The sequence below is a fragment of the Mixophyes fleayi genome, chromosome 9, assembly GCF_038048845.1.
Source record: "Mixophyes fleayi isolate aMixFle1 chromosome 9, aMixFle1.hap1, whole genome shotgun sequence".
NCBI classification, from domain to species: Eukaryota; Metazoa; Chordata; class Amphibia; order Anura; family Limnodynastidae; genus Mixophyes; species Mixophyes fleayi.
Window position 1 is genome coordinate 13,399,528 of NC_134410.1, and position 60,948 is coordinate 13,460,475.

Sequence of the window (60,948 nt, forward strand, 5' to 3'; positions counted from 1 at the left end):
GCCCAGGATCTGTCCAGATCAGTGTTATGCTGACAGGTCTCGTAATAAACTTGCAGAACTAGCGGCAGAGGTGGTCGCCTATAGCAGCCGCCTTTCCCATAGAGCTTGACGCGCTCACAGGTATCGGATGCCCCCAGGTCTTAACTCTATTGTAGTGCAAGTTTAGTAACAACACCGCAGTGGGAAGGCCGGAGGAGGGAATCCAGATGATAACGGGTGGTCAGACATAAGCTGAGGTCAGGGGTCCGAAGCAAGCAGAATAGTAGGGGACAGGCCAAATGGTCAGGGCTGGCAGTGAGCAGGAGGGTCCGAGTAACAAGTCAAAAGGTCAGGGTCACCAGAATGTAAGCAGAATCCAGAAACAGGCTAGGTTTCACAACGGGAGGTGTGATAACAGAGAGACAGAGTATCCACAGGAACACGGGAAACAGAACAGGTGCAGGTCAGCAACAGACAAAATCTACGCTATAACTGGCGGGGAGGCTAAGGGGGAAGAGGTGTATCCTAATGAGCCCCCAGCAGGTGTAAATACAGTTTAATTAGCCCACAGGCTATGGTTATATTACTACGCGTGCGCCCGGCTGTCCAGCATTGCCGGGACGTGGCGCTGAGCAGAACAGCGGAAGTGATCGCGGAAGTGACATCCCGGCTGTTGTCACGTCAGCCGGGACGCAGGTCAGAACGAGTGGCAGTTCCCCGCTGCTCCTAACAGTCAGACATAAGTTTTAAAGACACATCATACAATTGTCTATCTGGTAGGTTTATTACTGCCAATATGTTTGCTGGTACAAAACCCATCTGGTGACACAATAACTCTCGTATCACATATCTGACCACATTCCTCACCCTAAAAGACTAGTCTGTATAGTTCGTATCAGAACTAAACGTTTGTGCCTCGCGGCTCCAGTTATTCCCAGGAGGAACACAGCTAGATCCACTACTTGTACTATTTCCTTGTCTATCATTAACTGTATGATCCAAAGCAGCAGATATATCTGCTGATACCTGTGTATTGTCAGCTTTGTTTTTTCTACAGCCTCTATTTTATTTTACCAGTGCAGGGATTTTATCTGCTAGGTGCAGCTCAGGTGAGCGCTCTGCCTCTTTAAGAATCTGCATTGAGATTTATCCTGGCTGTTTTAAACCATTCAGCCCCTAAAATGTTTCTGGCTTTGGAGAATGTCTTCCATTAGTCATGTCCATATTTCCTATATCAATACTCCTTCCTGCCACATGTCTCTCTGTGACAGGTACACAGGTCTGCGGTGTCTTGTGAGATGTAATCTCCATCATTGATGCTCCTGTGTGGTCAGGATCTCCAGTGTGCAGACGGGTTGGGCACAATTTAACTATTTGCAGAATTCCAACATGGAGAATTCCTGCAAAAGAAATCCGAAAGAATGAAAAAGCGACTGAAAATCCAACGCTGGAGATCACCGATGGAAACAGGTTGCTGGCAGATTGCAGTGCCGCACAGTTCTTTCATCGGAATGGCTTGCTGTCAGCAAGCTGTTTCCATCGGTGATCTCCAGCGTCGGATTTTCAGTCGTTTTTTCATTCTTTCGGATTTCTTTTGCAGTCATTGTCTGTGTTGGAATGGTGGTAATCGTAAAAACAATTACCACCGGTGCAGACTGGTTCCCAGGTGTATTGGGGAGTTTCCCTGCCCAGGATCACCCATCCTCTGCTGCACCAGACATCAGATAAGCACAACCACTCTTCATATCAGGAGTTATAGGGAGAGGTTATATGGAGTAATAGGAGGTGTTTTAGGAAGAGGTTATATGAAGTACTCAGAGGTGTTCTAGGGAGAGAATATATGGAGTAATGGGAGGTGTTATTTGGAGAGTTACAGTACTGTGCAAAAGTTTTAGGCAAGTGTGGGAAAAAATGCTGCAAAGTAAGAATACCTTTCAAAAATAGAAGTGTTAATAGCTTATTTTTATCAATTAAAAAAACGCAAAGTGAGTGAACAGAAGAAAAATGTAAATCAAATCAATATTTGGTGTGACCATACTTAGCCTTCAAAACACCATCAATTTTTCTAGGTACACTTGCACATAGTTTTGAAAGGAATTCGGCAGGAAGGTTGTTCCAAACATCTTGGAGAAATAACCACAGATCTTCTGTGGATGTAGGTTTGCTGAAATCCTTCTGTCTCTTCATGTAATCCCAGACAGACTCCATGATGTTGAGATCAGGGCTCTGTGGTAGCCGTATCATCACTTCCAGGTCTCCTGGTTCTTCTTTACGATGAAGGTAGTTCTTTATGACATTGGCTGTATGTATGGGGTCCTTGTCCTGCTGCAGAATAAATCGGGAGCCAATCAGATGCTTCCCTGATGGTACTGCATGATGGATAAGTACCTGTCGAGTTCCTTCAAAAACTGTGTGCAAGTGTACCTAGAAGAATTGATGCTATTTTGAAGGCAAATGATGGTCACACCAAATATTGATTTGATTTAGATTTATCTTTTGTTCATTCACTTTTCATTTTGTTAATTGATAAAAATAAACTATTAACACTTCTATTTTTGAAAGCATTCTTACTTTGCAGCATCCACACCTGTCTAAAACTTTTGCACAGTATTGTATATGGTACTGTTTTAGTAGTTATGAAAAGAGAGGTTGTTTAGATTAATAGGTGCTATAGGAAAATGTTATGTGGAATAATAAGTGAAGAAATTAGGAGTGGTTATATGGCGCAAAAATATATGTGGTAGTATAAAGTGAGAGGTTGTAAAGTTACATATATATATATATATATATATATATATATATATGTATACATATATCAGAGTTCCACACGTCATAAATAGGAAAAGAAAAAAAAGTAATTTTATGATTTCCAGATTATAATTACATTGGAAGCCCTATTGTAATATGGGATATTTTACAACTATAACTTGATATGTTATTGGTTTGTGCAAAGTAAAGTAATATAGTGTGATGAGGAAACATTGTCTTACTTATAGGTAGATGTTGCAACTTGTAACGGTAGAAGGTGTCAGACATTACAGAGAGTAACAGGAGAAGCATTAGGGAGTAAGTAGTTGGAGAGAGTCTTATATAATAATGTAATTTGTATAATGGGGACATACCTTTCCTATTAAATGTACTGTTTCCTAATAGCAGCAGCTCCTGTATGTGTGGAATACATGTATTCAATAAAATATATTTATTTTCCTCAGTTGTAGTTGTGTTTTCATTCCACGTCTCTGTAAAATACTGAGCTTCCGGGACGTCCGCTGTCCAATTTGCTGTCTCCACGTTGAAAGACATAAATGGCTTCCCATTATAATGATAACTAAACACTGCTTCAATGCTACCATTGCCATAGTCTGTACATCCTTCTAATCTCTGCAGAATGTGGTATCCTAGGATCCAGGAGAAACGTAACATGATAATGGTTATTCACTTAGGCCAGTGTTTCCTAAACCCAGTCCCTCAGGGACCCCTAACAGTGCATGTTCTCCATATCTCTTTGCTGGAGCACAGGCAGTGTCGGACTGGGGCATAAAGCGCCCACATGGGGAATACAATGGCAGAGGCCCACCAGAGGGGGTGTGGCCAGCCACTAGAGAGGCGTAAGCAAACCACTAGAGGGGGTGTGGTAAGCCCATGAAGGACAGCTAGCACCAAAGTGTAGTATATAAAGAATGCAGTGTGTATATAAAGAGTAAACAGTCTTGACCTGCCCCTTAGATTGGGCAGAACAGTCACCAAAAATCGGGATTGTCCCACTAGAATCACAGACTGTCCTGCTCTCTCCTGCCTGTTCTTGTCATTTTCACCACCTGTGGCTGCTGGTTTCTCTAGTTGCAGCTTGTCTGGATCCTGGAAAGTTGGGGGCCCTATTTGGAAAAAAAATGGCTACATTTAGAAAATTCCAACCAGCCCCGGCGTTAAATCAATAGGACTCATGATTTATACTTAGGCCTTCCTCCAGCCCAACATTAAAGTAATAGTATTCCCATTTAATAAATAGATTGATATCCGTCCAACCAACCCCAACATTAAAGTAATAGTATTCTTATTTAATAAACAAACGTATTTCCCTCCCTCCAAACAGCCCCAGAAATAAATTAACAGCATTTATGTATAATAAATATACCTATTTCCCGCAACCGTCACTGCCATGCAATAATTCATATTCTCATTTAATAAACAGACCTCATGTTCCCCAAACTCAGCCCCACATTCAATTAATAGCCCCCAAACCACCCCATCTTAAATTAATAGTCCCCACTATAAATGAAATTGCCCCACCATCACCCCACAAACAAAATAGCACCCATTAGTTAGTCACCACCTACCTCACACACACACTACATTTCCACAAGCCCCCTGTGCCATCATACAGACTACATTTCCACAAACCCCCTGTGCCATCAGACACACACACACTACATTGCCAGCAACAATGCCCCTGTGCCATCGCACACACACACTACATTGCCACAAGCCCACTTTGCCATCACAAACTACATTGCCACAAGCCCACTTTGCCATCACAAACTACATTGGCACAAGCCCCCATGTGCCATCACACACACTACATTGCTACAAGCCCCGAGCCATCACACACACATGCTATATTGCTACAAGCCCCCTGTGCCATCACACAAATATACTACATTACCACATGTCCCCTGTGCCATCACACACACATTACTGTGCCCCTTCAACACCATGCTGTGCCCCCTTATGATCACACTGTGCCCTCCATGCTGCTTTTGCTCCCCTCTTCACCTGCCCCCCCTTCATCACACTGTGCCATCCTGCTCCCCCATCACTCTGTGCCATCCTACCCCCCCTTCATCACTCTGTGTCATCCTGCTACCCCCCTTTCATCACTCTGTGCCATGCTGCTTCCTCCCTTCATCACTCTGTGCCATCCTGCTTTCCTCCCCCCTCCCTTCATCACTATGTGCAATCCTGCCCCCCCCTCCCTTCATCACTATGTACCATCCTGCTTCCCCGCCTCCCTTTATCACTAAGTACCATCCTGTTTTCCTCCCCATGCCTCCGTTCCTTTAATTACCTTCCTATTAGCTTCTTTCTTCTATTCTCTTCTTGTCTTTTGTCTTCTTGCTTGCTGGCTCCTCTCTGCGACGCTCCTTACTGAATGTCGGGTGTGACGTGATGATGTCATTCAGTATGAATGGAGTAGGTAGGAGGGGCGCCAGCGCCGCGATCACGTGATCATTTTTTTTTTACCACGCTCCCCCTACCAACGAAGAGGACGGAGCCATCAGGCGTCGGGGCCCACCAGGGAATACCCCGGCCGGCCAGTCCGACCCTGAGCACAGGTGTAGTCATTACTGACTGACACGTTTTGAAAGATCCACAGGTGGTACTAATTATGTCACTTGTGACCTGGAAAACCTGCACTATTAGGGGTACTTGAGGACTGGGTTTGGGAAACACTGACTTAGGCACAGGGATGGGTGATCTGGCATTAAGACCCTAATTATTATAAATTTATATGGAGTTTTCAATGCAGAAAGAAATGAGAGTTGACTAACGTGAACATACAATGAAATGGATATATGCCTGTGTCTTGGTGTTTAAGGTGCAAGTCCATGGATGGGTCTTTAGACGACACCTGCTTCAAGTCACAGTAAATTTAGTTCATTCTGTGTAGTATATCAAGTCTATAGACTACAGGTAAGTGGAGTTTATTGGATGAATAGTGCACTCTGGTATGTGATGTGTTTGCAGTTAAATTACTCAGGCTAATCGCACTCGCCTGTACAGCCAGCTTACTATATGGCCCTTTCCCCTAAGACCTTTGTCAGTGGACTAGAATTACCACCAATCTTGGTGGCTCTATATAGTTTCATCTACTTTGTACTTATTACAGTAATTTAGAATTCTCTTTCATACTGTATCCATTTAAAGACAAGCACCAAAAAGATCATTCACTTTTCATTCTCTCATACCATACCTCCTGTCTCGATTTAGGTGACCCAGTCACGATTTGAGGGGACTGTACCAACATCTAAATTTCAGAACTTTGTTACAGATTCAGTGAAAGTTGTGAGATTTTTACTAGTATGTTATGCCCCTTGCGTACCAGACGTGACAATGCCCCCAAATTGTGCTCGCTGCGCCGTGGAGCTGCGATGTGCACACTCTGTCCTGAATCCTTAAACAGAAATTTTGGGAGGTATGTCACACTGTTCAAAATATTCTAAGATCACTTGATTTGGATTTAAATAATAATTAAATACTCATTTTTATTTTTTTCTGCTAATCCTGGCTACCAGCTAATGCACAATCCTTCTTAATAACCTTAATCGATTTACAGGCTTCTTGGGGTTTATTTGAATGATCACATTGTAAGAATTCGCTCACGCTGCGTTCCAAATAGCTGGTAAACTGCTGCGCTGATGGTAGAAGAGAGGGCAGCCTCTCCGGATTATGGCAGACATAGGGAACCAGCTGAATCAATTAGATTGCAGGAGCAAATGTAAGTAAATATTTTGCATGTATGTTTTACTGATTTAATTCTGGTTTACTTTTCAGTTTAATAATTTAATATAATCATCTTTTAATTACGGCCATTGCCATTGTTCCAGTATCCTCAGTTGTATACCTGGTATTGCCTGCAGCTACTCTCAATCAATCACAGAGGAAGAAATGTGTAGACAAATCCTCTCAATTTCTCTATGTACCTGCATATTACATTACATTCCTGTTACCTACTTTGGCAACTATCCCCTTTCGGCTGACATACCAACATGTCACCTGAGCTCCTCATTCTCATGGGGTATCATTTTCCCTATCCAACACTTAATCACAGTAATCATTTCATGCCTTAATGAGACTGTGAGGACTATTTATTAACAAGCGGCGATAACAATGATTTTTTTATTGGCGCCTATCACAGCGACAAAAAAAATCTCTGAACGCTGCAATCTCCGCTACCTCCGCGGTACTGGCCCAGAGCACTAAGGGTTAACTTATTGCTTTGCCCGTCCAGTTCCTTACGATATTATAAGATGTACAAACTGAACTGAGACTTGGGGGCATATTTAATAAAGCACGATAGTGCTTTTAACGGATAATTAAGGTCCCACAGTGTCCTCCGCAAATTTATTAAGGGGGCATCGCAGCAGATATCATGGATATCTGCTGCTTTGCACTCCTCTTCGTTTTTGGGAGCAGTCACCATTCAACAGAATGGTGACTGCTCCTGGCCGCAATCTAACAAGTCCCGAAAAAACATTTTTTTCGGGAACTTGTCATGTTAATGTACCAGCTGAAGCTGGCGTACATGAGGAAATCTAATGCTATCAGCTCTGCTCCGGAGAGCAGAGCTGGACAGCGCATGTGTGGAGGGATCACATGATCCCTCCCTGTCACTCACAGCTCTCTCTCTGCAACTATCGTTGCAGAGACAGAGAGGGGATCTGTGTGCGCATGTCCGCGCAATTGAAGAGTAAGGAGAAGACCCGAAGACAGCGCTTCCGAAGAGGCAGGTAAGTATGATTTTTTTTTTCCACAGAAACAGCAGATTATCGGGACTGCTGTTTCTGTACTCCGGTTTTGATAAATTTGAGAAATGAATCAATACTTATCCGTCCGATAAGGATTGATAACCATTTCTCTATTTCAACGTTAAATGATAAATGTGCCCCTTGGGCTTTCAGAGACGCTGTGGAACATCCATCACAGTCATGTGCTGAGAGGAGGGTAGCGATGGTGTGCGTGTAACAACAGAGGCTTCAACACGTATGCCTGACCCCTCAACTGTCACTGACAAACTGGGGATGGAACCCAAGCCCCGTGTGTCCTAGGGGCTCAGTACCCATTGTATTCCCTGTTCCTATGCCTCCTTCTGGGAAGATTTAGTTAATTCTAAACACTTCTAACAAGATTTTATTGTTTTTTTAACTAGTGTAAGAAAATTGTTTAAGAAGAGCTTAGAATGTTAGAGAACAGGAAGATATTTTAATGCTTATATATAGCTCACAGAAATCCAAGGTGACTTCAAATATTCAGATTGACTTCCAGGAGGGCGTATATTATCTATTATTGTACACAAGTTTTTCTAAAGAACAATTAAGTGATGACATCAGAACTAACTGTTAATACAGATAATATTTACAGGGAGCTATACATATACTATACATATATTAATATCACTTGTGTATTATATAAAGGCTACTTACCCTCCGTTTGATTTAAATAAACCATGATAGATTTCAAAAACCTTTGCAAACCTATCTGAAGTCTGTACTGATCGAGACTTGCTTCCAACAAAGTGGCAAACGTACTTTTAAACCATGGAACTCTGCGCTCCACTATCGCATTCTCACTGTCATACCAGTATAGAGTGATGTCATCTATTGTCCTTGTTGTAAAGTATGAGGGGAAATCAGATGTAGAATCATTGGTTGCAGTCATAAAGAAATAATGAGAGTGGCTGTCTGCACAAGAGAAAATGGGACACACAGAGAGCTGTAATTGTTAAGGTGTGATTACATATCAATTCAAATTCAAATATTCTCAGTAAAAAATGGACTTAATCATTAATTATATAGCGCCAATAATTCCGCAGCGCTGTACAGAGAACTCACTCACATCAATCCCTGCCCCATTGGAGCTTACAGTCTAAATTCCCTAACATGCACACAGACTAGGATCAATTTGATAGCATCCAATTAACCTACCAGTATGTTTTTTGAATGTGGGAGGAAACCCATGGAAAAAACGGGGAGAACATACAAATTCCTCATAGATAAGGCCGTGGTTGGGAATTGAACTTATGACCTCAGTGCAGTGAGGCAGAAGTGCTAACCACTTAACCCCTGTGCTGCCCATACATGTCCCTGATGCTACTAAATTGCAAGTAGACGTACCTAACCAATGAGTTGGAGACACTGTAATGTTCTAAAAACATGTCTGCTTGCGTTCCCCAATCTTTTCCTCCTCTCCTAGATGCTGTTACTTTTAGATTAATTTTGGAGCACTCTAGAGAAAAAATGGTGTTAGAACTTTATTTTTGTAAAGTTCTCAGTAAAAAAACATTTTCATGTTTCGGCTGCCATGAAACAAGTGCATGAAAAGCAATGCCCTGACTTCAAGCAGTAGACCCTGGGAAGGGAGGGGGGGGGGGGGGGGGGGGTTACTTACCAAACACTTGACTGAAAGATCTTAAAATATAATTATAAAGGGCCTGGTTCTAATCTTAATCTTTACAAAAATAAAGTTAAGCTAAACTAAGCTCACTGCAGACTTGCTTTAATTAGGATTTCTCCATACACTGTAGCAATGTAGTGTATATCTCTTCTGAGATATACTAGAATTGTGGGTAATTCAGGGATGGGGGCCCTCAAAATGTTATCAGAGTGGGAGGGGGATAGGTTTATAAAGGAAAGATACTCATCAAGATTTTCTCTTTGATTAAATATTAATTGAAATGAAGAAAGTATTGTACTTCCACATTATAACCAATTGGAAGTATTAAAAAACAAAAGTTGTAATAGGAGTATAGTGATGTAATAAATAAGGTTATGAATTGGTATTTATTTGGATCAATACGTTATATATGTTAAATATGTTAGAGAGCCGTTATATTAAAAATGTAAATAGTCCAATTTTGAAACATTAACACAATTGTAATTCTTCTGCTTTTGCTATGATAAAGTTTAGATGAAGTATGATTATATCCAGGTGATTGTCAAAGAGGAAGAGTTAATGGATATATTAGTTTTTTGTCCATTATTTTTTTTAATATTATTGTTTTAGTATAAAGTATAGTAGCCGTCATAGGGGCCAACACAGAGGAAGGAGTGAGAGCACCGTGCAAGGCCTCCTCCTCCGGGCATCACACGGAAGTCGGCTGCCCATGTTCTTATAAGATCAGGATCAGCCATCTGAGGGCACAAGCAAAGGCTCAACGAGCCGCAGGTGCTGCCCACCGCTGTACTAGGCAGAGAAATACTCAGCAGAAGCTATACGTGGATACATATCGTCCCAGAACAGTATTCAATATTGTTATTCCTTTATTTATAGAGTACCAATATATATATTACACTCTGCTATACAACACGGAGAACAAATTGAATGTATGAGGTCTCATTTAGAGTTGGCCGTAAAGATGCTCAGGGAACGTGCAGGCAAAGATGCATTTACACACTTCCATTTTTATGTCTGTATTTTGAGTTGCACCTATCTTACACAATGTAACATACTTGCCAACATTTTATTCCCAGAGGGGAGATAAAGAGTGAGGGTAGAAGTACCGGGGCGTGGCGAAACGCTTCATTTTGAACCCGCCCCTGCGATGCATTGGCATCATTTTAAAGTGGGGGCATGGCCAAAATGACCACCATTCACAGCGAATCGCGTCATGTAGGCTCCCATCCTGCCCACTTCACTAGGGAGTAGGCAGTATGTGGGAGAATGCCCTGCTCTCCCGGGAGTCCGGGACACCTACCCAGAATTCGGGAGTCTCCGTGAAATTCCGGGAGAGTGGGCAAGTATGCGATATAATAGTGTAGTGAAATTCTATATACACCAGAGTGTATAGTGTTTGGACATCTTGATATGTGTCTGACTGAATATGTACAAGTAAATGAGATTTTCATTCGTGGATCTTTTCCTGCATAAGTTCCCGACAGCAATTTCATTTAATTAAATTGTTTATAGATTTTTTTTCGGTTCAGCCTAATTTATGCCTTAAATTAATCATAAGAGTGAGGTGACAACAGGACTGTGTGTGAGTGTGAAGCTTTTTATTATGTTCCTTGGAGTGTGTCTAAATGAGTACAACCTTCTCCTCACCTGCAACATAATAATCTGTAATAATGTTCTGGAACCCATAGCAACCAATTATACATCAGCTATTCAGTTTCGATTCATTTTAGGTGTCCCTCTTACCCTCTAATTTGGAAAGTATTATTACAATCTAGAGGGAAAATATAAATACTCAGTAGCATTAAGGCTTATTTAATGTAGTGCAGACAGAAAACCTTTGATGTAACCCATAGTGACCAATTAGACTTTTCTTACATTAACCTCACATGCTCAGACTGATCAAACTTTATATCTGATTATTTGATCTCTTAAAAGTGTTCAATGTAAATAAACTTTAATCACAGCAAGATCAGATGAGTATATAAAGGTAATATAATGCATTGAGTGTCAGCTCTGGGACCTTACCTGCAACAGCAAAGGGTGTAGATGACAACAGGATAAGAACGCAGAACAATGTATATATCTCCATCTGTGGGCAGCTGCTCACTCAGCACAAGGCTCCAGTGTTTCTGTGATAAAACTGGTCTATCCTGAGGTCTGGATCAGTTTTATCACCCTCTTGTGGTGCAACCCAACAGATTTAGGGTGTGTCTCTGAATGTCAGGCAATGCCAGGTAAGTTCCAGGTAAATTCCCATCTCACAATTATCCATCGGTTTCTGGCAAACTAACTTAGTAATTACAGGTTTGAATAAGTAACAAAATGAGCAATGAAAACCCATGGTATGAATTTGAGGAAGAAGATAACAAAATCCTTAGTTATTGTTACTTTTCCAAACGCCTTTTGCAGCTGTCACCAGATATTATGTAATTAATTATTTTCATAAATAAAACCCAAATAAGCATTAAACATATGTCTGTGTTGTATGTTTGATGCCTCTCATCAATATATTATATGCTCTGTTAGTTTGTGATCCTTTTGTATTGTACAAATCCCAATGCCTTAGAAGTATTTTAGACATTTTATATAAAACAATCTCTGTTCTGAGGCCTCCAGTTAGTGATATTAGTGATGTTGAGGAATAGCGGGTTTCTAACACCAGTGGCTAACAGACAAAGTCAGGTTACAGGTCGAGGTAAGGGTTTCAGCTTGCAGATAAGATCAGTATCCAGGAAGAGGTAAGGGTTTCAGCTTGCAGATAAGATCAGTATCCAGGAAGAGGTAAGGGTTTCAGCTTGCAGATAAGATCAGTATCCAGGAAGAGGTAAGGGTTTCAGCTTGCAGATAAGATCAGTATCCCGGCAGTGATACCAGAATGCAGAACACAGGCTGTAGTAACGCACAGTGTGGCTGCAACTATCACAGGGGGCTCCGTGTACCCCAATTAAAAAGCTCCTACAGAGTCCAACCCCCTTTCAGTGATTAGCTGCAGTGTGATCATGTGATTGTACTGCACTGATTGCTGGGCTGCTTGCGGGCTGCCTAAGCCAATCAGCAGCTGCAGAAGAGCTGAGGATCACAGCAGTACGGGCCTTCGTCTGTCAATCATGACAAACTGAACTTCCTAGGATTGTATGTATTAACAGCAGGGGCTATAGTTTTTATCTATGGGTTGATGTAAAAGGGTAACTATTTTGGGTGCTACTTACTGTGCTAATCTAAAAGCATGAAGGTCCAATGATGTGGCAAATATACTAATAATGCTAATATCATAATAACCATTTAATAAACTACCTTCATTATCACACAGGGTTGATTCCAATTTAAACCCAGATCTTAGAAGGATAATTTTATTTCAATGTCTGCTCTATTTACTCTGATTACCACAGCTTAATACAGGTAAGAATGAATATTATATCATATCAGAAAAGAGTTTCCACAAAGTCTCATTAAAAATCATATGTATTTTTATTAACAATAGATATTTTCAGTAACGGTATGTAGACATATACTAACAGTGTAGAACGCATAATACATTTAACATGAAATACAATGCATTGCCTGCTTCAGCTATCTTATACATGTGTAAATGTGCCTCTTATCTATGTTACTAAGCAAACATGACAGTACTATATGTGTATATGTGTGTAAGACAGATTGCAATACAATGTGTATGTATGTGTGCGTAAGACAAATTGTAAGATATTGTGTGTATAAGATGGAGGAAATGGTGTGTGTGTGTGTATACATGCTGTGCGTGTATGAGACTATGACAAAATTGTGGAAGACTGTGTGTGTGTGTGTGGGACTATGACAAAGTGGTGGACAGACAGTGTGTGTATGAGACTATGACAAAATGGTGGAAGACTGTGTGTGTGTGTGTGTGTGTGGGACTATGACAAAGTGGTGGACAGACAGTGTGTGTATGAGACTATGACAAAATGGTGGAAGACTGTGTGTGTGTGTGTGGGACTATGACAAAGTGGTGGACAGACAGTGTGTGTATGTATGAGACTATGACAAAATGGTGGATAGGCCACGTGCCTCTGGCTCTAATACAAAGCTTAACACACATGCCTCTCACATGGCTCACATAGGAGCCATGTTGTCCACTAAATCTATCCAGCGCTATACTGCATGTAACAAACATCACATATTCACAATGTTTTTCTGTGTACAACAGTGTAAATAACACAATATTTTTCTAAATCTTTCCAAGTCACTTTCTAAATACACTAACAATCTCACTTGTAATCACCATTTATACTATTTAAAATTCACATATTTATGTTATCTTACCCAGGTACCACCCAAAGCATTCACCCATATTGCCTTACACTGCAGCTTCTATATATATTCCATACTTATCCATGGAGCATCCAACAACAGACCTCTCCCTCTCTCTGTCCTGCAAGTAAGTGACCGAGTGAATGAACATATGTTTTTCCCCATTCACCACCAAAGCTGGACTGTCCCAAGTTTAGGTTACCATGGTTTCCCTTGCTGTGCTAATTAGTTTGACCACTGGGAGGAAGTCAATTAGCAGAGGTATGTATAGATCATATTTCAAAGCCAAAGAAACTGATTTTGCTAAATAGAATTCTAATGAAGAGGGGGTCTTCTCTTCATCAGTTGAGAACCCTAAGATTCCAACTTTTTATGTTCTCCCCAAAGTCCATAAAGACTAAATGAATCCTCCTGGATGACCAATCATCTCGATATTGGGTTTTATTGAGAATGCATGTATATATTGACAAACACCTATGTAACTTGGTCACATTGTTACCCTCCTTCACCAGGGATACACTGAATGTTCTGACCAAAGTGCAAGGAAAAACTTTTAGGCCAGATGTGTGATTATGAACCTGTGATGTGGAAGAATTATAAACCAGTATTAACCATGAGCAGGATTTCATGCAGTAAATATAATATAAATTGTAAGAATTCTTAACAAGAAGTATTTTCTATTTGACGAGAATTTATATATCCAGATAAAGGGTACAGCAATGGGGACCACTTGTGCCCCCACAAATGAGATCTTGTATTTGGGCTAGTGGGAATGCGAATTTGTATCTAGAGAGGACAATGACATGTATACTAAATATACACTGTTGTGGCTAAGGTACATTGGTAATATCCTGATAGTATTAAAAGGCATAAAGGTTTTATTTGAGAACTTAATAATAACTTAAATCTAAGTTATGAAATAAACCACCAAAAATCAGCCACTAACAGGATCCTGCATTTTAAAAGCTCACACTTTCCACCCCCTTTAATAAAGAGGCCCCAAAAGGAGAATTCTTAAGAATGAAGAAAAATTGTTCTGAGGAAAGAACTTTTCACAAACGAGCTTTACAGCTGAGTCAAAGACTAACAGTACAAAATAGAAAAGTGATAATCTAAGCATATAAAAATTCTCAGGCACATACAAAGGAATCACTTATCTTTTCCTCTCACTAAATGGAGGACCAGCAAGATTTAGTGGCACATTTTGTAAAGAATCAATATAGGTGAAAAATAATTAGCAGAGACATTGGCATGTTTTTACTTTTTGATTAAGAACTCGCAGAGGCATTAAGATATCCAGAAGCTGGAGGATATCTAAATTGCAAAGATAAATTGGTACACAGCCATCTCTCCTCTGGGAAATTGGTATAATTCAAATAAAACTGAATAAAGATCTTTCGATTTAATCGGTAATTAATATATATATATATATATATATATATATATATATATATATATAATTACAAGTCATTTATAAATTGCCATGACATAAAATTAGCACATGATATACATGGATATGAATTAAGACAAAAAATGAGATGACTGGCCAGTTATTGGCAATCTGTTGGACTTTCTATATACTTAACATATACAGTTATTGCATAAATGCATTAATGTATATAGTATTTTCCTTTTCAATTTCCACAATGCTTGAATTTTTAATGGAGATAGAAATATGTATGTTCACCTCTTAATGTATAATATGGCCCGATCTGAATAATATAGATTAAGTCATTTTTTATTTCTTATTTTAGCTAATCTGTACATTTAATCATGATACCCCCTAAAATATATAGTTTCATAAAATAACTGAAAAGCGGATGGAACTGAGGTCAGTTACAGAAAGGAATAGATATACTGTATATCGACAAAGTGAAATTACTGCTCAGGAGTTTTCGTTTACAAACAGCAGAGCTGGGGATTTTTCCACTGTGACTGGTGGCCAGATCTACTAGTCGAAAGTAAGAGTCAGACTGGTTATAGTTTCAAACTATGAATAGTCGTATGTACAGTATTGCGGTGATAGGCAGAAAAATATCACTCTTCAGAGAACCTGAATTCAGGACTGCAGAACGGACTTGCCAATCAGCTGTTTCACTTTTGAATTCCTTACCTTCCCATAGTCCTGTTTTAGCCTTGACACAGCACAACAGTGTAACGCACATTGGCGAGATGAATGGGTGTTGCTGAATATCTAAATATTAGACGATATAGTGACTTCATTATACCAGTGACAGGTTATCTTAGGAAACTGGAATGAAAATAATGAGAACAAGAGAGGATGTAATCTATGGAAAAAAGAATCAGGGATATATAACAATTGTAGAGTGGAATGATAGTATACTTGTTTTGGGGAGACGATACTTAAAGGCAGACTAATTGGGAAGCAATAAGATCTGGGCTATGTCAAAAACCAATGGAGCTGCTTAAGAGAATACTTGTCAATTATAATAACAAATATTTGGATTTCTCTCACATACGATAATTCAATGAATTTTTAGCTAACCTTAATGTGAAAATAATATAAGAAAATTTATAGACAAAGAATTCAGATAGATATTCAGTGTAGAAATATAAATGAAAACAATCCCCCAAAGGAGGGTTAAAATCCAATAATGATTATTTATATAAATATTCCAGAGACCAGAAAACTCTGTTATAAATGTCTACTATATAATACATTAGATTAGGGGAAGATTATATAAGATCTATGTTGGATAGAATAATATGGAAATACATTGGTAAAATAAAAGAGCGCATTTTGGATAAATGTATACGTACGTAAGAGAGTAAAGATCCATAAGAAATAAAGATAAACAATAAACAACAATACCTGTTTATTGTGAAAAATCTTTTGATCACATTCTCACACATTGGGCTAGATTTACTAAGCTGCGGGTTTGAAAAAGTGGGGATATTACCTATAGCAACCAATCAGATTTTAGCTGTCATTTTGTAGAATGTACTAAATAAATGAAAGCTAGAATCTGATTGGTTGCTATAGGCAACATCCCCACTTTTTCAAACCCGCAGCCTAGTAAATCTAGCCCATTCTCTTATACTTCAATTTTATGGAACTGAATGGTATTTTATTAAATCTACAGAAATGAAAATTTTAGTTGATTGAAATAAAAGTTATATTTTCAAGAAATTGTATTAGAGACGACACTGCAATAAAACAATCTTCTTTTCTTTTCTCTTCTCTGTTGGACAGATAATGAGTTACCGCAGAAAGTAGTTAGAGAAAGAGAAAGAAGGTTGGTCGTATAAAGTAAAGAGTAGAGGAGGGGCTGATGCAAGTCCTAGAGGTGTCCTAAGCAGGCGCCCATCACTCAGAAGTGACGCTCACTATCCACCCTTCAGTTATTGCTTCTTAATTAGGCCGGAAGTGGGATTAATTTATGAAAATATACATACAGTGAGATTTCTATTAAAAAAATGTATTAATATAATTATAAATGTTAAGAAACATAGGATCATTTATTGTTAGCACTTCTTCCTAATCTCGTCCTTTGCATCACCCAATAAACATCATCTAAGCCTGTGTGCTGCTTCTTGGGCTCTCATTCTTGTTTGGGGTCTCGCCACTCGCTGAGTCGCTGTTAGTGCCGTTCTCTCTCTGAAGATAGGAGCTGAGCAGTCTCTTATCCAGTATCTCACAGTAAACAAATCTCTGGGTCTACACGAGAGAGAGATTAACCTGTCTCTGGATATAGAGGTAAGAAAATAGATCAGCCTCAGGAAATAGAAGTAAGGGAGACTCTTAACATAAATGTAAAACAACAATATTCCATTTTAATTGACACCAGCTTTGCGGCTCGAAGACCTGGTTTATAATACTGCGTAATTTCACAATCTGGGTGTGTTACTGTGCCTCTTAGTTACACCCATTCAAACAACGGAAGAAATTCCCTAATCTAAAATTAATATCTTTTATTAATATTAATAGTTTCACTTTCAGAATAAGAGAACAGCTACATTAAGTCTTTCCTGAATATTTGCATAAATATTCTTTGTCGTTATATGTGCTTCTTAAAATACACAGAACACGTTGTAATATATGTACGTTATTATTGCATGTTCTACTGTTTTACACAAGTGTAAAATATGATAAATATTAACATTTTGTTATACAGAGAGGAAAGAACTGGATGGTAAATATCTATCTCATACCACAAACTTAGGTGACACTTTTTAAACAGGTTGGATACCCCCAGCCCTTGTGATATTTTTCATGATTGGCCAAGAGATTGGCAGTACTGGGGCATACCTGGCTGAAGAGGGCATTGGAGGATAGCTATGGGCACCATGTAATCTGCTCACATTGGATGCCCCCTTCGGTCAGGTAAGCCCTGCTGTAGCTTAGTTCCATGGCCAATCACTATAAATATTCCATTGCAGCCAGGGGGTTCCATTACTTTTAAATTTGTACTACCTGCCTTTAGAGCAAAGTACGTCATCCATACCTCCCCCAACTGGCTCTGTACAGGGAATGTCATCTTGTGGAAGGATTAATCCGCATTTGTGGCCATTTTGGCAACTTATATACATTAGTCCAAAAGGGTCTGTTTTGTAGTTTGATAGATTGTGTTTCTAACCAACCAGAAACTTGCAATAATAAAATAGAACTTTTTCGAACTGTAATATCTATTTAAGGTTTTTATAAAAAGTCCACAAAGCTGGACTTATCTCTCAGTTGTTATTCAATCCGGGAAAAACTATGATTAATTTATTATATAATTTAGTTATATATGATATCATTTTAGATATAATTTATTTAGGAAGGACAGAATGGAAAGAACTGGAGGAGGAATGTATGTGAAAAAAACATAATTACTACTTTAATACAAAGTATTGAAGAAAAAAACTAAGACCCTTTGTGTGACCATAGAAATGAGAGACAAGGCTATTCTTTGTACTAGGGTGATCTATAGACCACCAGGTCAGGAAGAGGAACTTACTGCAGGACATCAGAAAAACTGCTTTAAAAGGAGAGGTAATACTCATGGGAAACTTTAATCTACCGGATGTGACCTGGGAGGGGTCTTGTGCAAGTTCCACTAGAAGTAGGGACATTCTGAATTCCTTGACGGGAGCATCCCTCAGGCAAATAGTGAGGGAGCCCACTCGGAAAGATGCAATATTAGACTTAATTCTTACAAATGGTGACAGAATATCTGATATAAATGTGAGCGAGAACCTAGGATCCAGCAACCATCAAGCAGTATGGTTTAGTATAAAGACAGAGATATCATCATGCCTGGTACGTCCCTTCAGGAGAATGCTCTCATAATAATACCGAGGGCCACACTTCACCTGAAACACCCCTCTGGACCCCCAGCCCCCTGATCACAGGCAATACAGGTCCGTAGCCTGCACCTCCTGCCAGGTGCATCATCTACTACACCATATACTCTTGGTCCTGAGGCCTAAGGAGTTGCCCAGCAATTACCAAGGTGAGCTGCCCTCTTCAGCCCTTTAGACAGCCTATCAGAACTCATTTTGGAACCCCCTGTGCACCACTCATTGGTACCTGTAATTGGGGACCCAGGCAGTCACTGGTGAACTGTACTACACTGCTCATGCAGAAAGTTGAGCTTTTATCCTGTGCCCTTTCCTCACTTGCACACCCACACGTCAGTGCCCTCCTGACTTGTGCAGCTACACGCTTGTGCCCTCCCCAGATTTGTGCTCCCACACGCCTGTGCCCTTCCCCCACTTGCACACCCACACGTCAATGCCCTCCCGACTTGTGCAGCTACACGCTTGTGCCCTCCCCAGATTTGTGCTCCCACACGCCTGTGCCCTTCCCCCACTTGCACACCCGTATGCATGTGCCGTCCCCTGACTTGTGACACTCCTGTAACCTCTCCAGACTTGTGCACTCACAGGTGTGCCCTCACCTGACTTGTTAGAAAATGCATGTGCCTGGCACACATAGATTTTTTTTATTTGTTGTTTTTGACCCTCAGAGGCATCTGTATTAATGAAGCAGACCACAAACAGTGCGGATACAGCTATATGCATGGCCTGTCTCCTTAATATCAAACTGATGGAGACTGCAAGATTAAGTGTAACACAGGCTATTTAAAGACATGATTTAATATATTATGCATGGGATTTGTGTGGACCTCTGAATAGCAGAACGGTCAGCGGTGTTAGACTACAGCGGATGTTCTGCTCCTAGCCTGACAGTGGAACCACGCAGTCCAATGGCGTCACTGTCAGATCAGGAAGGTAAATGACCTCATGTCGTCATACCAGAGCTCTGTCATAACGAAAGCATGGAACATTAAACTATGGCGGAAAATATTCCACATACACCATCGGGCATTTCTCAGTACAGCTCATCAACACCTATTACAGCCACACAGACTCCTGTGCGACAGAGCACTGTCTTATTCCTGGAGCGGCATCAGTTACGCCCCCATGACAGACTCAATTTATAGATGTATAGTAGACTTTTAGCTATGTTGTAATAAGCAAAAGGAAGGGAGATGTTACAGATATTATCCTTATGTTTGGCCCCGCCCAGTGGTGCAGTGTTATGGATTATTATTGCCAGGCTTAACATACACAGGTGCAGGACAGGGTCTAATGAGGTAATTAGACTAAAGGGGAGGGTTTATTGTATTTAAACCTGTATTATTGTTTTGTGCTAGCGACCGATGCCAGTTAGTTGGCCAGTGACTAGGCAGAAGGACTGTGTCTAGCTAGAGTTAGGGTCTCCTAGTGTCATCCTGATGAAAGTTTGCTGTCTTATTAGTGATGTGAACAATAAACGCATCGTTTATTCAAGCAAGAAGTTGTTGTGTCTGTCATCTGCTGGACAGACACAACAACTTAATTACCACTATCAATTAACAAACTGTAATAAAGCTGTCAGTTGCAGTGGGGAAAAAAGTGCTGTGTTGTAGCAAAAGCAAATATTATTGTCTGTGGAGAGTCAGAGAAAAAACAGTAAACCTGTGCACTGTTGAACTGCTGGTTATTGTAGTGCCACACCTGCTGATTCACTAAGTGAGTTGAGTGTAGTCCAAACAAAAAACAAACCTGTGCAAAGAAGTTTTGCTATTTGCATGTGTGCGGTGCTCAGGGAAGCAGGAGTCCACTTCCCGGCCCAAACTTCTGTGGAAATGGAAGATGTTGGGCCTGGTGGTATCATGACTGGAAACTGTCTAAAGATTTGCCAGTTTCTGCTCATCTTGCTGGACTTTGCAAAACCCATATAAAGTGGTTGCAGACAGAAAATTATGAAGGTCAGGATGATCAAGATTTTGGTTATCGATCATCGTATTGGACGTATCAACCGAGGGCACCAGAGGGGAGCACTGCAGACCGACCCTCAGACAAGTGAGGAATTGGTCGCTGTAGTAAAGAGATACGGTGCCTTGCAGCTTATGTACAAACCTCTGCCAAAATCTGGTATACGGAAAGGTGGACCGGGCACAATAAACCTATAGATTGTTCACTGACGTACACAAAACCGATCTAGCTGAACAGATGCACTATGAGTCCAATTACAGGGAAGTCTTGTTTATTCTGCATGGCGGTTTCTGTGAATAACCATCTGGTGCAGGATCTGGTAGATTTGAGTAGTGAACTGACCTTGGTTGATACTTGGCAGAGACTATATTTTTCACAACTTGGACCTACATGTACGTGGCAAATTGCTCATAGGTTCTTGCTTGTCAATCGTGTTGAATGACTGGGTAGTATAGTGTGGCCCATAGTTTAAATGCCCCATTGTTTGTACGCACCTGCCAAGTTTATAACATGTGAGTATGGGAAGGGATGGAAGAGCAGCAACCCATGATGAGTAGTAAGTTGTGCCCTCCTAAAGGACAATCATGAGTGACCCCAGTTTGAGTTTGGTTGCAGATCCATCTCCACATCCATGTACCCATGAATATGTCACTAGTTCCCACCACTCTACATTCCCAGAAGTGTTACAGTGGGCCTGATTCATTAAGAAATGTAAATACAGATACGTGCCGCATTTTGTGTACAATTGCACTGCCCATGCTCAGAAAGGGACTATAAACCACTGAATACAAGTGCATCCAATTCATATTCGAATGCAAAGAACACTTCCAACAGTCTACGATTTCATGGGCGGAACAGGGGAGGGAAGGGGCGTAATGTACAGTAAGGGTGTGCCAAGGTTGAGAACACACATATCCATCTGATTCAAACTCTCGGCATCGCCAAGGTAAGTGATTTTCAGCCATATCACTTGCACCAGCTACTGGGCAGGTGTAAGTGCTGAATGATAGTAATGACGGTCACGTATTCATGCTAAAACATGTGTTTGTAATCAAATGCAACTATAAAAATGCATTTTATGTACAGTAGTTATTAATAACATCCTAATAAATGTATTTCATGGGGGGCAGGATTTTTTTTAAAAAAAAACTTTAAAAAAAAAATGTTTTTCCATTAATGACTATTATTAACAGGGGTTAATGTATTTAATAATATTTTTTTAATTTGTGCATATGCATTGTGCCGTGTGTTGTGACTGTCTGCATACAGCAAGTTCCATATAGGAAGAGCATGCTTACACCCGTAAGCAACTAGAAACCTTTGCGATCCTCTACTTGTGTGCAATTTCCACATATTGGGTTCACTTTGCGTTTCTTAATTAATCAGGCCCAGTAGGTATTTTTTTGTCTGTTTTTTTACTTTTATTTTCTTGTTTTTTAACCAAGGGAGACCTTAAAGTGTCACATATCAGTTACTATTAATCTATTTTTATGGCTCGGATAATGGTGCCTGCTCTGGTTTGCCTGCTGTCATTAACCATTTAAATTGAAGACTTGAGTTGCAGCCTCCCTCCTCCACAACCATCCAGACTCCCCATGGCATGTCAGTTTTATGATGATTTCCTGTCCTACAGCCTGAGCAAAACTTCCCAACATTTATCCAGACAATTAAGCCCCATCCCCTGATCCAACTAAAGCACTCCCCCGATCAGCTCAAACCCTGCCCTGATGCTCCATACCAGAGCCCGTTTGTGGTCCACAAATCGGAACAGTGTGATAGGTATGTTGTTGAGAATTCTGCTGAGTGACTGCTGTATGGGCCAATAAGATCAGTCATATTATAACTATATACTGTGACCTTACTGTAATAGAAGCCCCTCCCTTTATGCAGAGCCAAACTGCATGTAAAAACAAAAGTTACCAGCAGGACAGTTCCCCTCCTGCCCCCAGTTCCACCCTTCTCTGGGCTCTCGTTTCACTGTTTTAAAATACATGTAAGAAAAGCTTTAGCTGATGAACCTTATTGAACTGAATTAAGGTATTTAAGACTCTTTGTTCATAAATCCAAAACCACAATATTCCATTTCAATTGGCACCAGCTTTGCGGCTCGCAGATCTGGTTTATAATATTGCACAATTTCACAATCTGGGTGTGCTACTGTGCCTCTTAATTACATCCAAACACGGAAGAAATTCCCTCATCTAAAATAAATATTTCTTATTAATATTGTTATGCACGTCTAGTTGCTATCCAATAACGATTGTCGATTGCCGAAATGTGTTTCCAAAGCACAATGTGATTTAATAGCCAATAACAATCAGAATAAAAAAAGTACAGCCGTTACTTATCGCAGGCGCCCTGGAGCCAGTGTACAGTCATTCAGGTCTGAAGACTGTGGTCAAGTAGACTGTCCACTAGGTCCAGAGCCCCTGCTTATATACAGTCAGTGAATACAGTAAAACAATGCAGATGATGTGGCTTGCATCTATAGGTCCAGGCTTCAGGAGGGTCCAGTGTAATGCAGGTTATAGGCCAGTTCAAACCAAAATATCCAAAAGTGGGGGTCAGCTCTCCAGGAGATGCACTCTGATTTTCCCACCAAGAATCCAGTTTAAATGAGTCTATTTACATTACACAGACAGTATTATTTTAAACATTTATTCCCTATCATCGCTAACTGGAGTATGCAATGTGCGATCTCTTCGGCGAATGAACCGGACAACTGAGGATAAATAGGGGATTAAAATGATACTAAACATGACATATTTCCTATAACCTGAACCTTTGATTTCACTAACATGTATATAACTTATAATATTAACCTTAAACATTGCTACATTTGGACATAAATAACTATGTGTTGCAACTATAATTAATGTGTACTATTGTCACTCACCGGACTGTGAGTGCTTCTTCCCGGACTATTAGGAACCGTGGACGTCCTCTATCCTGAGGGACTGCGCATGCGCAGCCCTTTCCAAACCTTCAGTGTATGTTCCTTTAACTTAATTGGCAGATCAGGCAACCTCCCTATATTAAGCACCTGTGGTCAACACCACGTTGCCTGATCTTGGAGTCTCATTCCCCATGAGTCTCTGAAGGTGTTCCTGTGTTTCCTTGTTCATTCAGCCCTGCTGATTCCTGTGGTTTCCAAACCACTTCTACCTCTGTGGTTTCCAAACCACTTCTGCTACTGTGGTTCCCATACCACTTCTACCATCTACTATATCATCGTGACTGTGAGCTGATTCCTATCCGCTGCCTCCGTGCACTACAGTCTTCTAATCACTTCAACTCTACCATGTATCATTGGGACTGTTAGCTGATGCCTATCCGCTGCCTCCGTGCATTACAGGCTTCAACCACATCCACTCACCTGTTCATGATTGTGACTGCCAGCTGATTCCTATCCGCTGCCTCCGTGCACTACAGGCTTCAACCTGCAACTCGTCTGTGTTTCATCATCGTGACTGCTAGCTGATTCCTATCCGCTGCCTCCGTGCACTACAGTCTTCAACCTGCAACCCGTCTGTGTTTCATCGTGACTGTTTAGCTGATTCCTATCCGCTGCCTCTGTGCGCTTCAGTCTTCAGTCCTTGTCTACTCTACCGTGTTTCCTTGAGTCTGCTGCCACTATTGCTACCCGCTACTCTCCGTGATCATCTGTTCCAGTTCAACTCTGCTCCGGTGTCCCATCGTTACTGCACCTGCTGGTTGCTATTGGTTACCTCCGTGTTCCCGCAGAGACCCGCTGCTGTTACTTCTCAGCGCTACTCATCCATCTACTGCTGATCCGCTCTCCACGCCTTCCTGTGTTCCCTGCTGGTCTACCTACCTGTGCGCTGCACCTGCTAGACCCCTGCTTCACCCATCCAGGGACTTGTATCCTGCTGGCCTCCTGCCCTTCAGGTATCTCTGCACTCCTGTCTGACTGCCTTCTCCTGAACCACGGTATGCATACTTCCCATTGACTGTGCTGTGTATTGCATACCTTGCTGGACTGTGTTGGTTCTCCTCTGGAGTGTACTATCCGCTGAGTCTATTGCCATCATTGACTGTGTTGGTTCTCCTCTGGAGTGTACTATCTGCTGACTCTACTGCCATCATTGACTGTGTTATCTCATGCCGGATTACTTCAAGAGACTTTCTATATTGGCAGTGTTGTTCAGTCATTTATACATTTATATTGTGCATATTACTGTGGATCAAAGTCAAGGTGCCCGTGTATATATTGTGTTGCAGTCTCTCCCCGTGCACCTCCTCACATATATATTCAGTAGTACAACTTGCTAGTGGCAGACCACTGACTCCTGTTTACAGTTTCACCTGTTCCAGTATCCTCTCACATAGCAGTGGTACAACTTGCTAACGCAGACCACTGACTCCCCGGATACCTCCACTTGGATTCCATTCCTTCACTCAGACAGCGGTACAACTTGCTATCCGCAGACCGCTGACTCTCATCACCTCCTCGTTTCTGTTGGACATTCCTCCTCACTATAGCAGTGGTACAACTTGCTACCGCAGACCACTGACTACCTTCACGTGTCCTTTGTCCATACAGTTCCTCGTGTATTACTACCTCCATATTGCCAGTGCTGCTAGTCATAGACTTTCCTGAGCATCTCATCATCTGCTATTTCCTGTTCCGTGATCACCCTGCTACCAGAGTACCATATTACCACCTATACTGCTCTGGTAAGCCTATCACCTGGTGATCCCTGGGTAAAGACTCCTAGTGCCCGTGACAGTAAGATCAGGCCATGACAGACCCAGATACGGAACCTACTGCTAAAGAGATGCTGCAGCATCTGGTCAGCCGTGTGGAGCAACAGGATGCTCGCCAACAGCTGTTACTTCAATGTTACCAATCGTTAACCTCCCAAGGAACATCTGGACAGACTGTTACAGCTAGTATTGAAGCTCCTGTGCTTTCCTCCGTTTCCCCAGTGCCATCCCAGGTGTCTACAGCTCCTACGCTTCACCTGCCTACTCCGTCAAAATATGACGGGGACCCCAAAACTTGTAGAGGTTTCCTTAACCAATGTTCAGTCCATTTTGAACTCCAACCTCAAAATTTTTCTACCCATCGTTCCAGAGTGGCCTATCTTATCTCATTGTTTTCTGGACAAGCCCTGGCTTGGGCCTCCCCTCTGTGGGAAAGAAACGATCCAATTCTACAAGATAGTGCCAAATTCATTTCCACGTTCCGAAGTGTGTTCGATGAACCAGGTCGTGTGACCTCCGCTGCTTCCAGCATTCTTCGTTTGCGACAAGGCTCCCATACAGTAGGACAGTATGTCATTCAATTTAGGATCTTAGCCTCTGAACTTCAGTGGAACACTGAAGCATTAGTTGCCGCCTTCTGGCAGGGGCTCTCCGATAAAATTAAAGATGCACTGACTACCCAAGAGCTTCCTTCGTCACTAGAAGATTTGATCTCTCTTTGCCATCGTGTAGACATGAGATTTCGTGAAAGAGAATCTGAGAAAACAACTTCTGCTAAAGCACCTCTTCGTTTAAACCCTCAATTTCGTCCAGTTTCACCTTCTGTGATTCCCATGGAGATAGGACGTTCCAAATTATCTTTAGAAGAGAGGAAACGAAGAGTAAAGAATAGACTCTGTATCTATTGTGCTGATTCCACACATATGCTCAGTTCTTGCCCTAAGAAATCGGGAAATGCCAGGCCCTAACTAGTTCTGGAGAGGTGAAGTTAGGGTCCCTGGAGTCCTCTCCATTGTCTATGAAATCTAAAGTCTGCGCTTTCGATGTTACGATTTCCTTTGCTACCAAATCCTTTGAGTCACAGGCATTGATTGATTCCGGAGCAGCAGGAAATTTCATTTCTAAATCACTAGTGAATCAATGGTCCCTACCAGTGATCACTTTAAAAACACCCATTACTGTGACGGCTATAGATGGATCACGTCTCATCAATGGTCTCATCACCCAGAGTACGTCTCCAGTAACCCTTCAGATTGGTGTACTACACCATGAAGAAATTTCGTTTTTAATTCTTCCTGTTACGACAAGTCCGATTGTCTTAGGCCTTCCATGGCTTCAATGTCACTCTCCCCAGATTGACTGGCGCACCCCTCAAGTTACGTCTTGGGGGCCTGAATGTCACCATCGTTGTCTCTCTCAAGTTATTCCTCTTAAAGTACAGCAATCTTCCATCTCATCGTCCTCCCCGGGACTCCCTCCTCAGTATGCTTCATTTGCCGATGTGTTTGATAAAGCTCAGTCTGAACGTCTTCCTCCTCATCGTTCTTGGGATTGTCCGATCGACCTTCTACCTGGCAAGACTCCTCCCAGGGGTCGGGTCTATCCTCTCTCGTTACCTGAAACTCAAGCCACATCTGAGTACATACAGGAGAATCTCCAGCGTGGGTTCATTCGACCTTCCACCTCTCCCGCTGGAGCTGGGTTCTTCTTCGTCAAAAAGAAGGATGGATCATTACGCCCTTGTATAGATTTTCGTGGACTCAACGCCATTACTATCAAGAATCGGTATCCCATTCCGCTGATCACTGAGCTATTTGATCGCATCAAGGGAGCTCGGATATTTACTAAGTTGGATCTTCGTGGTGCCTACAATTTAATTAGAATCCGTTCCGGTGACGAATGGAAGACCGCGTTTAACACCAGAGATGGGCATTACGAATATTTAGTAATGCCCTTCGGGCTGTGTAATGCCCCCGCGGTTTTCCAGGGTTTCATCAATGAGATCTTTCGGGACTTATTATATGTATGTGTCGTTGTCTACCTGGACGACATATTGATCTTCTCACAGGACCTGCCTTCTCATCACCAACATGTGGCAGAGGTCCTCTCCAGACTACGGAAAAACTCATTGTTCTGTAAATTGGAAAAATGTTCATTCGAGTTACCCCAGATTCCATTCTTGGGGTATATAGTTTCCGGAGTTGGCCTGAAGATGGATCCAGACAAAGTAAATGCTGTACTACATTGGCCTCAGCCAACTACTCTTCGTGCCATCCAGCGTTTTTTAGGTTTTGCCAATTACTATAGACGCTTCATTCAAGACTTCTCATCCATTGCATCTCCCATTGTGGCCTTAACTCGGAAAGGGGCTAATACTAAGCAATGGTCATCTGAGGCTCTCCAAGCCTTTCAAATCCTCAAAGAGTCCTTCTCGTCTGCTCCCATTCTGCGACAACCTGATGTGACACTCCCCTTCTTCCTAGAAGTAGATGCCTCTAATGTGGGCTTAGGAGCTATTCTCTCCCAACGCTCGGAGCAACAAAAATTACATCCTTGTGCCTTCTACTCTCGGGGTCTTCTGCCCGCAGAGAAAAACTATACTATCGGGGACAAGGAGTTGCTGGCCATCAAAGCTGCATTAGAGGAATGGAGATACTTGTTGGAAGGAGCTCGCCATCCTGTGACGATCTTCACGGATCATAAGAACTTGTCATATTTGCAATCTGCTCAATGCTTGAACCCTCGTCAAGCAAGATGGTCTCTTTTCTTTTCCCGTTTTGAATTAATTATAACCTTCAAACCAGCTGCTAAGAACAAGAAAGCTGACGCTCTATCTCGAGCTTTTGTGACGTCCTCTGATGTAGAAGAGGTTCCCAACCATGCTATTCTAGACCCCAAATGTATTTCTCTGGCTGCGTCATCCACCAAAATGCTACCATTTGGGAAGACCCTCGTGCCTCCTACTCTGAGGAGGAAAATCCTTTCGTGGTTCCATGCCTCTCGTTTTTCTGGACACGCCGGTGAACATAAGACCTTTGAGATTCTCTCTCGTAGTTACTGGTGGCCTTCAATGAGGAGAGACGTCAAAGAGTTTATTGCTTCCTGTGATTTATGTTCTCAGTTCAAATCCTCCCGCAGAACTCCAGCAGGGTTGCTGCGACCACTACCCATTCCGTCCAAGCCTTGGACCCATATTAGTATGGATTTCGTTACTGATTTGCCACCAAGTAAGAATCACAATACTATTTGGGTAGTGGTAGACAGATTTTCGAAGATGGCTCATTTCGTCCCTCTGTCCGGTTTACCTTCCTCGTCTACTCTGGCTGAACATTTCATTAAAGAAATCTTCCGCATCCATGGATGTCCGTCTGAGATTGTGTCAGATAGAGGAGTACAATTCGTTTCCAGATTCTGGCGGGCCCTTTGTAAAACCTTGGGCATACGATTAGCACTCTCATCGTCTTACCATCCGCAATCTAACGGACAAACGGAACGAGTCAATCAAGATCTTGAGACTTTTATTAGGATGTTCTCTTCAGCCAACCAAGACAACTGGGTAGAATTGCTCCCTTGGGCTGAATTCGCCCATAACAACATGTACCATGAGTCATCATCCAAAACTCCATTCTTTGTGGTCTACGGTCACCATCCGTCTTTTCCGGAATTTCCTGCCCTCCCGCCCACCCAAGTTCCTGCTGTGGAGACTGCTTGTCAGACCTTCAAAAATATCTGGTCTCAGGTCAAAACCTGTTTAAAGAAGACATCTAACAAATATAAGTCTTTCGCAGATAAGAAGAGGCGGGCTATTCCACCACTAAAAATTGGAGATCGTGTCTGGTTATCTACCAAAAATATTCGTTTGAAGGTTCCATCTATGAAATTCGCCCCTCGTTTTATTGGTCCATATAGGATCATTCAAGTTATCAATCCAGTATGTGTTAAACTTCTTCTTCCTAAGAATCTTCGGATTTCCAATGCCTTCCATGTGTCCTTACTCAAACCTCTTATTATCAATCGTTTCTCGACTCCTCCCTCAGCACCGCAGCCAGTTCAAGTTCATCAGGAGGAGGATTTCGAGATTACTGAGGTATTGGATGCAAAAATTTCGCGAGGAGTCCTCCGTTTCCTCGTTCATTGGAAGGGCTTTGGTCCTGAAGAGCGTTCATGGATCAAAGCTGAAGATCTTAATGCTCCTGCCCTTCTGAAGAAGTTTTATTCCAAAAATCCGGACAAGCCCGGTTCCAGGCGTTCTGTGCCCACCTTTAAAAGGGGGGGTACTGTCACTCACCGGACTGTGAGTGCTTCTTCCCGGACTATTAGGAACCGTGGACGTCCTCTATCCTGAGGGACTGCGCATGCGCAGCCCTTTCCAAACCTTCAGTGTATGTTCCTTTAACTTAATTGGCAGATCAGGCAACCTCCCTATATTAAGCACCTGTGGTCAACACCACGTTGCCTGATCTTGGAGTCTCATTCCCCATGAGTCTCTGAAGGTGTTCCTGTGTTTCCTTGTTCATTCAGCCCTGCTGATTCCTGTGGTTTCCAAACCACTTCTACCTCTGTGGTTTCCAAACCACTTCTGCTACTGTGGTTCCCATACCACTTCTACCATCTACTATATCATCGTGACTGTGAGCTGATTCCTATCCGCTGCCTCCGTGCACTACAGTCTTCTAATCACTTCAACTCTACCATGTATCATTGGGACTGTTAGCTGATGCCTATCCGCTGCCTCCGTGCATTACAGGCTTCAACCACATCCACTCACCTGTTCATGATTGTGACTGCCAGCTGATTCCTATCCGCTGCCTCCGTGCACTACAGGCTTCAACCTGCAACTCGTCTGTGTTTCATCATCGTGACTGCTAGCTGATTCCTATCCGCTGCCTCCGTGCACTACAGTCTTCAACCTGCAACCCGTCTGTGTTTCATCGTGACTGTTTAGCTGATTCCTATCCGCTGCCTCTGTGCGCTTCAGTCTTCAGTCCTTGTCTACTCTACCGTGTTTCCTTGAGTCTGCTGCCACTATTGCTACCCGCTACTCTCCGTGATCATCTGTTCCAGTTCAACTCTGCTCCGGTGTCCCATCGTTACTGCACCTGCTGGTTGCTATTGGTTACCTCCGTGTTCCCGCAGAGACCCGCTGCTGTTACTTCTCAGCGCTACTCATCCATCTACTGCTGATCCGCTCTCCACGCCTTCCTGTGTTCCCTGCTGGTCTACCTACCTGTGCGCTGCACCTGCTAGACCCCTGCTTCACCCATCCAGGGACTTGTATCCTGCTGGCCTCCTGCCCTTCAGGTATCTCTGCACTCCTGTCTGACTGCCTTCTCCTGAACCACGGTATGCATACTTCCCATTGACTGTGCTGTGTATTGCATACCTTGCTGGACTGTGTTGGTTCTCCTCTGGAGTGTACTATCCGCTGAGTCTATTGCCATCATTGACTGTGTTGGTTCTCCTCTGGAGTGTACTATCTGCTGACTCTACTGCCATCATTGACTGTGTTATCTCATGCCGGATTACTTCAAGAGACTTTCTATATTGGCAGTGTTGTTCAGTCATTTATACATTTATATTGTGCATATTACTGTGGATCAAAGTCAAGGTGCCCGTGTATATATTGTGTTGCAGTCTCTCCCCGTGCACCTCCTCACATATATATTCAGTAGTACAACTTGCTAGTGGCAGACCACTGACTCCTGTTTACAGTTTCACCTGTTCCAGTATCCTCTCACATAGCAGTGGTACAACTTGCTAACGCAGACCACTGACTCCCCGGATACCTCCACTTGGATTCCATTCCTTCACTCAGACAGCGGTACAACTTGCTATCCGCAGACCGCTGACTCTCATCACCTCCTCGTTTCTGTTGGACATTCCTCCTCACTATAGCAGTGGTACAACTTGCTACCGCAGACCACTGACTACCTTCACGTGTCCTTTGTCCATACAGTTCCTCGTGTATTACTACCTCCATATTGCCAGTGCTGCTAGTCATAGACTTTCCTGAGCATCTCATCATCTGCTATTTCCTGTTCCGTGATCACCCTGCTACCAGAGTACCATATTACCACCTATACTGCTCTGGTAAGCCTATCACCTGGTGATCCCTGGGTAAAGACTCCTAGTGCCCGTGACAACTATTTACAGTTGTGTATGTTCGTGTGAATGCGTGTAAATGTGTAAACCCTGTTGATGCCACGTGTTGCGGATGTATACGCTTCTCCACGCCGTAGCTCTACGCATAATTTTCAGACAAAGATGATCAAGTTTGCTAGATATTAATTGAAATGACTTTATCCAATTATCTGACTTCGACAATATAAATAGTTTCACTTTCAGAATAAGAGAACAGCTTACATTATTCTTTGTCATTTTTATGTGCCTGTTAAAATACACAGAGCACTTTGTAATATATAGTTAATATTATTACATGTTCTACTGTTTTACACTATTTGAGTATCCTGGAAATCATGATAAATATTAACAAGTTGTACAACAGAGAGGAAAGAACTGGAATGTAAGTATACATCTCGCACCACCCTCCACAACGCTGATAGACTAAGTATCTAGAATGTGTCAAGTTAATGTAACAGTTGAAGCTGGGAGGATTTGTGAAATCCTAAATAGTGGAAACAATTTAGAAGAATAAAACACAGCGCTGAGAGTGGCATTCACTCTAAAAATAAATTTGTGAAATGGAGGTGATATGATAAACCATTTATTATACAAAACAATATACAATAAATATTATAAAACAATAATAAACTCTGAATATTGCCTTAATTTCATAATCAGTGTACTGATGTATTACTTATTGAGTATAAAACACCGGTGATAAACGATCGTACAGATCTGGGCTCCAAATGTAATATACAGACTGTATTAAACAGTTATATCTTGATCAAACTATTTGTGTTCTCAAACAGAGATGTAAAATATATAAAAAGGGGGAGGGGGGATGGGAATATATGAATTATGTAATTAATATACAAATTATGGGGTGGGAGGTGAGTAGAGGAAAGGTAATACAAGTAGCTCAATTAGTTTGAAGTCTCCCAATATGCGGCAGGCCGAGCACCGTTTCACGTACAAAGAAACTTGAGTATTGAGAGACTGGGAAGAACGAACAGACAATAGCCCGCCCCACAAGTGTTGATGAAAAACCCGTTGATATTATTAGAGATTATTTACTAACAAAGGTTGAAGGAGATCATAAATGACATTGTTGACAGATATAGGATGATGTTATTGGTGAACATATATTATTTAAATGTCGTCTAAGCTAAAAGACATGCTTCGGACAGATGAACATGTTAGGCATGAAGAACTGCAGTAGAATATTCTATATTGTTGATACATATTCTATCGTACCTTGTATCATTCCAGTTAATGTATTATATGTGTGGGTGAAGGGCATACAAAAGGTTAGCTCCGAGCTCCAAAAGTATATGTTCCATAGAAAAAGAAAATTGTTTCTAGGATTGTAATTTTCTTTTATGGTAACCTGATTGATATCCATAGACATTGTGGTCATATGTAAAGTGGGACATACATTACAGAACAATGAAACCTACTACTGAGATCCTGCAATAAAAATGTCAAGGTTTGTGCACTATCAAAGGGTGGACTGTGAAAGTAAAATAATTAGATGAAGTAAACCAAATTAATTAATATTGTTTTACCGTGCGATTGCGATTAATACTTCACGTGTTATGAATCAATCGCACGGATTCATAACACACATTTATATTCGCACTTACACTTGTAAATAATACACATTTATTAAGGTTCCAATCCACATTTATTATTAGTAAAATGTATTAGATCGTTTATTTATGCATAGATAATACTATAGTAAAAGTATTTATGGTTCAGGTCTTGTAAAGGGTAAAGAGTTTGGTCTCATATTAAAGCTTATTTCACCAGCATTAACCCGGTTTGGACAGAGTAGCGATCGCATCTAGCGGTTGCAAGATATAAGCAATATGAGATTCATACTCAAAAGTACTTTGTGTGGGGGTCAGTTTGAACTGGTTATTCAGAGGGAAAACGTAGACAACAGTTGGGGGAAGTTGCCCCTCACCCTTTGAAAGGATCAAATGAACTGACCTATGACCAGCAGGCAACTGGAATATCATTAACCCTGTAGAGTGTATGACTTTAATAAGGCTGAATGTTGCTGCAAGAGCTATCAGAAGAATCAATTCCCTGGACCTGTACAATCACCCTGCGCTCCGAGCAACCAGCCATTACTGGCTGTGCAGCTTCCGGATCATCATGCATGGTACGTCCCTTTGGGGGAATGCTCTCATAACAATACAGAAGGACCCACTTGATCTGTGACACCCCTCTGAACCCCCAGACCCCTGATCGCGGGCAATACAGGTCTGTAGCCCGCACCTACTGCCAAGTGCAACATCTACTGAACCCCACACACTCTTGCTCCTGAAATCTGAGGAGTTGTCCAGCAATTGCAGAGGTGAGTTGCCCTCTTCAGCCCTTCAGACAGTGTATAAACACTCACTTTGAAACCCACAGTGCACCACTCATTGTGTGACTGGGGACCTAGGCTGTCACTGGTGAACTGTACTACACTGTTGATGCAGAAAGTTGAGCCTTTAACCTGTGCCCTCCCTTGACTTGTAAGAAAATGCAAAGACATTTCACTTAACATGCGCATGCTTGGCACGCACAGACTTTTTTTTATTTGTTGCTTTGGACCCTCAGAGGCATCTGTATTAAGAAGACCGCAAAAAGTGCATTCCACTGTGGATACAGCTATATGCGTGGCTTGTCCACTTAATATCACACTGATGAAAACTGTAAAATTAAGTGTAACACAGGCTTTTTAAAGATATGGGGGTAAATGTATCAAGTTGAGAGTTTTCCGGCGGGTTAGAAAAAACAATCAGATTCTAGCTATCATTTATTTAGTACATTCTACAAAATGACAGCTAGAATCTGATTGGTTGCTATAGGCAACATCTCCACTTTTCAAACCCGCCGGAAAACTCTCAGCTTGATACATTTACCCCATGATTTAATACATTTTGCTGGGGATTTGCTAGCATTGGCTTGGACTTTTTCATATACTCCTGTGGCCTGTTTGGTGTGCAGACGGCTATTTGACATATGAACTGTATCAAATACTGTCTGGATAGATGTCTGTGATCTAATTATTGCTCCCACTAAACAAACTGGTCTTTATGTTTTTGAACAGGAATGCCTTTGAATTTGATTCAGTAATGAGTTTTACTGCTATAAGTTTTTAGTTCATATTGCATAGTTATAAATTATATAAATATACAATATAAATATGAAATTTGAACTAGTTATGTATTTCTCATATATGTTTATTGGATCATGTTTATCTGTTTACCAGTTATAAAATATCATTTAAAAATTTGACAAGTAGCTCAATGAGACTAGTAAGAATAAATTATATATATATATATATATATATATATATTGTGGCAAAGAGGGATATTTGCCACAGTTTCCTGTAAGGGAACAGGTAGGAACACAGGTACAGGCTGCAGACACGGTTAAATTCTTGCAGAGTGAGACTCCTAGGCTTAAAATACACAGGTGGAGGACAGGTTCTAACAACCTAATTAGACTAAAGGGAGGAGTTTATTGTATTTAAACCTGTATTGATCGTTTGTGTGGTGTGACCGATACCAGCTAGTAGGCCGGTGACTAGGCAGAAGGACTGTGTCTAGCCAGAGTTAGGGTCGCCTGGTGTCATCCTGACAAAAATGTTCTGTCTTGTTGGTAATGTGAACAATAAAATCATTGTTTATTCAAGCCAGAAGTTGCTGTGTCTGTTATCTACTGGGTGTCAGCATCAGAGTGGTGTCATCATGGGATTACAAAGGACGGCCAGCTCCTGCTATCCACACAGTCAACAAATGGTGGTGAGTGAAACATGTTGAATACCACTATTAAGTAACAGACTATAATAAAGCCGTCAGTTGCAGTGGGGAAACATTGCTGTGTTGTAGAGAAAGCAAATATTATGGTCTGTGGAGAATAATGGAAAAAGCAGCTGTTGTTTTGTAAAGAAAGCAAAAGGTTTTAAAAGCTGCTGGATATCTGTTCTTGTTTTGGATTGAGTCAATATAGTTATCAGTGGTAGAAGCCTGAAGTATTCAGATTAGCAACAATACAAAATATTAAAATATTTGTATAAGATAGAGATACAAATGATGAAGAATAAATAATATACTGGTGTGGAGAGAAAAAGCAAAACTGTATGAGGTCCCCTCAGGATACTGGCCCCAAGATGTGGGAGGAGCTTCAGTTGTCTATAGTGGAGCATGGAGGAGCTTCAGTTGTCTGTAGCGGAGCTGGGAGGACATTCAGCTGTCTGTAGTGTTACTGGGAGGAACTTCAGCTGTCTGTAGTGTTAATGGGAGGAGTTTCAGCTGTCTGTAGTGGAACAGGGAGATAATACTAATACTATGTAACACAACTGTGGTGGGATGTCAGGTAACACTGAACAATGTATTTTACCTCCATGGTTTATTTCTGAAAACTTCAATGTTGGGGTTTAGTGGTTCTCTAAATGTAATTTGCATCAGTAATTTCTTATTTTGTATTTAAATTAACATCTTCATTTCATATATACTGTCATTATCAGCAATGCAGCTAGTTAAAGACATTCATATCGCTATGACTGTAGCATATTGTACTCCAGGTCATTTACTGTACTGTGTGATATCAAGACATAGGGAACATACAAGCCAAAGGTGTGATAATAAACTCGGCTTATTGCAGCAGTACTAACAGCAGTAGTATATGCAATTTATCTCAGGACAAAAGTATGGAGTTCAATAGATGGACTAGATCCTGGAGCAGATAATCAGATGTAAGTATATCTCCAAAGAGTTATCCAGGCAAAATCAGGAAAAATTAGTCCCATCCCCAATTAGGCAAACCACTCCTCCAATCAACACAAATACGCCCACTTTCCAGCCAAACTCCACCCACTTCCCTGCAAGCGATGCCCCATTATGGGGTCCACAAGTCATGACTTTTGGGAGGTATGCATAAGCCAGACTATACACAGTAGCAGGTAGTCACATGTACACCAGGTTGGTACACAGAGCAAGTAGTAAGGCGTAAGCCAGGTCATAAACAGTAGCAGGTAGTCACATGTACACCAGGTCATACACAGTAGCAGGTAGTCACATGTACACCAGGTCATACACAGTATCAGGTAGTCACATGTACACCAGGTCATAAACAGTAGCAGGTAGTCACATGTACACCAGGTCATAAACAGTAGCGTGTAGTCAGATGAATGCTGGGTTGGTACACAGAGCTGGTTATCAGACATGAATGAGGCCTTACACAGGGCAGATCCTCAGATGAGCAGGGCCAATACAGGAACAGGTAATCAGACATGAACAAGGATCAGGAATGCAGTACAGACAAGCATAATAATCCGGGTATATGTGTCCATCAGAGCTGGCTTATATAGGCAGATAGTACAATAGACATGTATAGAGTACAGATAGACCTTGTGCACTGCAGCAGAACAGCTCCACCCAGAGTTCAGGTCACAGGCAGAACTGCAGGTTATCAGTACATTCTTAGATCTACAATATAAATAGCGCCATCCTTGGCAGGGGTGCTGCAATGTCATTATCAAGTCCAGGTCTCAGATCTTTTAGCTCCTTACAACCGTAGTACTATGTATAATAGTTGTCGGGACCATGGTAGGGTCTTACCCTGTTCAGCAGTTAAATGATCACACATTTCACTCATTTTATGAGGATGTAAGATGTCACTGTCTTCTGCTCTTTCCCAGTGACACAGCGCCAAATACTACGACAACCAATAGCAAGATGACGGCCAGGCAGATAGCAATCACTGCCCCATTAGAGGGACCACTGGTTTGATGTAGGGAATCGTCTGAGACCTCTGCATAAAGAAAACATAGATACTATTGTGTCAGAGATCAGCTGCATCCATTGATTTGTGTACTGCTTATTTATTAACAGTTCACTATATAATGCCTACAAATTACTCAGCGCTTAAATTACTCAGCTAATGATTGACAGTTAAAAAGATTAACATAGTTATTTATATTGTTTTTGTTTATGCCTATTTACTATTATGCTTCAATGTGTGGAAGGTTTTATTCACAATGTTAAACTCTCCAAGCAACCGTGACACCTGCTGGATATAAGACAACACACTAAGAAACATACTAATTAAGAGGAAATACAAAACAAATAACTTGCAATGTTCAGTTATTTTCCATTGTATACAAAATATATTGAAGACTCAGCTTATTTAGTGAATAGACTCACCAGACTGACAGAACACTGTGCTATTCCTCATCAATCCACTCCAACTGCTTCTGGTCCCCACCACACACACTCTGAGTTCCTGAATTCTGAAACTTTACTAACATTAATAATTACCAACACAAATATGGATTCAGCTGTCTGGAAGAGCTCCTTCCCCACTGACTTTGCTTTTGTGTCACAATGTGCAAACTGTATGTGAAAATGCATATAAATGCTATTTAGCTGATATGCAGTTCACATGTGGTTAATACGCACTGGACAAGTTCAAATGCATCTGTGAATGTGTCCTGAATGCCAGCTTCTTCTATTCATTTCAATGGGGTTTGCAGTGTGTGCGCTACATGTAGAATCCCCATTTAATTAGGGGGCTATTAAAATGAACGGAAGCAGTATTGCCTCCACTAAAATTCCTCAACCTGCTCCAATGCTGGACAGCATGGGCTGGTTTCCACTAAAACAGGAGGAGACCAAGCATGGGGTCCCTCGATAAAACACAGACACAATTGTTAAATAGAGGTTTATTGAAATAAACAACAACCCAAATTCTTGCTCACTACTTATTAATAAATAATGTTTCACATTCATAGGAAATCTACTTCTTCTAATCCAATGGGAATTCATTTTATAATCCACAGGGAAAAATATAATCCAAAGTAATTTCTCTTGTAATCCACAGGAAATGTCCTTTATCAATAATTCACTGGAATTCTTCTTCTTGTAATCAACATAAAAATCTTCTTGTAATCCATGGGAAATAAAATAACCCACAATGGACAACGTTAACTGTTCAGAATGACTGTGAACTGAATTGACTGGGACTTGAATAGCAGTTCAACCAATCACAAACGGTTTTTAGCAATGGGACTGACTAGCAGTGAGGAGGGGGGGGGGGAACTGTATTGATCATACACCAATAGCGAGTAATTGAATCTCTGTTGGTGTGGGAAAAAACAAAACAACAATGCTCCATTCATGTGAATGGCCATTCCATTTCAATGACCTATTCATTTCAATGGAGTTTCTACATGTAGTGCACAATTCCATTGAAATGAATGGGCCATTGACACAAATGTGAAAAATACAGCAGAGTGATGGTGTAAACATTTGTGTTAAACCAGCTTTATTCAAATTCAAAATTATTCTATTAGTTCCATTGGAATATACAACGTAAATAAACCTGCGCTCATATGTGTAAGCACAACAATGGATGGTTGTGGGCACTTGTACAGTATCAATTATGCAGTCACTAATGTAGTGAAACAGAAATGACAAATGAGCATGAGAAATAAAAATGGATGATAAAAATGAACACAAAGAGAATGACCAAGAAGGACCCAGGAGTGAGTGTACGGATCATTTACCTATAACCACCATTAACATTGTCTAGAATTGGTTCACTATAAAGTTAGCTATCATTTGACTATACAGGTTTCTATTGCATTGATTGATTATACTAAGCATTGGTCGTTCTTTTTGTGCTCATTTTTATCATCCATTTTTATTTCTCATGCCTGTTGTCATTTCTGTGTCACTACATTAGCTACGGTATAATTGTATATGGTCTTGTTCAATGAGGGATACCCTGTGGACCTTGCTGCTCTTACAATATAAGTAGGTTTTGAGCGTGGGCTCCCTCTTTCGGTTCCATTGGAACCTTTCATCACAACGTCTTCTCTTAAGAGATTTCAGTGATGACCCTGCACCATGATCTGTTTCACTTGGTACATAATGTCCTATACCTGGACTTCACACTTAGCTCCTGAATACAGCGCCATTCCTTAATTAATTCCCCTCTGTGAGCTTCAGCCACGTATTTATACAATCAGGCAGAGTTATTTCCATTGCTCCGGGACATGGTACAGCTCTGCCATATTTTCTGCATTGAATACAGAAGTATTCAGAGATTAGCTTTATGTCATATCCAAAGGCAATGAGAATAACCAAATCTGGTAAAAAAAAGACATCGGTGAAAAACACAGTAGGAAACCAGGAATGACAATGGCAGCACAGTGGCTTAGTGGTTAGCACTTCTGTCTCACAGCACTGAGGTCGTGAGTTCAATTCCCGACCATGGGCTTATCTGTGTGTAGTTTGTATGTTCTCCCAGTGTTTGTGTGGGTTTACTCCAGGTGCTCTGGTTTCCTCCCACACTCCAAAAACATACTGGTAGGTTATTTGGCTGTGTGTGTGTGTGTGTGTTAGGGAATTTAGACTGTGAGCTCCAATGAGGCAGACTGAGTGAGTGAGTTCTCTGTACAGCGCTGCGGAATTAGTGGCGCTATATAAATAAATGATGATGATGATAAATCTATGTATATAGTCAGCGTTCCAGGCGGCATGTACAATATATACATTTAGGTCATCTGCCTATTGATATCCTCTTTACTTGAGACTAGGTTACTTCTATAAGAACATAAGAGGGGATATTAGAGTCAGAGATGTGTGTTGGGTTAAATTGGCCACTTACATTCTGTTTTGTGTCATTGTATGTCAAGTGTGTGTATCATGATCCCCTGCGGCATAATATGTTTGCACTTTATGAATACATATGATAATAATAATAATGTCGGTGTAGCTATAATTCTGTCTGTTAAAGTCACATTTGAATACATGTAAAACAGACACATCCTACTTACTCCAATCCTGTATAACTGGCACCGTGGAGCTGCTGTGGGAGACCTTGCAGGTGTAAATGTCTCCAGCCAATGGGGTGATATTGAAAGACAATGAGGTTAGATACAACAAATCAGGGAGCGGCAAGGTCACCCTGTCCATCACCTCCTCTGATATCTCCTGCCCATTCTTGTACCACACTATGGCAATGTCCCTGGGGTAATGTCCGTACGCCCGGCAGTAGAGTCTACTACTGACATTGTTAATAGGAACATGTGTCACTCTGACAATGGGCTGAGCTGTGGGTGGAAAATAAAGAGTTACCATTCATGGTTATGTAGATACCTGATTACATGTCATATAGTACCAGAGAGGGGTAAGGAAGGAGATTGTCTGAGTTGCAGAACAATAGGATTATTTAAAGGGAAAGATTATATGGTGTAACAGAGTCATAGGAGGACTTATAGGGAAAGATTATATGGTGTAACAGAGTCATAGGATGACATTTTTATTGAAAAAAACTATATGAAATCGCATCATTTTGGCCCCGCCCCTGAGCGATTTCTCACAATTTTGGCCAATTACTGCAGGGGGCTAAGATGACGCGATATTTGCATCATTAAGCACCCCCGACCACTTATCTATTGCGGGGGCGAGAACCGGGAGGTTGCCCTGCTTTCCCGGGAGATCTCCCAGAAATGCAGGAGTCTCCCAGACATTCCGTGAGAGTAGGCAACGATGCGTTAAAGAAAAGAAGCTAATGAATCTCTAGAGACTGAATTGTCTTTTACATTTCTGTCTCTATTACTGAAGTCATGTTGTCTTACCTGTCAGTCTTTGATTAAATCTTGGTCTCCATGAAAAAGGCCACCTCCATAGGCATCAATACATGGACATAGGGCACAATTTCTGGACTGTGTCATCATGCCACAGATAGCGTAGCCAACCACGTCTTGGCTAGTGGTTGGCTCAGCATTAGGGAGAATGTCAGACTCTTCAGGGAGTGAGGGAGATGCGTCTGTCAGTCAGTCACCCTCCCTCTCTGTCTGTCTCCCTCTCTGTCTGTCTGTCTGTCTATGTCTATGTGGGAGTGTGTGTCTATATTAGGGAATTTAGACTGTAAGCCCCAATGGGGCAGGGACTGATGTGAATGAGTTCTCTGTACAGCGCTGCGTAATTAGTGGCGCTATATAAATAAATGATGATGATGATGACCCCTCTCTCACATCCAATGAAGAAAGAATTTGGCGGATGTTGGGTTTCATGGTGGTGTTGCAGTTTTACCAAAACCCTCCAACCACTAGCATTGGCAAACCCGAGGAGGGTTTCCTAGTGCCTGGAAACCCCCTCCCAGCCTGGGGCACTGCATGCTTGAGGTAGCAGGACCATGCCCCCCGTACCAGCCACTGTCAGCTTGTGTGCAGATTGTCTCTTTCTCTCCCACTGCCTGCATGTGTCATGTGTGCAGCAGGAGGACACAAGACACAGCACTAATTTCATAGTAGGTTGAGTGGGAGCTTTTACTTTAATAGTGGGGTGAAGGTTGAAGATATTTAATTTAATAGTGGGGTTATGGTGGACCTATTATGGGTGGGATGATGGGACTATTCATTTAATGCTGGGGTGGTTTGGGTGCTATTAATTGAATGTATGGCTGAGTTTGGGGAGCAGGGGAGCTATTTCTTAAAATGAATGCTAATTATTCAATGTTTGGGAGAAAATAGGTTTATATATTAAATGTAAATACTATTAATTTAATGTTGGGGTTGTTTGGAGGGAAATAGATCTTTTTATTAAAGGTGAATGACATTAATTTACTATCTGGGTTGGTTGCTGGGGGGCCTAATTATTAAACGTGAGGGCTTTTGATTTTAAATCGGGCTGCTTTGGGGAGGGAGGCCTACTGTGTTCACTCATTGCTGGGATTTCTATATCATGAACCTGTCCTTTTTCCAAACAGGGACCCAACATTCCAGGATCCAGACAAGCAGAAACTGAGCTTAGGACACGAGCACCAGCAACAAGTAGTGAAAGCAGCAAGAACAGGTTGGAAAGAGCAGGACATTCTGCCAACTGTTCTGTCACACTCAGGACTTTGTCTTGACTGTAGGTACAGTTGGGAGGTATGTCCCGCTTCACACGGCTCTGCTCGAAAAGGGAAAGCTGCGTGCACCTAACAGTAGTGTACAAGATGAGGATAGGAAAAGTTGGAGAGCAGCCAAGCACTGCTTCATTCCAAAAATTATTGTTATAATAAGTGTGTCTGGCTTGGAAATTGGAATAAAACTAAACTTATTCCAACTTTCTGCATACCTAAACTTGCAGAAATGTTCCCAGAATCTATCTAGATCAGACATAATAACTCTTGTATGACATATCTTCTGTCTGATAACTCCTCTTTGGTACCTCTGTTTCTGTATCTAACCACATTCCTCACCCTAAAAGACTGGTCTGTATAGTTCGTATTAGAACCAAATGCTCCCGCGGCTCCAGTTATTCCCAGGAGGAACCCAGCTAGATCCACTATTTGTAATATTTCCTTGTGTACCATTTGGTGTATGATCCAAAGCAGCGGGTATATCTGCTGATACCTGTGTATTGTCAGCTTTGTTTTCTCTATAGCTTCTACTTTATTTTACCATTGCAGGGATTTTATCTGCTAGGTGCAGCTCAGGTGAGCGCTCTGCCCCTTTAAGACTCTGACTCTGCATTGAGATTTCTCCTCTCCTCAGCCTCTAAGATGTTTCCGGCTTTGGAGAATGTCTTTCATTAGTCATGTCCATCTTTCCTATATCACTACTGCTTCCTGCCACATGTCTCTCAGCTACAGGTACACAGGTCTGCGGTGTCTTCTGAGTTGTAATCGCCATCATTGCTGCTCCTGTGTGGTCAGGATCTCCAGTGTGCAGACTGGTTCCCAGGTGTGCTGGGGAGTTTCCCGCCCAGGATCGCCCATCCCTTTGCCTGCACCAGACGTCAGATAAGCACAGCCACACTTTATATCAGGAGTTATAGGGAGAGGTTATATGGAGTAATAGGAGGTGTTATAGGGAGTGCTTATATTGAGTAATAAGAGGTGTTATAGGGGACCTAATATGGAGTAATAGGAGGTGTTAAATGGAGAGGTTTTATGGAGTAATAGGAAGTGTTATAGGTAGAAGTTATATGGAGTAATAGGAGATGTTATAGGGGACCTAATATGGAGTAATAGGAGGTGTTAAATGGAGAGGTTTTATGGAGTAATAGGAGGTGTTATAGGTAGAAGTTATATGGAGTAATAGGTGTTATAGGGAGAGGTTATATGGAGTAATAGAAGGTATTATAGGGAGAGGTTATATTAAGTAATAGGAGGTGTTATAGGGAGAGGTTACATGGAGTAATAGAAGGTATTATAGGGAGAGGTTATATGGAGTAATAGGAGGTGTTATACGGAGAGGTTATATGAAGTAATAGGAGGTGTTATAGGGAGAGGTTACATGGAGTAATAGGAGGTGTTATAGGGAGAGGTTATATGGAGTAATAGGAGGTGTTATATGGAGAGGAAATATGGAGTAATAGGAGGTGTTATAGGGAGAGGTTATATGGAGTAATAGAAGGTATTATAGGGAGAGGTTATATGAAGTAATAGGAGGTGTTATATGGACAGGAAATATGGAGTAATAGGAGGTGTTATAGGGAGAGGTTACATGGAGTAATAGGAGGTGTTATAGGGAGAGGTTATATGGAGTAATAGAAGGTATTATAGGGAGTTATATGAATCAATAGGAGGTGTTATAGGTAGAGGTTATATGGAGTAATAGGAGGTGTTATAGGGAGAGGTTAGAGATTATATGGAGTAATAGTAGGTATTATAGGGAATTTATATGAATCAATAGGAGGTGTTATAGGGATAGGTTATATGGAGTAACAAGAGGTATTATCGGGAGGTTATATCAAATAATAATAAGTGTTATAGGGAGAGGTTATATGGAGTAACAGGAGGTATTAGCTGGAGGTTATATGGAGTAATAGTAGGTGTTATAGGGAGTTATATGAATTAATAGGAGGTGCAATAAAGAGAGGTTATATGGAGTAACAGAATGTGTTATAGGGAGAGGGTAAATGGAGTATTAGGAGGTGTTATAAATGGAGGATATATAGAGTAATAGGAAGTGTTATAGGGAGAGGATATATAGAGTAATAGGAAGTGTTATAGGGAGAGGATATATGGAGCAATAGGAGGGGTTATAGGGAGAGGTTATATGGAGTAATAGGAGGTGTTATATGAAGAGTTTATATGGAGTAATAGGAGGTGTTATATTGAGAGGATATAGTAATAGGAGGTACTATAGGGAGAGGATATATGGAATAATAGGAGGTGTTATAGGGAGAGGATATATGGAGTAATAGGAGGTGCTATAGGGAGGAGTTATATGGAGTAATAGGAGGTGTTATATGGAGAGGATATATGGAGTAATAGGAAGTGTTACACGAAAATGTTATATGGAGTAATAGGAGTTGTTATAGGGAGAGGATATATAGAGTAATAGGAGGTGTTATAAGGAGAGGTTATATTGAGTAATAGGTGGTGTTAAAGGGAGAGATTATATGGAGTAATAGGAGGTGTTATATGGAGAAGAAATATGGAGTAATAGGAGGTGTTATAGGGAGAAGTTATATGGAGTAATAGGTGTTATAGGGAGAGGTTATATGGAGTAATAGAAGGTATTATAGGGAGAGGTTATATTAAGTAATAGGAGGTGTTATAGGGAGAGGTTACATGGAGTAATAGAAGGTATTATAGGGAGAGGTTATATGGAGTAATAGGAGGTGTTATACGGAGAGGTTATATGAAGTAATAGGAGGTGTTATAGGGAGAGGTTACATGGAGTAATAGGAGGTGTTATAGGGAGAGGTTATATGGAGTAATAGGAGGTGTTATATGGAGAGGAAATATGGAGTAATAGGAGGTGTTATAGGGAGAGGTTATATGGAGTAATAGAAGGTATTATAGGGAGAGGTTATATGAAGTAATAGGAGGTGTTATATGGACAGGAAATATGGAGTAATAGGAGGTGTTATAGGGAGAGGTTACATGGAGTAATAGGAGGTGTTATAGGGAGAGGTTATATGGAGTAATAGAAGGTATTATAGGGAGTTATATGAATCAATAGGAGGTGTTATAGGTAGAGGTTATATGGAGTAATAGGAGGTGTTATAGGGAGAGGTTAGAGATTATATGGAGTAATAGTAGGTATTATAGGGAATTTATATGAATCAATAGGAGGTGTTATAGGGATAGGTTATATGGAGTAACAAGAGGTATTATCGGGAGGTTATATCAAATAATAATAAGTGTTATAGGGAGAGGTTATATGGAGTAACAGGAGGTATTAGCTGGAGGTTATATGAAGTAATAGTAGGTGTTATAGGGAGTTATATGAATTAATAGGAGGTGCAATAAAGAGAGGTTATATGGAGTAACAGAATGTGTTATAGGGAGAGGGTAAATGGAGTATTAGGAGGTGTTATAAATGGAGGATATATAGAGTAATAGGAAGTGTTATAGGGAGAGGATATATAGAGTAATAGGAAGTGTTATAGGGAGAGGATATATGGAGCAATAGGAGGGGTTATAGGGAGAGGTTATATGGAGTAATAGAAGGTATTATAGGGAGAGGTTATATTAAGTAATAGGAGGTGTTATAGGGAGAGGTTACATGGAGTAATAGAAGGTATTATAGGGAGAGGTTATATGGAGTAATAGGAGGTGTTATACGGAGAGGTTATATGAAGTAATAGGAGGTGTTATAGGGAGAGGTTACATGGAGTAATAGGAGGTGTTATAGGGAGAGGTTATATGGAGTAATAGGAGGTGTTATATGGAGAGGAAATATGGAGTAATAGGAGGTGTTATAGGGAGAGGTTATATGGAGTAATAGAAGGTATTATAGGGAGAGGTTATATGAAGTAATAGGAGGTGTTATATGGACAGGAAATATGGAGTAATAGGAGGTGTTATAGGGAGAGGTTACATGGAGTAATAGGAGGTGTTATAGGGAGAGGTTATATGGAGTAATAGAAGGTATTATAGGGAGTTATATGAATCAATAGGAGGTGTTATAGGTAGAGGTTATATGGAGTAATAGGAGGTGTTATAGGGAGAGGTTAGAGATTATATGGAGTAATAGTAGGTATTATAGGGAATTTATATGAATCAATAGGAGGTGTTATAGGGATAGGTTATATGGAGTAACAAGAGGTATTATCGGGAGGTTATATCAAATAATAATAAGTGTTATAGGGAGAGGTTATATGGAGTAACAGGAGGTATTAGCTGGAGGTTATATGGAGTAATAGTAGGTGTTATAGGGAGTTATATGAATTAATAGGAGGTGCAATAAAGAGAGGTTATATGGAGTAACAGAATGTGTTATAGGGAGAGGGTAAATGGAGTATTAGGAGGTGTTATAAATGGAGGATATATAGAGTAATAGGAAGTGTTATAGGGAGAGGATATATAGAGTAATAGGAAGTGTTATAGGGAGAGGATATATGGAGCAATAGGAGGGGTTATAGGGAGAGGTTATATGGAGTAATAGGAGGTGTTATATGAAGAGTTTATATGGAGTAATAGGAGGTGTTATATTGAGAGGATATAGTAATAGGAGGTACTATAGGGAGAGGATATATGGAATAATAGGAGGTGTTATAGGGAGAGGATATATGGAGTAATAGGAGGTGCTATAGGGAGGAGTTATATGGAGTAATAGGAGGTGTTATATGGAGAGGATATATGGAGTAATAGGAAGTGTTACACGAAAATGTTATATGGAGTAATAGGAGTTGTTATAGGGAGAGGATATATAGAGTAATAGGAGGTGTTATAGGGAGAGGTTATATTGAGTAATAGGTGGTGTTAAAGGGAGAGATTATATGGAGTAATAGGAGGTGTTATATTGAGAGGATATAGTAATAGGAGGTACTATAGGGAGAGGATATATGGAATAATAGGAGGTGTTATAGGGAGAGGATATATGGAGTAATAGGAGGTGCTATAGGGAGGAGTTATATGGAGTAATAGGAGGTGTTATATGGAGAGGATATATGGAGTAATAGGAAGTGTTACACGAAAATGTTATATGGAGTAATAGGAGTTGTTATAGGGAGAGGATATATAGAGTAATAGGAGGTGTTATAGGGAGAGGTTATATTGAGTAATAGGAGGTGTTATAGGGAGAGGTTATATGGAGTAATAGAAGGTATTATAGGGAGAGGTTATATGGAAAATTAGGAGGTGTTATAGGGAGAGGATATATAGAGTAATAGGAGGTGTTATAGGGAGAGGTTCTATGGAGTAATAGGTAATATGAGGTGTTATATGGAGAAGAAATATGGAGTAATAGGAGGTGTTATAGGGAGAGGTTATATGGAGTAATAGAAGGTATTATAGGGAGAGGTTATATGGAGTAATAGGAGGTGTTATACGGAAATGTTATATGGAGTAATAGGAGGTGTTATAGGGAGAGGATATATGGAGTAATAGGAGGTGTTATATTGGGAGAATATATGGAGTACTCAGAGGTGTTATAGAGAGAGGTTATATGGAGTAATAGGAGGTGTTATTTTGTGAGGTTATATGGAGTAACAGGAGGTGTTATAGGAATATGATATATGGAGTGATAGGTGGTGTTATAGGGAGATGATATATGGAGTAATAGGTGTTATAGGGAGAATTGAGAGTATATATGGAGTAATAGGAGGTGTTATTTGGAGAGGTACAGTACTGTGCTTCCAATTAACACAATGCAAAGTGAATGCACAGAAGAGATATCTGAAGAGACAGAAGGATTTGAGCAATCCTACATCCACAGAAGATCTGTGGTTAGTTCTCCAAGATGTTTGGAACAACCTCCCTGCAGAGTTCCTTCAAAAACTGTGTGCAAGTGTACCTAGAAGAATTGATGCTGCTTTGAAGGCAAAGGGTGGTCACACCAAATATTGATTTGATTTAGATTTCTCTTCTGTTCTTTCACTTTTCATTTTCTTAACTGATAAAAATAAGCTATTACCACTTCTATTTTTGAAAGCATTCTTACTTTGCAGCATTTTATCCACACCTGCCTAAAATGTATGCACAGTAGTGTATATGATAATGTTTCAGTAGTTATGAATAGAGAGGTTGTATAGATTAATAGGTGCTATAGGAAAATGTTATGTGGAATAATAAGTGAAGAAATTGGGAGTGGTTATATGGCGTAATCGTAGGAGCTAAAGGAAAACCGTATGGGGTAATAAAAAGTGAGAGGTTGTACCACCTAATCAAATGACTAATAGGGAAAGTTATAGGGAAAGTTGCTGTATAAATATAAATAAATAAATAAATATATATATATATATATATATATATATATATATATATATATGTATATATATATATATACCACAGAGTCATAAATAGGGAAAAGCAAAAAAAAGTTAATTGTATGATTTCTAGATTACAATTATATTGGAAGATTATAATTATATTGGAAGCCCTATTGTAATATTGGATATTTTACAAAAACAACTTGATATGTTATTGTTTTGTGCAAACTAAAGTAATATAGCGTGATGGGGAAACATTGTCTTACTTATAGGTAGATGTTACAACTTGTAACGGTAGAAGGTGTCAGACATTGCAGAGAGTAACAGGAGAAGCATTAGGGAGTAAGTAGTTGGAGAGAGTCTTATATGATAATGTAATTTGTATAACGGGGACATACCTTTCCTATTAAATGTACTGTTTCCTAATAGCAGCAGCTCCTGTATGTGTGGAATACACGTATTCAATAAATTATTTTTTATTTTCTCAGTTGTAGTTGTGTTTTCATTCAATATCTCTGTAAAGTATCGAGCTTCAGGGGCGTCCGCTGTCCAGTTTGCGGTCTCCACGTTGAAAGACATGAATGGCTTCCCATCATAATGATCACTAAGCACTGTCTCAATTGTACCATTGCCATAGACTGTACATCCTTCTAATATCTGCAGAATGTGGTATCCTAGGAGCCAGGAGATACGTAACATGATAATGGTTATTCACTTACGCACTGGGATGGGTGATTTGGCAAAGACCTTAATTATTGTAAACTTTATATGGAGTTTTCAATGCAGAAAGAAATGAAAGTTAAACATTCATAGGGAATTGAGAACATACAATGAAATGGATATATGCCTGTGTCTTGGTGGTTTAAGGTGTAAGTCCATGGATGGGTCTTTAGAAGACACCTGCTTCAAGTCAATGTAAATTTAGTTCATTCTGTGTAGTATATAAAGTGTATAAACTACAGGTGAGTGGAGTTTATTGGATGAATAGTGCACCGTGGTATGTGATGTGTTTTGCAGTTAAATTACTCAGAGATCTCCTACAAAGCACAGATTATCCAATAAATTACTAGCTGTGATTCATCATTCACTGTAGCAAAGTCTAATCCATCTGCCGTGTTCTTCCATGATGATTTAATCTGCCACACTCGCCTGTACCGCCTGCTTACTATATGGCCCTTTCCCCTAAGACCTTTGTCAGTGGACTAAGACTACCTCCAATATTGGAGGCTATAGTTTCTTCTACTCGGTACTTATCACAGTAATTTAGAATTCTCTTTCTTACCATATCCATTTAAAGACAAGCACCAAAAAGATCATTCACTTCGTTTTTCATTCCCTCATACCATACCTCCTAAATCGGGAGAGTCACAATTTGAGGGGACTTTACCAACATCCTACGTTTCAGAACTTTGGCCCGATTCAGTAAAAGTTGTCAGATTTTTTTCTAGTATGTTATGCCCCTTAAATACCTTGCGTATCGGACGTGACAATGTCATACTGTGATCACTTGATTTGGATTTAAATAATACATACTAACTAGTATTGTTTTTCTGTTCAGCCTGGCTACCAGCTAGCGCACAATCCGTCTTAATGGCCTTAATTGATTTACAGGCTTCTTAGGGATAGTTTGAATAATCATATTGCAAGAAGTTGCTCATGTTGCCTTCCAAATAGCTGGTAAACTGTTGTGCTGATGGTAGACGCACGGACAGACTCCCCGGATTGTGGAAGACATCGGCAAACCGCTGAATCGATTAGATTGTAGGAACAAATGTAAATAATTATTTTGCATGTACCGTATGTTTTACTTATTTAAATCCAGGTTTACTTGTCAGTTTAATAATTTAATTTCAATCATCTTTTCTTTTTTTAAAAGACTTTATTTATGACGTTTCATCACATAAAATACAAACAACTGACACGGTCAAAAGGTAACAGTGATACCTTTAACTATAAGCAAGAAGAGAAAACCACACTCGATTGGGGTAATTGGACAATTTGGACATATATACTGGGTACAGTAGCACAAAATTGGAAGGAGACCTTGGAAAAGAGTATAGAAGTGTGACAATTTATAAAGTGGATAGGGAAGATGTAGGAAGGAGGAGGAGGGAAGTAGGGGGGGAGGGCGGGTTGAGACCAAATCCTAGACTCCCGGGTGCCGACTGACAGTATGCAGTGTGTAGCCTACTTAAAATCAATCACAGGAAGAGGGCTGAGACATTCTGAGGATGGTCAGGGGGTTGGGCAGGATCTGAAGGATAATTATAAAGAGTTTGTGGGTTTTCTTATTTAAATATGCAGAGATTTTTTCCATAGATGCAAGAGACCAAATTTTATTGTAATTGTTGTCCAGAGGGAAGATCTGGATTTTTCCAAGGCCTTACAACTAGACATCCTGCTGCGTTGAGGATCTGAATGGACAATTTGTCTGCATGTTTATCTAGAACCTCAATAGGGGAGTAGAGGACGGTAGTGACATTGCTAATAAGAACAGCAACATCATCCCAGAAAGAGTTGATTAGTGAGCAGGACCACCAGACATGGAGAAAGGACCTCCGTTCCCCACAAGCCCTCCAATATAAGTCAGAAGTTTAACCATAGATTTCTTTCAGCCTGGTGGGAACTAAGTAGGCATTTTCCTTAACAAGGAATGAGATGGATATTCTAGACACCCTCTCTCTAATTGTTGCTCAAGTGTCCTCATCTGGCGGTCTGCCCATATCAGCCTCCCACCGGAGCGCATTAATGGGGGTGTTGGTTTGCTTGGAAGAGGTAAGAAGATTATATAGCGTGGAAATAATCTCCCTTTGCATAGACGAGTGCACACATAAAGATTCCAGGGGAGTTAAAGATCTTGTTATATCAGGCATAGGAAGGGAGTCAACATAGTGTCTCATTTGGAGATAAGAAAACGGGCAAACATTATGAAAGTCCAATTTCTCCCACAGCATTGGTAGTGAAACACATTGATCTGCATGTAAGACGTCCCCCATCATCCTAATATCCCTCTCCTGCCAGGCCCTGAAAAGGGAGGAGCATTGTCCAAGAGTTAAGGCGGGAATGTCCCAGAGAGGCGTTATAGGGGAATGAGTAGAGGTGGTCTTGAAATGGAGCTTGCAATAGTCCCAAATCGGACATGTGAAAAGAGCCACAGGGTGCTATTTTAACCAGAGGGATCTGTCACCCATTGGGACCCCTAAGCTGAGCCTAAAGACGATATACAATAGCAGGAGGCCTCCAAATCAATCCACTGTGGGCCTTTGCATTTTGTAATCCACGCCCCCGCTTGGCTTAGGTGGGTAGCAATATAGTATAGGCGGATGTCCGGAAACCCCCTGCCGCCGCCAATCGTTGCTCTACGCAGAGTAGTAAGAAATGTGTAGACCAATCCTCTCTATTTCTCTGTGCACCTGCATATTTCATTACATTCCCTGTTACTTACTTTGGCAACTTTCCCCTTTTCAGCTCACATAACCAACATATCACCTGAGCTCAGGGGCGGATCTAGGCAACTGCTCTACCCGGGGCGATTTTAGGGGGGGCGATTTAGGCCCCCCCCTTTCTAATTTCTAAAGCTGCTGATGGCTGCACAGTATGTGCAGGTCCGTTCAGCATTGGCAGTGTGCTGTCCCGCTGCTCTGATTGTGTTTAAAACACAATCAGAGCAGCCGGGCAGCATACTGTGAATGCTGAACAAACCTGCACAGTGTGCAGCTGTCAGCAGCAAGCCCCCCCCCCCCCCCCTGGATCCGCCACTGCCTGAACTCCTCATTCTCACAAAGTGTCATTTTCCTCATTTAAACACTTAGGGTATGAGTCATTAAGGAAAGTAAGGCAAAAAAAGGAGTAAATGTTCTCTGGGACAAACCATGTTACAATGCAAGGGATGCAAATTACTTTATTACTTTGCACATAAGTTACATTCTGACTGTTTTTTCATATAGCACACAAATACTGAAATTTAAAGTTGATCTAGGACATGTCCTACCCCAACTATAAATCTGTCCCAAATTTTAAATTTACCTCCCCCTCCAATGCAACATGGTTTTGTCTAGGTGCAAAGTTACTCCTTTTTTATGCTTTGCTCTTCCTAATGACTCAGGCTCTTAGAAGTCATTCCATTCCTTAATAGGACTGTGGGAACTATTTATTAACAAGCAGCGATAATGATGATTTTTTTTATTGATGCTTATCTCAGTGATATAAAAATCTGTTTAAAAAAATCTTGCTGATACTCAGCTGCCTCAGCGGTTCTGGCCCAGAACACTAAGGGCTAAATTTACTAAGCTGCGGGTTTGAAAAAGTGGGGATGTTGCCTATAGCAACCAATCAGATTCTAGTTTTCATTTATTTAGTACCTTCTACAAAATGACAGCTAGAATCTGATTGGTTGCCATAGGCAACATCCCCACTTTCTCAAACCCGCAGCTTAGTAAATCTAGCCCTAAGGGTTAACTTACCGCTTTGCCAGGCCAGTCCCTTACGATATGCACGTTCACAAGCTGAACTGAGACTTGGGGCTAGATTTACTAAACTGCGAGTTTGAATAAGTGAAGATGTTGCCTATAGCAACCAATCAGATCCTGGATTTCATTTGTTTAGTGCATTCTACAAAATGACAGCTAGAATCTGATTTTTGCTATAGGCAATATAATTTTCAAACCCGCAGTTTAGTAAATATACCCCCTGGGCTTTCAGAGATGCACTCATGTGGTGAGAGGAGGGTAGCGATGGTGTGGCGTGAAACAACAGAGGTTTCGACACGTATTCCTGGCACCTCAACTGTCATTGACAAACTGGGGATGGAACCCAAGCCCAGTGTGTCCTAGGGGCTCAGTACCCATTGTGACTGCTGTATTCCCTGTTCTTATGCCTCCTTCTGGGAAGAATTAGTTAATTATGAACACTTCTAGCAAGATTTTCCTGTTTTCTAAGCTAGTGTAAGAAAATTGTTTAAGAAGCGTTTATAATGTTAGAGAATGGGAACGTATTTTAATGCTTATATACAGGTCACTGAAATCCAAGGTGACTTCAAATATCCAGAATCATTTCCAGGAGGGCGTATATTATTCCTCATAGTATACAAGTTTTTCTAAAGAACAATTAAGTCAGAACTAACGGTTAATACAGATATTATTTACATTTATTAATATCAGTTGTGTATTATATAAAGGCTACTTACCCTCTGTTTGATTTAAATAATCCATGATAGATTCCAAATAGCTTTGCATAGCTAGCTGATATTTGAGCTCATTGAGACTTGCATCCAACAAAGTGGCAAATGTACTTTTAAACCATGGAACTCTGCGCTCCACTATCTCATTCTCACTGTCATACCAGTATAGAGTGATGTCATCTATTGTCTTTGTTGTAAAGTATGAGGGGAAATCAGACGTATAATCATTAGTTACAGTTGTGAAGAAATAATGAGAGTGGCTGTCTGCACAAGAGAGAAAATGGGACACACAGAGAGCTGTAATTGTTAAGGTGTGATTACATATCAATTCAAACTTAAATATTCCTAATCAGCATTCCCTATAAGCTGCCTGAAGAGATCTGTTGTCTGTCAGTAAGAAAATAAAATGTGTCAGTCAGGGCCATCTTTTCCATTGGGCACGATGGGCAGGTGCCCGGGGGCCCCACGGGCAAGGGGGCCCCATAGGCAGGGCTCTTAATTAGAATAAATAATCCTGCAAAAGAAAAAACCTGCAAAAAAACCCTTTGAGGGTCACTAAGCAAGTACATCTATCTCTATCTCTATATATCTATATCTGTATCTCTATACATCTATATACATATAATATATATATATATATATATATATATATATATATATATATAGGGGCCCCGGTGCACTGCTTTGCCCGGGGGCCCATAATGTTGTTAAGATGGCCCTGGTGTCAGTAACAATTGGACATGTCCCTGACACTACCTAAGCACCTAAGCAATGAGTTGGATACACTATAAGGTTCTAAAAACCAGTCCTTCCTTCCCCAACCTTCCTCCTCTCCTAGATGCTGTTTCTGCTTTGACTTTTGGATTACTTTGGTTCACTCCAGTGCAAACATACTGTCAGTTCGTACTTTTTTTTAATAAAGTTCTTAGTAGAAACCAATGCATGAAAAGCTTATGTTCTGATTTCAAGCTTTACTCACCAAACACCTGAACTGAAAAATCTTTGCATGTAAATATAAGGGGCCCAGGTATTATCTGTTATTAATTTATCTGTAAAATCTGTAATTTAACCAGGTAAAGAGACACTTACCACTTATCACAACTTTTGGTCATTTTTATTGCTTGAAGAATTTCCTCGTCCCACCATGGGCCTGATTCATTAAGGATCTTAACTTAAGAGACTTCTTATTTCAGTCTCCTGGACAAAACCATGTTACAATGCAAGGGGTGCAAATTAGTATTCTGTTTTGCACATAAGTTAAATTCTGACTGTTTTTTCATGTAGCACACAAATATCAAATTTAAATTTCAGTGTACAAATAAGGTATCAAGTATTTGTGTGCTACATGAAAAAACAGTCAGTATTTAACTTATGTGCAAAACAGAAAACTAATTTGCACCCCTTGCATTGTAACATGGTTTTGTCCAGGAGACTGAAATAAGAAGTCTCTTAAGTTAAGATCCTTAATGAATCAGGCCCCATATGTCTAATGTTCCCAGTATCCATTAATGCCATTAATAACTCATTCTTGTTTAGATTTGTTTATTTATTAGGCTTCTGTAACTTCTCGTAACTAATGGCTATACAACGATTCCACACTATATATTTGATGTAGTTGCAATAGACCTGATAAATCATGGTTTATTGATAATATTATTATATGCTACACAGTCCCCATTCAGCTGGTAAAAGCTGGGTAAGATATCATCATCACCATTTATTTATATAGCGCCACTGATTCCGCATTCTGCTTATTTCATTTATTGCATATAATATTCTTGTCATATTTTGGCAGGTGTGCCGAAACAAGGGGTTCATTGTACCCCACCACTCGTCTCGCATAAAATATAGACATTGGTCAGGAGTACTTTGTACTCCTTTTGGGCATGTTCAATAAAGGTTAAACCACGTATCCCTCACAGGTTCTGGAGAGCTGGTTCAATTATACCCCATGATGATGACCAACAGCAGCACTAGGTATCCACTTCTGATTGGCTGATTGACCCCTTATTATATGAAGTCAATTTGCATTATTTAATTGACATTTCCATTTGGACTACTGTCGGAAATAAGATTGCCATTGCATTTTCAAAGGGGAAAATAAAAGATGTTTGTATTTAATTTAATTAATTTGTGTTTTTTTTTGTTTGTAGGTAATTACTTTTTATAATGAAAATACGACAGATATTTTACTACTTGCCCACTCTCCCGGACATTCTGGGAGAGTGGGCAAGTATGCTATATAATAGTGTAGCGATATTCTATATACACCTGAGAGTATAGTGTTTGGACATCTTGATATGTGTCTGACTGAACATAAATGCGATTTTCATACGTGCATCTTTTCCTGCACAAGTTCCCAACAACAATTTAATTAAATTAAATTGTTTATAGTTTTTCTTTCGGTTTAACCTAATTTATGCCTTAAATTAATCATAAGAGTGAGGTGACAACAGGCCTGTTACATGTGTCACTTTTGTGAGTGTGAAGCTTTTTCTTACGTTCCTTGGAGTGTAACTAAAAGTAGAATGACCGCACTAAGTTGGTTAATGGATAAATATTATTAAACCCCCAATCTTGCTTATAATGTATTCCAGTGTAACTTTCCTATCATAGCTGGAGGGTGCTCCCTTATACTTGTAATTAATGTGTAGCACCAGAGAGAAAGAAAGTATGTCAAGGGGCACTCCGGGGTGTTTAAAATTAAAATAACATTTTATTGGTATGCGTTAAAAATATAATAATATATCTAACAACTAGCGAAATATATTAAAAACATGTGCTGTGTGAAAATAAAAAATGCAGAACTAACTGCAAATCGCTGTGTTATCACGCTATTGAGTTATAGTAAATACAAAAGTTCTATATTATATATTATAGTATTGAATTTTACTGCTGATTGAGTACAATTGTTGTATAGTTTTTGATCAATGATATCACATATATGTTTATATTGTGGTGAAACAAGGTGATAAATTATAGTATCTATAGATTCATTAAGATAAACAACCTTGTTCACTTGAATATAGAGACACTAATTAGCTATCTAAAGCTGATATCAATTATTGTATAAAATGACTCTGTTGGTGATTCAAGCTCTTTGAATTGTTATAGTGTATCAAGATACAGGTATAATTTCATTGTAGTAGTTAAAATATAAACCCTATGTCCTGATATTATATACTAGTTTGTTTAATTGATGGCTTAATTAACACTTAGGAGTTGCTATAATATAGATGGCGTGGTTGGCATATAGATATGAATGCCGTTAGCTACGCTGTGTATTGTCCTGGGGTTGAGGAGATCTATCTCTTTTCATTATATCCCCATTGACTAGCGTGATTGACCCCCACGGTATGATGTATGTTGGCCAAATCTGAGCTCTATCTAACTTGATATGAGTACATTGATATCTAGCTAAACTATTACTGGGTTGAAAATATCACATCAGCAGAGCGTGAAAGACACAGCGAACGCCGACGCGCGTTTCGCTTGTGTGCTTTTTCAAGGCAAGACGAGCCTTGGCAATGATTGGATATTTAAGCTGTATACAGACCCTCCCTTCATCTACGTCATTGATAGAGATCCAATCCTGTGGCAGATCTCGCGGGGATGATGGACAGCGGTATCTGCCTATAGAATCTCGGATAGAAGGTGTTTGAAAATCTTATTGGTTTCGAGGTGAAAACAGAAAGCATATTTCTTGAAAAGCATTAGAAAGGGAACTAAGTTTGATACTTTGCTTGGTATTATTGCTTGTAAATTATCATAGGATTTGAGGTGAAGTTTCATTTGATAAACAGGATCTCTGAGCGTATTTTGGTAAGTATTTTCAATAGATTACCATCAGCAGTTCACAATATCATATATTATACATTATCACTGCCCAACAGTAGATATAAATATACAGTAATAATAGATTAATCCTATAACATTAAAAGAAAGGCGATATTCTGTATTTATATATAGCAGTCTTATATCATATGGGTGTAGATATATTGTTGTTAAGGTATAGTAAAGTTACATTAAGTATAATTTGACCTACTAAGATTATCTGCTAGAATTGTATTGTGTATTAACATGTATCATTATTAAAATATTCAGGTAGATGTCCGTAGTGAATTCATCCTATCATAGGTTGCATATTAACCTTGATTCAATAGAAATATAAATATGGAATTATGGTGCCTAAATTGATCCTCTACTATTAGGGTGAATAAAGATGTGCTGTATTTTTATGTTAATCCTATATTTTATCAATACAATCGCTATAAAATGCGATATAGGTACTAAAGTGCCTTAGGTGTATTGCAAAATAAATTTAATTATAAACTGGTATTGTGTTATAAATTGAGTTGATTGATTATTGGGGGTGATATTAATCAAATATCACATCCCAATAAAGTGAATGAGATCAAAAACTAATGTGTAGGACTATGTGGTAAACCTTTTACAACATTTAACTTTTATAAGTGATTTGGACCATCATTCATGTTATAAGCATGATTTTAATGGATTATGAGCCAGTTCCCTGGCAAGTGATTTAGTAAATATAAAATACAAAAAGAAGAGAGGGAAAAGGGGGGGAGGGGGGTGATTTTGTGTTATTATGTATATAAGTGAATCAGACATTTGTATTATATATATCTCCATTATTTCTATGATTATTTTTAATTTTTAATATTCCAGTACCTTTTTTTTATTTATTATTAAATTGATTTGTTAAAGAAAGGCCAAGTAGCTGGTATAATCATTAAGGCCTTCCGGTATCAAACTACCCATGATAAAGATCTTCTTGGTTTCTCTTCTCAAGAGTTCTCCTTGTAAGTCTCCTCCACGAATCCCCATGTGTACTTGTTCCATTATATAAGCTTTCACAAATTTTGGATTACTATTGTGAAAAGATAAATAGTGCTTTGCTACTGAAGTTATTTTTTTATTATTGTTTCGATCCTTCTCCGCATTCTTAATATTACCTATATGTTCTAGGAGTCTTTTCTTGAAGGGGCGGCTGGTCATGCCAACATATTTTTTGGAACAAGGACATGTGTCTAAAAGAGTGCAACCTTCTCCTGACCTGATACATAATGATCTGTAATAATGATCTGGTACCCATAGCAACCGATTATACATCAGCTATTCAGTTTCCATTAATTTTACCTGTCCCTCTTATTATTACAACCTAGAGGGAATATATAAATACTCAGTAGCATTAAGGCTTATTTAATGTAGTGCAGACAGAAAACCTTTGATGTAACCCATAGCGACCAATTAGACTTTTCTTACATTAACCTCACATGCTCAGACTGATCAAACTTTATATCTGATTGTTTGATCTCTTTAAAGTGCTCAATGTAAATAAACTTTAATCACAGCAAGATCAGATGAGTATATAAAGGTAATATAATGCATTGAGTGTCAGCTCTGGGACCTTACCTGCAACAGCAAAGGGTGTAGATGACAACAGGATAAGAACGCAGAACAATGTATATATCTCCATCTGTGGGCAGCTGCACTCTCAGCACAAGGCTCCAGTGTTTCTGTGATAAAACTGGTCTATCCTGAGGTCTGGATTAGTTTTTTCACCCTCTTTGTTTTGCAACCCAACAGATTTAAGGTGTGTCTAAGAATGTCAGGCAATGCCAGGTAAGTTCCAGGTAAATTCCCATCTCACAATTATCCATCGGTTTCTGGCAAACCAACATATTAATTACAGGTTTGAATAAATAAGAAAATGAGCAATGAAAAGCCATGGTATGATATTGAGGAAGCAGATAACAAAATCCTCAGGTATTGTTACTTTTCCAAACGCCTTTTTGCAGCTGTCACCAGATATTATGTAATTAATTATTTTCATAAATAAAACCCAAATAAGAATTGAACATACGTCTGTGTTGTTTGTTTAATGCCTCTTATCAATATATTATATGCTCTGTTAGTTTGTAGTCCTTTTGTATTGTACAATTCCCAAGGTCTTAGAAGTATTTTAATTTGACATTTTATATAAAACAATCTCTGTTCTGAGGCACAAGTCATAAGCAGGCACCCTTCACTCAGAAGTGATGCTCACTATCCACCCTTCAGGTATTGCTTCTTAATCCATTTAACCATTCTACCTGCATCCGTGGTCTTCCTTGCTACCAGTATTCAGCCTTCTCAGAAATCCCTGTGCAGTATCAGCAATATTTGGTTCATACTATTTTTCTGTATTTTCTGATGAATAAACACCTTTATGCTTTCATCACATACCGGGCTCCATAGCTGTGATTTACACTGAAGCATGACAGTACGACCAGGCCAAAAAACAGCTTTGGAGCCGTGTGAAAGATTCTGCTTCACATTTTATTTCCGGGACTTTTACTGCAATTTGTTTCCATTTGTATGTTTCTGCAAACGTGTCTGCATTACCAAGTGTGGCAAGAGCCCGCTACTGCTGAAGCACACGTGAACAACTTCTTCTTTTTATGCAGCTTTATTGTCAGGATGGTTAAAATGTATTTGACACCGTATGACTTTCACAGCCATTATGGAGACCCTAAACGCTAGCTAGACATAGACCAGCTCTCTCAAGACCAGCCAGCTTCCCCAGCGTTGGTCTCTCTGAACAAATGATACAAACAAGCTTTTATACATGATACTCCTCCCCCAGCCTTAGCTTGATGGGCAGGTGACACACCCACCTTCCCTTTAAGAGGAAACTCCCATCAGTGCTTCTGTTTGCACCAACAGACACACCCTGTCTGTCTGCTGTGAGGAGAAACCATGTAAGTTAACCAAACTTTAAACTACACATAAGTTTTTACCTGGTTTATCCTGAATCTAGGTGCATAATTGCACCAATGTTTTAATCTGATTGTATGCTTCCTCTGCATCTGGTCAGATAAATGCCTCCCTTTGTTACACAAGTTTTGAACTGCTCCTGCTACAGACTCTGTAAACAGACATAATTTTGTTAAATTTTCTGCTTTACTTACGGACCCACTCAGGAGACTGTCAGATTTTGTCTCTTCCACTTCTAATGCTGTTGATTCATCTCGACCTACTTTTTCTGCT

General features: G+C 40.2%; 2 protein-coding genes across 3 annotated transcripts in view; both read right to left on the minus strand.

Annotated features, from left to right (window-relative positions):
- LOC142101994 (major histocompatibility complex class I-related protein 1-like) overlaps window positions 1-11,297 on the minus strand; it is a 17,711-nt gene extending 6,414 nt beyond the window's left edge. The window contains exons 1-3 of the mRNA XM_075186497.1: window positions 11,176-11,297; window positions 8,181-8,438; window positions 3,102-3,377 (exon numbers count right to left, since the gene is read on the minus strand). Of these exons, the coding sequence (XP_075042598.1) occupies window positions 3,102-3,377; window positions 8,181-8,438; window positions 11,176-11,239 (598 nt within the window). The 5' untranslated portion in view covers window positions 11,240-11,297. The remainder of the gene's footprint in view (window positions 1-3,101; window positions 3,378-8,180; window positions 8,439-11,175) is intronic.
- A 20,702-nt stretch (window positions 11,298-31,999) lies between these two features.
- LOC142101995 (major histocompatibility complex class I-related protein 1-like) lies at window positions 32,000-59,493 on the minus strand. Of its 2 annotated transcripts, XR_012679174.1 has the most exons (6): window positions 59,332-59,493; window positions 53,902-54,159; window positions 49,115-49,390; window positions 40,394-40,669; window positions 35,797-37,365; window positions 32,000-35,765 (listed from the first exon to the last, which is right to left on the minus strand). XR_012679174.1 is itself a non-coding variant. In XM_075186498.1 (5 exons), the coding sequence occupies exons 1-5, from the start codon at window positions 59,393-59,395 to the stop codon at window positions 37,229-37,231; spliced, it is 1,011 nt and encodes a 336-aa protein (XP_075042599.1). In that variant the 5' UTR covers window positions 59,396-59,493; the 3' UTR covers window positions 32,001-37,228. The 2 variants fall into 2 exon arrangements, 1 of the variants encoding a protein (XP_075042599.1); XM_075186498.1 differs by having other exon boundaries at window positions 32,001-37,365.
- Between the last annotated feature and the right edge of the window lie 1,455 nt (window positions 59,494-60,948).

Coding starts and splice junctions, on each gene's coding strand:
- LOC142101995 (XM_075186498.1), bottom strand. CDS start 59,395: ATGGAGATATATACATTGTTCTGCGTTCTTATCCTGTTGTCATCTACA. Junction 49,391..53,901: donor TTATTTAAATCAAACAGAGG/GTAAGTAGCCTT, acceptor CCTGGCTCCTAG/GATACCACATTCTGCAGATA. Junction 37,366..40,393: donor GCCAGTTATACAGGATTGGA/GTAAGTAGGATG, acceptor TTCTTTATGCAG/AGGTCTCAGACGATTCCCTA.